Consider the following 72,089-nt stretch of genomic DNA (forward strand, 5'->3'; position numbering starts at 1 on the left):
CATACCAAGCCCGAGGGGCTTGCTTCAAACCATATAGAGCGTTCTCCAATTTGTAAACATGATCAGGTGCATGGGGATCTTCAAACCCTTTGGGTTGTTCAACATATACCTCTTCATGCAAGATCCCATTGAGAAATGCGGATTTGACATCCATTTAGAACAACCTGAAATCAATCAAACAAGCAATAGACAATAATAATCTAATTGATTCAAGTCTTGCAACAGGTGCAAATGTTTCATCAAAGTCTATTCCTTCCACTTGTGTGTACCCTTGTGCCACTAATCTTGCTTTATTTCGCACAATTGTACCAAATTAATCAGATTTATTCTTGAAAATCCATTTTGTGCCAATAATATTGGTATGCAACGGTCTTGGCACAAGAATCCACATTTTGTTTCTAAAAAGTTGTTCCAATTCCTCCTGCATAGCTTTAATCCAATTTTCATCAGTTAAAACTTATTTCACATTTTTAGGCTCAATTAAAGATAAGAAACAAACAAATTGAACAACATTACTAAATCTTCTTCTTCTTACCATACTACCTTTTGGATTTCCAAGTATTAAATCTTGTTGATGATTTAATTTAACTCTGGTTGATGGCTTCTTTTGGACTTCATCCGAAATAATATCTGGAAATTTCTTTTCTGTTTGTCCAGAATCTATTTCATCGGATTCGTGATCTGTTGGAACAGATGGACTAGACGTTGCAACAGTAGTATCACTGACAAAAGCTTCTTCGTGTTTTTCAATAGGTTCATCAATAAACCTATCAATTTCTTCCTCAGTAGAAAACTCAGAAAAATCCCTGGCATCATCAATAACAACGTTAGCCGACTCCATTACAGTTTGGGTTCTCATGTTATACACATGATAAACCCTACTTTTAGTGGAGTATCCAATAAAAACACCTTCATCACTCTTAGCATCAAATTTACCAATATTTTCTCTATCTCTCAAAATGTAACAAACACATCCAAAAACATGAAAGTAAGCCACACTTGGTTTCTTACCTTTCCAAATTTCATAAGATGTTTTAGATGTACCTGGACGGAGAAAAACACGGTTTATGATATAGCAAGTAGTGTTAATTGCTTATGCCCATAACCGTTTAGTCAATTTTTTGTTATTTAGCATTACTCTAGCCATTTCTTGAAGAGTGCGGTTTTTCCTTTCTACAACTCCATTCTGTTGAGGTATTTTGGGAGCTGAAAACTCATGTGAAATACCTACAGACTTACAAAAATCATCATAGACAGAATTCTCAAACTCTTTACCAAGATCACTTCTTATACGAACAATTTTTCCAATGTTGCAATCTTTTTCAACTTTTAATTTTAAGCAAAGAGTTTTAAATGCATCAAAAGTACCATAATTTTCTTTCAAGAAATCCACCCAAGTATATCTAGAAAAATCATCCACACAAACAAAAATATACCTTTTCCCATTTAAACTCTCAATTTGAATTAGACCCATAAGATCCATGTGAAGCAATTCTAAAACTTTCGAAGTGCTTATGTCAGAAACACTTTTATGTGTAATTTTTAATTGCTTACCAAGTTGACAACTCTTGCACTTACCATCAAATTCTCTACCTAGCTTAGGTAAACCACGAACAATCCCTGCCTGTGACAATTTTTTCAAAGTTTTGAAATTTATGTGACCAAGTTTAGCATGCCACACATCAGTGTTATTACTCACAACAGATAGACACATAATAGAAGGCAGAAGAGTGTAACAATTGTCACTAGATCTAAAACCTTCAAGAACATTCTCACCATTCTTGTTTAAAACAAAACAATTCTCTTTATCAAAGTTAACAGTATAACCTTGATCACAAATTTGACTTATGCTAAGCAAGTTAGCTTTAAGTCCTTCCACAAGTAACACTCTTTTGAATCTAGGCAACCCTTCAAAGTTAAGAGTACCAATTCCAAGAACATTACCTCCAATTCCATTCCCAAAAGTAACAGATCCACAATGCATAGGTTTTATGTCTGTAAGAATAGACCTGTCACCTGTCATGTGTCTTGAACAACCACCGTCAAAATACCAAAAATATGAAGAAGCATATCTATCATATTCACTAGTACAACCAGCAAAACAATTACTCTTTTTTATCCATATTTTTTTTATTGAACATTTTCCTTTTTTACTCTTTTGAAATTATCAAAATAATTGAATTTCTCAAAATATTCATTTTTGGCAAAATTCATAAGAGTAAAACACTTAGGACGAATATGACCCTTCCTACCACAAAAATGACAGATTGGAATTAATTTTTCAAACTTTCCATTGGATTTACCTGCTGACTGTGTCCATTCTGTTGGAACAATCCCAGTACTGGATGCAACAGATTTCAGTGAAGATGACACAGGAACATTAGACGATAGCATCCCAGCCAAGATAAAGACAGTTTTCTTTGATTTTTGAGAACTTAAAGCACCAAGTCCCACATGACTTCTTTGACATGCATTCTGTATTTTCTCAAAAACAGTAGAACCGGGGTTAAACATTGTTACATTTTTCTCAAGAGTATCCAAATCTTTAGACAACTTATTAATTTCAACATTTTTTGAAATTATTTCTTTTTCAAAATTTTCATTTAAGTTAGTAAGTTGTTTAATTTCAAAGGATAAATCTTTATTTTGGCCTAAAAATAACCGATTTTCATAACACACTTTCACCTATGAACCATAAATATTTTTGTAAGATTCCCTCAAAGACTCATCATTCAATTCAGATTCATTACTATCAGAATTTTCTTCATCTTTTGAAACATTATTCAAGCAAACAATTTTCTCATTTTCAGATTTAGAAACAGGTAAAATAGAAGTGAAAGCGACATTACCTTCCTCATCTTCACTAATTTCAGAGTCATTATCACTCCAAGTAGCAATCATACATTTTTTGTTCTTTTTCAAGGTGTTTGTACATTCGGACTGGATGTGGCCAAATCCTTCACATTCCCTGCACTGAATACCTTTTTTATTAGTTTGAAAAGGTTAAGAGAAGAAGGATTACCTTTTGACGGCTTGCCATTGAACTTCTTATTTCCTATATTATTCATATATTTTCAAAAATTCTTTGCAAGCATTTCCATTTCATTATCACCATCTTCATCTTCTGACACTTCTTTTTCAGTACTTTTGAAAGCTATGGTTTTCTCTTTCTCTTTGGAAGTACTTGGCTTGTCTTTTTGACGAATCTTTTGATTTAACTCAAAGGTACGAAGTGACCCCATCAATTCTTCTACTTTCATAGTACTGAAGTTTTTTGCCTCTTCTATAGCAGTGAGCATAACATTGAACCTGTCAGGAAAAACTCGAACAATTTTTCTAACAAGAACAGAATCATCAAGTTTCTCACCAAGTGCAAAATACTCATTAGAAATATCATATAATCTCTCATAAAATCCAGATAGTGTTTCAGAATCAGACATCCTAAGGTCATCAAACCTAGTTTGTAACATAATAAATCTAGACCTTTTGACGTCTACAGTTCCTTCAAACTGAGTTTGAAGAATTTTCCAAGTATCTTTAGCCGAGACACGTGTGGAAACAAGTTTTATAAAACTTTCTCCAACACCATTGAAAATGGCGTGAAGAGCTTTATTATTATAACAGGATATGTATCCCAAATAAGTTCAGATTTTACAATTGTGCTTCCATCTTCACATTTTTCAGTAGGGGGTGACCATCCAGACAAAATCGCTCTCCGTGCTTTCTCATCTTGAGCTTTTATGAAAGCTCTCATCCTAACTTTCCAATATGGATAGTTTGAGTCATTAAGCAATGGAGGTCGAGACACCGAACTACCTTCTGCAAAGAAAGACATTTCACACAAAACAAATCAAACGGAAAATAACCACAAGATCTCACTAAGAGTTTAGTGAACCGCTCTGATACCAATTGAAATTCCATTTTTTATGATTACCAACTTAATTATTCAAATTAAATAATTAATTGCTGAACTGTTACAGAAATGTTTAAATGGACACAGAGTCTATTTGAATAGAAACCAGATATGTTTAAACAGTTTTATCACCAGAAGATGAAAACGAACATAAAGTAAAGAACACACGAAATTATACGTGGTATCAGCAATCTTTGCAGATTGCTACTAGTCCACGGGGCCACGCCCAGAGAATGAAATTTATTAGAAGAATATCTAATTGATTACAAAACCAAATTGACTTATACAAATAAAGACTCCCTCTTGAATTTGTCGCAACTGTTGTAATCTAAACTCCTAATCAAATTTCTAAAGTGCTAAGATCTTGAACTCCCTTCAAATCATAACACTTGCATTTTTCCTCCCGAAAAGGGACTCACGAGCAAGACTTCTTCCGAAGCTAGATGAACAATGTCCAAGTGTGTTCTACCTGCACAATTAGCACAAAGAAAATAATACAGAAGTACACTATAATAAACCACTAAGAACTTGCTGCTGGACTCAAGTTCTTCACATAATAAAAAAGTCTCTCTAAAACTTGAAAATATTTTGAAAATAATACACCAAGAGAGATGATCAAAAACCAACGACCTAAGGATGATTATATACACTTTAAAATCTTTTTAGGTCGTGGAAAAAAAATCAGAAACCAATCATCCAATAAATGGAAAATATTCCCAAACAGGTTAGTCAGAATCTGTTCAAACAGACTGCCAATCCCTTCAAACAGATTCATTGAACCTGGACAGTTTTTTAAACCCAGTTTCCTTAAATAAATAAGGAAACAATATATACATTATCTCTGCAAGCTGTACACGGTTTCTGGACAATCAGATTACGAAATTAAAATAAATACCAATAGTTTCCATATATACAAAAGTTAAGACAAGATAATCTTTTATAGGAAATTATATATATTTATTTTATTAACATATATAGAATAAGCTGATTTTAGAAAACATTTCACACCAAACCAATTCGAAAATACCACACAATATATTTCGAAAATACATCTTTAATTAATTTTGTCAATTTGATCAAATATGCCAATAAATGATTTTACACTAATTACTGCATTTTGGACAGATCTGGACATGATTTTTGGATTTTTTTTTTAAAAAAATTCAGATGTAAAACTCTGAAATCTGTAGAAAATCGACATTGCTTGATGCCAGCTCGATGGGGCCTTCAAAATAAGATTTTCATGAAAAGAATGACTTTCTATATGGTGGTTCGATGGTGCTCGATGTCAGCTCAATGGGCTCGATGTGATTTTTGCAAGAGACATAATTTTTCATCCGGGTATTCGTTTAGGTTTATTTTGGGTATTTTTTCAAGATCTACACATTTGACATGCTGCATCACCTCAAACGGACACCCGAGTGAAAAAGTATGTCTCTTGCAAGAATTGCATCGAGTCCATCAAGCTGGAATCGAGCACCATTGAACCACCATCAAGCAAATTCGTTTTTTTCATGAAAATCTTGATTTTGAAGGCCCCATCAAGCTGGCATCGAGCACCATCGAATCACCACGAACAGTGTCGATTTTCTACAGATTTCAAAGTTTTAGATCTGAAAAAAAAATCGTAAAAAAAACCCAAAAATCATGCCCAAATCAGTTCGAAATGCAATATTTAGTATGATGGTGGTGTTGGTGGTGTCGAGAGGTGAGAGAGAGTGAACCGAGAAAGAGAGAGAGGGAAGAGAGAAATGAGAAGTGAGAAGAAAGAAGAGAGAAGAGGGAAGGGAGGATGGTATTTTTGGTAGAGTGCCAAAATGTAGCATTATTTTGAAATCTTTAATATACCTAAGATATATTTTAATTAGCACCCAATATTAAGCATAGAAAGTGAAATTTACCTATATATTTATATAAATATTGGATTGGATAGGCTAACTATTGCATCAGCCTCGTTGGATTCCTGCCTTCCCCTAACAAACCTTTTGGACTTTGGGCTAAAATTTCGCTGCTTGACTTCATACCCAACAAGCCTGTACCTGCCTGCCTCTTCATCCTCCAAACCTCCAGATGAATGCAATCTGAGGCTTGTATTATCTCTTTCGTTCCTAGAGACTCCAATGTAATCGCAGACCAAATTGCTAAATCGTCTAGAACCAACTTTTGTAATGTTTTCCCCCCTAATCAAAGGGAGGGGCCCCTTGATGTGGTTCTAATGCTTGCCAATCAAAAAAAATTATTAGCAGAAAAATCTACCACCACCAGTAAAGTTTAATATGATTCTTTAATACTCAAATATGATGTAATTCATTCCAAGTAACAGTTTCATACCAATGATTTCTTACATGTATCCTATGAAAAATTCAAGTCCATTTTCAGATATTATAGTAAATATCTTGGTGATGTAAACAAAGCCAATGGTAATTCAGTTGATAGCATATTAGTTCCTTTCAAAGATTGATGCTATTCCACACTCGCTTATACCTTACTAGATAGGTATATCTCTCTATCTATCAAAATAATGGCAGCTAAAATTTTCATAAGCAAAGCATCCGGTGCTCTGCCCTTACAATACAAGTGATCATGTCAGTTATTCCGCTATCCTGAAATACAACCATTCCCCTCTCATCATCACTTTTTTCTTGCTGTAACTTGTGATTCCAATTCCCTTTGTCACAACTGAGCAAAAATCCACTATATATATGTTATGCTGGAAGTGAATGAGGCAAACCAAGCCAGTGTCACATAGATTTTATCCCTTAAAACTTTCTTTTTTTCTCAATCTGTCAAAACAGTTTCAATAGTTATGGCAAGCATGAAGGCTGAAAAACCAGTTGGCACTCAGCTCTTTGGCCAAGCCAAGAAGGAGCCTGTCAAGGCTGGTGAGGGTTCAGCAAAAGCTACGGCTTCAAAGCCGGCTGTAAAGAAGGCTGCTGCACAAAAGCCTCAGGAAACCAAGAAGAAGGTATCCCACTATTCCCATTTATGGATAAAACACATAGATGTTTGGTTAATGAGTATACTATCAAAAAGTAACAAAAATCATGTTTGGCTATGCAGGGCAAAGGAGGCAAAGGTGGCAAAGCCGCAGCAAAGTAGTAACTTTACTGATTGGCTGAACATGGTTTGCAAGACAAGGAAGCTACACCAATATGTGTTTATGTTTCTTTAATTTGTGTGTTTTTATATTCTGTCTTGAACTTTCCTGGTGATCAGTGCAACTCCATGTATGTTATACTGATGGAATAAAAATAAAATTTGATAATCTGGGCCCAAGTATGATCCTGAAACCATTTTCTTTTTCTTTCTTATCCGTATAGTTACAATGTCCATACAAGTGTGGTTATACTGAGGAAATGAAATGCATAAGAGCATACTTTGTCCGAGAAGAGAGAGGGAAAAGTAAAGGTGACACAAAATTGAAGAAAATAGCTGGAATTGCCACTGATATATACAGAATGAGTAGATTGAAGCTACAAATTATGAGCTTTCACACTAACTCAATGAATTAAAGAATAATTAGAATGGACTGACACTGCGAGCTAATTTCAACATGAACTCAGGTACAAGCCGTCTTCTGAGAGGAGCCGCTGCGTCTCTAGCCTGGGCAGCTGAGTCATCAGCATGGATGACAGCTAGTAAATCTTCAAACATTTGATCATTACCGCCCCTCATAGGATCCTGAATAGCAGCCCCAAGAAAGATAAGAGTTATTAAATGAACAAATGAAAAGGGTGTGGGAAACTTAATGAGACTGACGACTTCCAGTTTACAATAAGAAAAACAAGGTGGAAATAAATTTGACATCACAGACATTTGAAGCAGACAAGATAATAGATTGGTGAAACGAAAATAAGAAAGAGTAGTTTCTTGATGAACCATTGAAGAATTAGGCGTTCCAATCTATTCAAGTATTTAAGAATTCCAATTTATTCTAGTAATGTATTGAATGAGAATGAAATGTTATTAAATCGGTAGAAATGAGATAGAGTGAAAAATGAAAGCAAGGGAGCCAATTTTGACTTGTTTAGAGAGAGGCCTAATTTAGTGGAAAATTTTGTACAGAAAATTATAATAGCATAATTCTTTCTTCAATAGAAAGAGATGGAAATAAAAAAATGAAACTAAAGAAATGGCATCTTAAGTCCCTTTTACCTGAAGAAACAAATCTGTATGAGTCTTTCCTTCATACAAAATTGATTCAGCTTTGACTCCAAGGCTCTGAAGAGTTTCTGCAAATTTCTTGCTGCGCAAAAGAATATGTTAGCCAAAACCTGAGCAAGCCACTGAACTTATATGGCCACATAAAAAAAATTATTAACCATGAAAACAAAAAAAGGGTGAGGGCTTGATCTCAGAGAAGACTTTACCTGGAATCTGATGGTATGGAATAATCTGCTGTACCATGGAATAAAATAATGGGAGGCAGGAGAGACACTGCATTTTTAATGTTTGGGTCCTGTACCATCACTTCTGGAGAAAACCGTCTAAGAGATTGCTCTCCTTCCATTATACTAAAAAGGTTTAGGAGGCAGAAATAAAATTACAACCTAATTTTTTTTAGAGGAAATATTATAATGCACTTCAATAGATGAGAAGTACCTTAGAAAGACTGAACGGTAGAGACCTCGACTGTGAAAATGATCTATCAAGTCAAACAAATTATACCTGTTTTTGTGCAAATTGCAATAGATACTGCTAAATAAGAACAACAATCCATATATAAATATATATATAGAACAATTCTTCTATAGGAGCTTCACTTTAAGCCCTACTGGTGGGACTCTCAGTGTTTCTTGACCCGTGAACAGTTTTCGGCGCGACTTTTTTTTTTTTGACTGTATATATTGTAGCTATTTAGAGCATCCTGCAAATTTTCAGAAAATTCCGAATAGTTTACAGTATCAAAAACTTGGTTCAAACATGTTGATTTCCACGCGCATAAAAAAAATTAGTCACGCGTGCAACAACATGTTTGAACCTAGTTTTCGACACTGTAAACTATTCGAAATTTTATGAAAATTTGCAGGATGCTCTAAATAGCTACAATATACACGGTCATACAAAAAAATCACACCAAAAACTGTCCACGGGTCAAGAACACTGAGAGCCCCACCGATAGGACTTAAAGTGAAGCCCCTATAAGAGAATTTCCTTATATATATATATATATAAGTTGTTTCTTGAAAGAAGTTTTCATACATATTACATACACAAAAAATTTAAAACAGAAGAAACAGAATGACAATACAGAAAAGGAAAAACAGAATAACCATTCCAGAACTTTTTGCTTGCATGATTGTCAAAGTCAAATTCATAACAAACCAAAATGACAGCGATTATCCAAAACTATTGGATTGGTAACATTGAGTTTATCATTCAACCATAGAGTAGACCATAAAAATAAAAGGCTAAGCTCGGCTAATGTGAAAAACCTCCAAATCCCTATATGGCTATATTTTAGAGTTTTCCAGGTCCATATTCAGAAACTTAATGAGAAGAGTTCTCAAGAATTATTGGCTGAACTATGCCATCAAAGCACTGCATTCAGCTATTCCCAGAAACATACTTAAGGAGGGGGGTGAAAGAAGAAAATTCCTACTAGTTATGGCCTCCAAACAATTAAGTTGATCATCCAAAACTCCAGGCTATATTCTTTTAAGAAGTCATTAAGCAAAGCAAAAAAGAAATTGTCTAGTTACTGGTCACCTTATGACTATTTCTCAAAGTTAGTGAAAAATGTAAACAAACATTTACCCGCCAGATAAACCAAAGTAAGCCTTTAACTGCGAGACACTCCAAGAAGTGCTCTCTCCTTCACCAGCCTCCTTAATTGCCTGTTCCAGGAGAGTACAAGCTGCAATATGTGCACCAGCTGATTGTCCCATTAGATAAATCCTATACAAGAAAAACATTAGATATATATATATATATTATATCTAATATATGTATGAATGAAGAATAACTTTATATATAAAAAGTGTGTATATAAAGAAATTTTCTTGAATTAATGGATTTTGTTATTTAAAGTAAACAGTAAAACTAACACAATTACAACAATTAATTAATTATTTAACAAAAATTAATCTGCTTAAAATATCTAAATTAAATTCTTTATTAGATTGTTGATATTATTTATATTACATTTATGTGTAGATTTTTATTATATTTGAAATGTATCGATATAAATAATTAAAATGTAATTAACTCAAAATATTAAATTTATAATTTTATATATTTTGAATAATTATTTAATTGAAATTTATAGGTGCTTTTCAGTATAATACAAAGTATTTAATTTAAAATTTAAAAAAAACCACATATCATATGAATTATTTTTATGAATAAAAAGTCTGTATCTAACACAAGTTTCTTGGTTCGATGGTGGTCATAGAAATATGTAAATGAGTTCATGTGGAGAGGCTCGTATGTTGAACATGAAAATTTCACCTAGTATATATATATATATGATTATTACCTATTAGGATCACCTCCATATTCTGCAATATGATTGCACAGATATGAGATACCTTCAGAAGCATCTGCTACCATATCACTAATAGTTCCTTGAGGAAAATTTCTACATGAAGATTTCAATAACAAAAGTTAGCATCACAGGCAGTCGACGTCCACAATGGGAATTGTATTTGTAGAGTACATAAACATTTGAAAAGAATACATTACCTGTAATCTATGCACGCCACAATAATGTCCCTTTCTGATAACTGTTGACCCAGAAGAGAACCCCATGCTTTATAGCTGCATTAGCCAAGAGAGAGAGAGAGATGTTAAGACATAAAGTAATTATGCAACCCAGAATGCTACTTCTGTTTTTAATTGGCAGATCCAGCTGCTCTTCACCTCCACATTGCTTTTATTTTTCCTGTCTATCTAAAAATACATTGTTTCATCAGCTTGAACTGATAACCAGAACCAGATGCCAGAATACATTCTTTAATATTTTTTAATTACAAAAAGCCAACATAAATATTACGGCATACTAACTATGACCAAGTGTTCATTAATATTAATCAAGGGAAAATCTAACTCACCCAATAATCCAGGCTCCACCAGTTACAAATGCAATGACTGGTTTTGGCCCATCACTATTTTTAGGTAGATACAGATCCAGCCTGCAAAACAACTCAGTATCAATGCGACAAATCCAGAAATCAAAAGATTCAGAATATCAAAAATGCACAAAGTTTCTATATATCCTACCTATTCCTTGGTTTATCGCCGTAAACAATACTTCTGCGTATCTGACTGGAGAAGAAATAGTTGTAACCAACTGAAATGAAAAGGCACGCTAGTTATTCTCCCATGCACTGATTTTTCTGATTTCTACTTTGATAACAATATTTATAAACAGACAACTATAAATGCTGCAGACCTTGACAAAAGCCTGGTACAAGTAACAATGCATAACAACCAAGTGCAAGAAATCTTGTCATCCATCTGTAGCCTACCCTGAATATAAGAAAAATGGTTAGGGAACATCCATTTCTGAAAGAGGGAAGAAGACTTAAAGAAGCTTTAGAAGTACCTATTTAAGCTGCTAAAAAAATTATCATGATAAAACAGAATTGTACAAATTAAAACTGGCCAATTTTATAATTTGCCATTGATGGCAAGAATTACCAGGATGGTTATAAAATATGCCAGAGTTCTAATGTAAACTATTCAATAATCCAACAATTCAACAACTTGCAATTGCTTTTATCATCACTCTTCCATACAGTTTATCTTTCTTCCCTCTATGTTGTTTTCTACCTAAGATCAATTACCCTCTAATTTACCATCAACTTAATACATCACACTCTAACAAGTTAAAATTTAGCTAAACACATGTTAATCAGGACACTCTAACAATGTCCATCGGTACCATTCTTTATGAAGTTGATTGTATTGTGTGTGTCTTCTATTCAAAATCATTTGAAACGAAAAAGAAAGAAGTGTACTCCTCAGAGGCAATTACAACAAACTTTAGACAAAGGCTAGCTACATCTCCTTCCTAAGACCTTAATTTCATCCAATTAGCACTATGTCCTCCATTCATCATTATACAACTGATTGTGAAAGGAAAAAAGACAAGGCCAATTTTTGCAGCTTGATTACATTAATCAAATAAACTACAAATGAAGCTGCTCAATAAACAGATCGAAATTGCCAAAATGGATGATCTAAAAAGAAACAAGAATCACAAACCACAATACACGAAACCAATTACCATATTAAAAAACAAAAAGCAACAAAACCTGATAAAAACTTACTCACCCAAGATATCTCAAAAGCTTTAAACTCAGACGAGTGAGCAAGAACGTCTCGGCCGCGGCGTGGCCAACATCACGCCTCAAAGATCGACGGCCTTCGATGTCAGATAACGAAGATATAGAATCTTCACTATTGGTTCGCCGTCGCCGGTGCTGGTAAAACGTCTTAGCCGTTTTTATCTTGGGAAGAAGGGGCTTAATGGGCTGGAAGGAGGCCTGTTCATTTTCAAACGACGAAGAAATGAGAAGCCTCGCAGTTGGGTCATCTTCAACCTTGAGCAACATTGTGTCTACTGAAGATGAACTACTAGGCGAGACTGAAGAAGGGTTCGATTCAGGAAATGGATACGAAGACAATTGGGTATGCTGGGTTATGGGCAAAATCTGTTGGGACGGCATTTTTGTAGACAAAGCCAGATGTTTTTGTTGGGTTCAATCCAAAATGTGTTGTTTTTGGAATCGAAACAAAAACAACACGACTGTATTATCCCCTATTCTTTTGGTTTCTTGGGTTGGGTATTCGATAAATAAAAAAAAATATTTAAAAAAAGCCTTTGAATTTGGCTGAAAAGCTTTAGCTCAGATCAATATGCACTCACTGCTATTCTTGTCACGAACAAACCTTTTTCTGCATTAATTTTTTTATTTTTTTTCAAATTTTTACAGTGAGAAGAAAGGGTGGCCATTCTATTGATTGAGAAGAAATCGTTGGATTTGTCCACCTGTATTTGTCTGATTGGTTTGATTTAACTTTGTTCCTGAAGAGAAGTCAGACTTGGTCATTTTGCTAATTTTCTTTATTACTCAAATCTCTTCTTGTTTTTTTGGACAACTATTATAGAGACAGAAGGATTAATTGCGATTTGGATTTTATTTCCGACTACTGTTCTGAATCAGATTCTTAATTAGATAATTAATCCTTTTTTTTAAGGGAAAGATAATTTATCTTTGTATTAGGAAATATATTCAGAGAGTGACCAAAGGATTTCTTGTATATTATTATTTTACAAAAGCTGATTCAGGTACATGTATAATCCTTAAGGAGAAGGTGGGTTAACTATACACAAGGGTAAACTAATATCCTAATACTCCCACTCAAGATGAAATATACATATTTGTAAGACTCATCTTGTTTAATAAGTTTTGAAAATGAGTAGGAAGCAAGGGTTTTGTGAGTATATCAGCTAAGTTATCTTGTGATGGGACATGAAGAAGCTTCAATTGGCTATTTTGAACTTGCTGTCGAACAATGTGACAATCTATTTCAACATGCTTGGTACGTTCATGAAAGACGGGGTTCTTTGAGATGTGCAAGGCAGCGATGTTGTCACAATACATGATGGTTGGTTGTGTATGTTGAATCCCGAAATCCTTTAACAAAGCAAGTAACCATAGTAGTTCACAAGTTGTGTTGGCCATAGCATGGTATTCAACTTCCGCAGAAGATCTTGAAACTGTGGTTTGCTTTTAAGATTTCCAAGACACAAGAGATTTGCCCAAATAGATGCAGTAGTTAGTGATGAAATGTCTTGTATCTGGACAAGTAGCCCAATCGGCATTTGAAAAAGCTTTGAGCTGAATAATAGATGCTGAAAGATGTGGGGCAGCAACATTGTTGGATTGTGAACATGTAGTTGAGTGAAAAAATAAGCCTTGAGCAGGATTGTCTTTGAGATATTGGTGGAGTTTTTGAGCAGCCTTATAATGAGGTTGTCTAGGCTCTTGTAAAAATTGGCTTAACCTGTTCACAGCATAAGAAATATCTGGTCTTGTAATGGTTAGATAAATCAATTTACTAATTAAACTCCTGTATGAACTAGGATCGGTTAGTAACTCTCCATCATCTTTGCTCAACTTAATATTAGGTTCCATAGGAGTTGAAAAAGGTTTGGCACCTAAAGAACCTGTTTCATGCAATAATCGTAGAACAAAGGGTCTTTGAGAGACAGAAATACCATTAGAAGCCCAACCTATTTCAAGGCCAAGAAAAAAACGTAATGGTCCAAGATCTTTAAGTTTGAACTTGGAGTTTAATTTGTGCTTGAAATCATCAACATCAAGATTATTGTTACTTGCTAGAAATATATCATCAACATAAATCAAGACAGCCAAAAAATTATTAGCATTAGTCCTAATAAAAAGTGAATGATCGGAATGTGATTGAGTAAAACCTTCTTGGAGCAAAGTGGTACTAAGTTTAGCATACCATTGTCTTGATGCTTGTTTGAGACCATAAAGGCTTTTGTTAAGCTTACAAACATGATTTAGTGGGAGCTCCCCCTTAGGTTAATAGCCTTGAGGAAGTTTCATGTAAACCTCTTCATCTAAATCACCATGTAAGAAAGCATTATTTATGTCCAATTGGTGTAGTTTCCAATTATTTAAGGCAGCTAGGGCTAGGAATACTTTTTAAAGTATTGAATTTTGCAACAAGTGCAAAAGTTTCAGAGTAGTCTATACCTTGTTGTTGAGTATATCCTTTGGCTACTAGACGTGCCTTGTATCTTTCAACATCACCATTGGACTTATATTTTATTTTGTATACCCATTTGTTGCCAATGATATTGTGGCCATGGGGAAGAGAAACAATGTTCCAAGTTATTGGCAATGAGGGCAGCAAGCTCATTTTGCATTGTTGATTGCCATTCATGAAGCTTGGAGGCTTGTGTGTAGCTAGTAGATTCGACCAAAGTATGGGCAGCAAGTATAGCATTTCGAAAATATGGACGAAATTTGTCATAGGATATGAAATTAGTTAAAGGGTGAGCAGTAGAATACTCACATATATAATCCTTGAGATGTGGTGGTCGATTAAGTGGGCGGCCAACTTTAGAAGTAGTGAGTGGCTGCTCATTGGATGTGCTAGCAAGGACCGAGATCATATCCTCGGTATTGGAATCTAAAGAGGATTGATTGCTGCCAAAAACAGAGTCAAAAGTGTCAATAGAACTTGGTTGAGTCAAAGGAAATATATGCTCATAAAAAACGACATCTCTTGAATGAAAAATTTGGTTAGTAGGTATATCAAGTAGAGTGTATGCTTTCATACTTGGGGGTAGCCTATAAATATACAAGCATGAGATCTAGGAGTAAACTTGTTTCGTTTACTATCAAGAGTACATGCATAGGCAAGACAGCCATAATTTCGAAGATGATCATAAGAAGGAATTTTAGCATATAAAAGTTCAAAAGATGATTTAAATTTTAAGAGTGCAGATGGTGTTCTATTGAGAAGATATACAGCATTAGTAATAAAGTGATTCCAATATGATAGAGGTAATTTGGATTGTACAGCTAAAGCCCAAGCTACATTGAGTATATGTTGATGCTTGCGCTCAACAACAGAGTTTTGTTGAGGATGCTCAACACAAGAATTATATAAATGAATGCGTTTTGTTGCATAAAAAGAACTAAGATTGAGTTCTTTAGCATTATCCGATCGTGTGGCTTTTATGGCAATGGAAAAGTGAGTGAGAACATAAGTATAAAACTGTGGATACTAGTTTGAACATCAGATTTGCATTTCAACATATAGACCCAAGTAAATCTAGTATGATCATCAACAATGGTAAGGAAATATTTATATCCTTCCAATATAGAAATGGAGTAAGAACCCCAAATATCCATATGTACTAAATCAAAAGCATTAGGAGCCATATTATTATGAGAGTCAAAAGGCAATTTATTTTTGTTTAGCTAAATGACATACATGACAAGGAACATTATTATTTGAAGAAGTTGAAAAATGTAAACTTTTGTTCAATTTGTTGGTAACTTTCATAGAAGGATGTCCTAACCGTGTATGCCAAGTATGGAAATTATTACAAGAGTTCTTAGAATGTACATAAGAACAAGAAGGTAAAAGGGTCTTGTCTTGTTGCAGTAGGTACAAGTGTCCTATGCGCTTAGCAATCCCAAGCATCTTGTTCTGTGATGTGTCCTGTATTAGACAATGAATTTGAGAAAAAGAAAGAGTGCAATTGTGAGTGTATAACAAGGCAGGTACATATATTAAATTTAATTGGAAATCAGGGACATATAAGACATTATTCAGGGTCATATTTTTGTTTATTTTTACAATACCATATTTACACACTTTTATTCTCAACCCATTCGACAAAGTAAGATAAGAGGCTATTGTGAGGTTAGAAAAATATGTAGAAAATTAGAAATTGCAACTAACATGGTGAGTAGCACCACTGTCAATAACCCAATAATAATGAGAAAGAGATACAAAGTTACCAGAAATGTTGGAGATCACAGGTTGTGTCTCAGCGTTGGGAGCATGGGCTTGCTAAAGCTGAGTGCTGAGCATAGCAATTAAATTCTGTATAGCCGCTTGACTGCCCAGTTTAGGAGAAGGTAAAACAGAGGTAGCAATTGGATGGACAGCAGGCTTATTGTTGACATTTTTGGTGCCATATCCAAGAGGAAAACCATGGATGAAGTAGCATTTTTCTTTGAGGTGTCCTGACTTTTGACAGTGAGAGTAAGTAGGCCTCGTCTTCTTTGTTCTTGATGGCGAAAGTGACGGTGGGTTGGAAGTAGATGCAGCAATGAGATTGGTGGTAGCCGAGGGTCGTATCTTCCTCTGTCTTTCTTCTTGCACAATGGTGGAAAAAACTTTAGAAATAGAAGGAAAAGGATCAAGAAGAAGAACCTGAGATCGAACGGTATGGTAGGACTCATTCAATCCCGTAAGAAATTGCAAAACTTGCTCAAGATTCTGTAGCTCAATGCTATCATTGGCAGCAACACAAGTACATGGCATTCTTGGTCGAAGTTTAGTAATCTCGTCCCAAATTGCTTTCAGTTTAGTGAAATAGGCGCTGACGGAATCATCTCCTTGATGAAGTGATATGAGGGATGTCCGAAGATCAAAGATGCGAGGCCCATTTCCTTGATTGAATCTTGTGTTTAACTCAGTCCACATTGCAGCAACGGAATCAAGATAGATGATACTTCTCTTGATTTCTGGTGAAACTGAGTGAATAATCCAAGACATAACCATTTGATTACATCTGCTCCAGGGATGAAACAAATGGTGATCTAAAGAGGGTTGGGGAATGGTTCCAGTAAGGAAGCCAGTTTTGTTCTTCGCACCCATGGAGAGCTTGAAGTCACGAGCCCACTGTTGAAAATTGGTGTATGTGAGAGGTGGAGAAGCTAAGATCAGACCTGGGTGGTCTCCGATGCCCATGAAGTAGGGATTGTTGGCATCTTCTTGAGCAGGTCGATCACACAGAGGTGGATCGGAAGTAGTCAAAGTGGTCCTCTATCCAGTAGTGGTCGACGTCTGAGAGGGAGGTAGCATGTCAGAATCTATGGATGAGGAAGGTTGCTCCCGTTGAGGTCTGTTTCTTGTTCATGCATGGGAGAAGTGAAGGAGAAGAAATGGTTCAAGAATCAGTTTGGGGTTGTGAATTGGCTGATATCATATTAGGAAATATATTCAGAGAGTGACCAAAATGATTTATTGTATATTATTATTTTACAAAAGCTGATTGGGGTACATATATAATCAGTTGGGGAAATCGGTTAGTATAACTAACCATAGTTAAGGATAAGGTAGGTTAACTATACACAAGGGTAAACTAATATCATAATACTTTGAAACGTTTATTTTATTATGTCTAAATTCCCTTGCTAAAAACGGTAGGAAAAAAAATGAGTTGAATGGTTGGTTAAACAAAAACACACTCAATCTTCAGTCTTCATATGATTAGATTACTACCAAAAAAAAAAACTGTCTAGATTATAACAAAGTCACTCCTCACTCAACTTACAATGTAACCATAATTTGTTTGCATTTATTGAAATTAGTCATATATTTATTTCAAATCCAAAGTGATTTGGTCAAGTTTTGCATAGTTTTCGTCAAGTATTGAAAAACAAGGTCTGGCATGAATATTGAATTTCTTTGAAATGATATTATTAGATTTCTAATGTTTATGTATGCATGTAGTACTTTATAATATGGTATAGCATGTTCTTTTATTTTAGGGTTTAATCAATCTCATCAGAACATGCAATCATCAAACTTAAACTTTCTAGTGTTAATAATAATCTTAATAGGTGAGAGGTTGAACGTTAATAGGTTTATCAGATTTATTCTTCGGTTGGTTGGGCTTGCTTTGATACTTCAAAGTTCAAACCTTTTAATGTCTAAGAGCTCAAGCCAGCCCCTATACCAGACCATTCCAAGCCCTTAACTCATGGGCTATTTAGCTTAATAATAAGGGCTTTTTACGAAAATATGGTAAAAATGAGGGAATTTTTTTAAAAAAATATGGCTTTTATACTATCAATGTGCAAAAATATGAGAATTATACTTTTCTTAATTTGTATAGAAAAATTTATTAAAGACAAAATTAAAGTATGAGAAACACAATCAGTAGCTAACTAAAATATGAAAATGTCACATTTTTTTATCATGGCTATATTTTCTTTGATTTTGAAGTTGATTTTTTTTCTTTCAATTTTTTTATTTTTTCCGTCATTTTTTAATTATTTTTTCAGTTATTTTTTCCTTACTTATTTGTTCTTTCATTTTTTTTACCAATTTTTTTCTTTATCCTTTTTTTTCTTTCCATTCTTCTTCTTCTTCTTTTCATTTTTATTCATTTATCTATATTTTTTTATTTCACTTGTATTGTTTTGTTTTTTTGTTCATATTTTTTCCTTTTTTTCTTCATTTTTGTATTTATTATTTTATTCGTTCATTTTTTTTTCTTTTTTCACACATATGAGCTTTTTTTTCTTTCTTTTTTTCTTCTTCTATATTTTTTTTCTACCAATTTTTTCATTCATATTTTTTTTCTTTCCATTATCTTTCTTCTTCTTCTTTTCATTTTTATTCATTCATCTATTTTTTTCATTCATCATTTCTTTTGTTTTGTTTTTTTTCCATATTTTTTTAGTTTTCTTTCCTTCTTTTTTCTTCCTTTTTTGTACTTATTCTTTTCTCATTCCATTTTATTTTTTCCCCATTTTTTCACTCATATTTTAACATTACATAATTATTTTAATATTTTATTTATTTATTATCTTTTATTATTGTAAGTTTTTATAGTTTTTTCCACTATATGTAAAAAAAATCAAATCAATTTTTTCAGCATTTTCTTTTTACTGTAACCATTATAGGAACACCAAAATTTGGAAAGAAAACCAATAAAAATATGAAAACATGAATGGGAACATTCAAATCTAGAAAAAAGAAATTATATGAAGAAGATGGGAGAGAAGGGAAAGGGGGTGGATCTGATTTTTTTTTTCTATCTTCAGGTTTGTGGAAACTTGTTACCTTCCCGTTCCTTGTGTGTATATTTTTGTAGATAACTGGCTACATTCACGTTTTTTGTGTGTATATTTCTAGGGGTAATTGGTTACCTTCACGTTATGATGTGTGTGTATATTTTTTGGTTATTTATGGTAACTGGTTACCTATGTTACTAAAATCATAGTTACTTCTTCCTATTTTTAATGAAGTGTTCTTTATTTTTTTTTTCTTTCAAGTTTGATGTTTCTTTTCATATTTAATATGAGTAACCCGTCATCCCTCTTATGGTAACTGGTTACCCCTCTTATAGCAGAAGGTTACTCCTCTCAGGGTAACTGGTTACTCCTCCTGGTACATGTTATTTAACCTAGCTCTAGGATTTTTTTTTAGATAATTGTCAAAGATCAATCAAGTAACTGCCTACCTTACACATGATTTGAAAAAAGAAACATACAATATAAAAATAAGGGGAAAATGTTTATAATAAATAAAAAAATAATAAACACAATTCATATCACAAAAATAAAATTGCAAAACAACCGAAGAAAAATTTAATATAAAATTAGTTATATAAAAAACAAATAAGCTAAAAAAATAATAATCAAATTGCAAACACACCATTCCAAATTAATAAAACTTGATTAAGAGTAAAACTATGACATAAACCAACTTTTATAAAAAAATATGGGAAAATAAACTCATAAAAGTGAAAAATCTTAAAAAAGTCATATTTTTGCACACTCTATTAAAAATCTCATACAAAATGTAATTTTCTCTAAAAATAACATCAAAATATGGTAAAAAATTGGAATAGTTTTGCTTGAAAATGCATAAGCATGAATTCCATCTTTATTTCTTGTAGCTCTACCAGGACTGCCTTCGCAGAGCTAAGTATATTGGTCACAGGGTAATTTCTTTCTTCAAAATTGATTTATTTATTGGTGATAGGGTAATTGCCACATCCACTCCCAAGAATTTTGATGTCTTTGCTCCTTACTTACATCTGTTGTTTCCACTTTCATATCTCCATGACTTTCATAAATCAATGAAAGCCAATTCCTTAGATCAAAGTTATCTATAATATGTTATAAGAAACTATTAGTTATCACCCATATTAGAGAGAAAGAGAGAGATCAAGCACTCCCAGGTCTACTTATAATCTTCTTAATCTCAGTAGACAGACCAAATTGGTTATAAAATCTGGTATGTAAATGAGACCCTTATAGTTTAATGAATAATACCTTCTATATACTCTAAGGCCCGTAGAGGAGAGGTTGTATATTGATTTATATATTGTCTTGTTTAATTTTGTATTGAGTAAGCTTGGTATTTTTTGTTAATGATCTCTCGCTAGTTTATTAATTATTCATTCATGGAATATTAGGAAAATGTAGAACAATGATATTCACTATATATCTTTTAAATATTAAAATTAGCTAATTTATACTTTCCCTATAGAAAAATTAAGCACTAAGCTTGTGGTGTAAACTAGTTCACTGATCTAGTGGTCTAAACTAATTGATTTTTTTCATTATTGAAAAAAAAATGGAGAAAGGGTCCAAGTCAAATTGCTGTAAAAATAACTACTTTGAAGTAAGATATGATTGATTGGAGTTTTGAGATATGTGCATCAGATTAGCTGAACAATGCAGATCTATTACTAGTATTAGTAAGTTTGTTAAGTATTTGAGGTGGAGCTCTTTTTGATTTTTTTTATATTAATTGTCATTTTAATCTGAGTTACCATTGGGTCCTTACATTTGTCAATTTTAATTATAATTCGATATATGTTTCTTCTTTTTAATTGTAATTGTAGAGTCCTTACCTTTGGATTGCTGAACATGTAGAATCAGCAAGTAAGAAAAAGCTAAAGTGTCACAATGTGCAGACCATCGAATTAAAAATTTATTTGTACTAGTAACATGGTAAAAGAAATATGGTGGTAACTTAAGACCAGATTCTTCATTAGTGTTGTTATTTGAAGAATTCCCAGCCCTTTTTCTTTTCTTAGTAGTCCTTAGAGCTGATAGATTATCATTGCCATCAATAGCCTCAGACTTTATAGTGAACTACTGTAACGCCCTAATTTCTCATAGATTACTGAAAACACAGCGTCGGATCAAAATTCATAAATATTGCTCTTTTATTGAATAAAACCTTGAAAATAAATATATATGGATCCATGGTTTTACAAAAATAAAATAATTGTCTTTAGCATAAAAATGAGCAACATTTAAATAAAACTTTAAAATTACATGCTTTAATAAATATAGGCCCGCTTGATCTTCCTCGACTATGTGGTCCTCACGAGTACATTACGAAGCTCTTAGGTCTCACTCGTCACTGGCCTTTCTATCCTTAATTGCCTGAAATAATAACATCATAAGGGATGAGCTTCTAAGCCCAATAAGGAAAATACAAACAAAAGTTAGTCATATAATCATATAATCAAACATATCATAAATTTAACAAAAGTCATACCAAAACTTATTTATACTAATCATACAACAATAAACCCTAGGACATATCATAACCTAAATCATATCATAAATCATAATCTAAGTCATAGCCATAAATCATAAGTCATAGATCATAAATCATAGGTCATAAGTCATAGTCATAACTATAGGTTATAGGTCATAATAACAAGTCAGATATAATAAAAAGATAAGTGTTTATACAGGGGTGGCAATTAAGCCTCGGACATAAGTCCATCATACACCGGGCATCACTTAGGTCTGTCATAAAGTTTTGGCAACCGAGCCTACCGGACATAAGTCTATCATACATCATTGGACACCTTAGGTCCAGACACACTTACCTCTTTATTGTACCTGAAATGTTAGGTCATACAAACATAAATTATATTATAAACTATATAAACTAGGTCATAATACTAAACTACCTAATTTTCCTTACCACAAACCAGGATATTGGAGACAAGAGCGGGATTGGAAGCTCCTAAAAGCAAACATAAGAAACCATAAGTTTCCTCAAGAAAAGTAAGATGAAGAGAAGATCTAAACCATCGGGATAAGAACTTATCGAAAACTTTATGTTTCAAATAAATTGAACACCTAACCAAAAGTCACTATCACAAGTTAGGATTTGAAGAAAAATGAAAGAATAATAGAAACTATAATGAACTAAACCTGAAGATAAAGAATACCTTGGATAGCTTAAAACCTCGATCTATACCTCGAACACCGAAATCACACAAAAAGCTTACTTCCCAAGTGTTTATAAAAGCTTTAGATTTGAAAGCTTTAACCCCAAAACCCTAGTGTTTCTCTCTAGAATGAACTTAGCAGCTTGTATGCTCTGAACTGTGTTTGAATGATGAATAGAATGACTGAGTGAAGGGTCCTATTTTTAGAGTTCAAGGAGTGAAACTAACTCCCATTTCAATGAATAAATAAATGATTAAAAAAATGAATTTTTCGCTCAACAGATGCCCAGAACTCGGTAAAAAACGTTCAAGAACGAGTTAAAGTTGTTGAGGGTGGTTTGTAGTTCAGAATTCTACGAAAATTCAAAAATGGCCATTGGAGCTGATATATCGCCTAGGGTAGGCGATATATCACCCCTACCTATGCCCCGAGGGTCCGTGGTTTCGTTCGTGCGAATTCGACGTGTTTTCTGTATCAATTATATGTTGATTTTTATTGATCAAATCAGAGATTATGCGCAGTGGAACAACAATCAAATTGTCAGATTAATCCCATAAGATTTCTAGATCTACTTCTTCACACTCATATATATATTGAATCAAGGACAAGAATAGAAACATTACCTCAGGTCCTTCCTTGCTGCTATCTTTTCGTATGGCTGAATCCTTGAGATCTCACACCAAGATCTTCCAAAATGTTCTCAGTCACCCAAAGAACGAGTGTGGGCTTGCTATACAAATAATAGGCAATAACTATTTATCAGATATTCTCAACACATGAGATCTGATAAAGTTTGGACCTAGGTTTTGTGAAGAACAATGACCTTTGTTTTTGTCATTGATCTTTTTCTCTGAGAGAATCCTAGATATTTTTCTATCCCTGAAAACTTACGTTCTGTGAAAACTGATATCCAATATTTAATAATATCCAATATATTAAAATATTTGTTATTTTAAACAAATTCAAAATAACTAACCAGTTATCAGATTTTTGTTTAAATAATAATATTTAAATCAAATCAAAATATCTCATTATTTATTTAATATTTAAATAACTAAAATTGTGGAATCAAGAGACCAAGTCTATCTCTTATGTGTGTAGCACAGTGCCTGTGCACTGTGCCACACGTGTACCACATGCATGTGCAGGCATGTGATTTTTCCCAATTTTATTATTATTTAAATACCAAAAATCCCAAAAATAAATTAATTATATTTTTTTTTGTTAAATCAAATAATTAATTAATTACACATAATTAAACAATAATTATGTTTGATACATAGAAAAATATTTTACTTATCACATAAGTCATTTTTGCCCAATTTTTGTATTTGCCTTTGACTGTGATTGTTTGAGCCATTTTGGGGACTATGGACCTATAACATTAAGCTCCAATAAATTGAAACTAAATAATTAAACTCTTTAATTATAATAGTTAATTTATTAATTATGATATTACTCCACTATAAATTCAGAACTGCACTCTTTATGTTATAGATATACTTTTATAGAAATCTTTTTCTTAAGTCGTCCATTGATATAACCATCTTACAATAGTTCAACCCTCTAATTAATTAGTTCATAAATTAGAATGGAAGAATTACCATTTAACCTTTCTAATTTACTTCTTATTCCTTAAGTACCATTAATTCACTAGTGAATAATTAATCTATAATCTAATTATAGATTTGAGCTCAAAATCATTCAGTTCCAGAATTAACCCTTAAGGGAACTAATATACGATCCGTTAGGAAAGATTAGATTCCGTATTGTTGATACATGTTCCCAGCCATCCATGATATTAAATCTCCAAAACAAAAGTCATTAGCCTCATTCTTTGAAGAGACCTTAACGAGTGAATCAAAAGATTTAATAAATATGAACAGGAGTTCATGAACACTCAGGATTTAGGTTGATCTATAAATGATCATCAGTTATGATATGAATTACAAGTCTTTATTGTTAAATGGTTTTTGGATAAAGACTTTAATTCATATCGGTCCATGTCATATATAATCATATTATATAAAGCACCTTTACCGAGATGTCTTTCCACATCAATAATCTGAATCTAGATTATTTGTATCATTATGATACTCAGTAAACCGTACTTACAACTCCAATTAAAGAATTCCATAACTTTAATTTGTTGTTGTTGACTATTTTTATTCATTCATGTGATCTTAATTCTCTCGTACTAATACAAGATCACACCCTCAATAATGAATATGGAATTTTTATGATATTTACAAAATTATTCAAACAATAATTTAACAATCTAAATATGACAATAATAATAAACTATTGTATTTATTTATTCACAGAAAAAACAAATGTCTTTACATGCTTTTAGGACACACTCCTAACATTATAGGCGACACATTGACCCTTATAGCTGCGATATATTGGCATACGCTGATATTTTAAACACGTTTTTGCACACTTTCAGTACACTTGAATTTATTAAACCACTTTGACTGAGTGAAACGTGATCCTAACATATGATAGAAGGTTCTAGACTTTCCTAGAATTATCCATGATTATATTTATTCATCAAAAACCTTAAATCCTTAATAAACATACATGTGACAAGTGTCACATTCTTAATTATTCTATCTAAACCTTATGTTATAATAAATAATATTCTTAGGACTATATTCATTAATCAAACCTTATGATAAAATTAATATTTCTAAACCATATGTTAAACTTATAAAATCCATAACTATTTCTATGAGTCTCTAACTAAATCCCGGCTTTGACCAATATCCACGAAAACTAAAATTCTACAGCTACTACTACTATTACTACTACTACTACTACTACTACCACTACTACTACTACTACTACTACTACTGCTACTAAGTAAAATTCCGAGACGCTACAACTACTCTTGTAGTTTTTCCTTGGGCTGGCAAGGGCCTTCAGTTTCCTTGTTTGCAAACACATGTTCTGAAGCAACAACACTCTCTTTATTTTCCTTCGCAGCAAGCCCAAGCTTTGTTGAGTTCCCCTGATCTTTTTCTTCTAAACAACCAATATCCTTAGGAACCTTTATCAATTTGAGATTTACAGATTCTGGAAGCTTCTCTTCAACCTATGAACCATCTAATTCTGATTTGATATCTGACAGGGACCCAGTATCAGCTTCCTGATTCAATGTACTCATTTTTCTCTTTCCACGACCCCTTTGATAGGAGGCTATATTTTCTCTTATGTTCTCATCAAGTTCAGGTGCCAACTCTTTCACATTATCAGTTGTTGTTGAAGTTCTCTTCTTTGAAACTGAATTTTTAGAAGGTAAGCTTTCGATACTCTTCTGATCATCAGTGTTTCTAAGATGAGATGACCTTAAAATTTTATTTCCACTAGACATCCAAGAATTAGTATAGCCTTCCTCTGATTTCAATAATGAATTCGGTTTCTGTCCTTGCTTTTTGGTAGCAGAATCTGGCTCACTTTCAGATTTTTCTGCCTTAGTTAATTTCATTAAAGAATCAGTTTCTGTCTTCTCTTCCATTAAAGTATTTATTGAGTTTTCTCTTTCCAGCGGGGCAACCTCTGCATCCATCAAAGAATTTAATTTCTGGCCTATCTTTTTGGGAGCATTGTCTGGATCACTTCCATTTTTGCCTGCCTTATTTGAATGAACGTTTTCCTTCAGCAATATTGTAACGCCCTGGTTACCCCAGAATAGTTACGGTGAACTAAAAATTTGAATCGCTACCCGAGTCCTTTGGTTAAAAAACGTGCTTCTAAGTGTTATTAACAGGCTAAGGTGGAAAACTAATCAAAAGGAAAGGATATATTTTATTTAAAACATAAACTGTTCATGGGCCCATAAAAAAATATTTACAAGTTATTTACAACTCAAAATGGTCATTACTGTTTCAAATTTACAAACCCGCCGACCTAAGTGGCAAAAATAGGGTAAACCCCTAGTTCCTCTAAGAACTCCTTGGCCGTGGTGGTCAAGCGGCCGCATATGTACACATCACCACCTAAGCTATCCACTCAAGGCTCGGTGAGCTTTTCTTTCCATTTACCTGCACCACATAGCACCCATGAGCCAAGGCCCAGCAAGAAAACACAATATAACATGAATATAATATCAACAATGATCATAATAATCATTCAAGACTTTCAGTCCAAAATAAAGGAGTGACAATTGAAAAGTAACTAAGGTGGGTACAACTCCCTTTTAGCCATGTGACGATAGGGTCACCGGGGCTTAACAGATAAGTGAACCTTTCACTAGCTTAAACAAGATCGGTGCATGATGACTAGTCACCAACATAACCTTCCTCATGACCATAGAGTCATAACCATGGAACACTGTTCCCTAGCCATGTGACAAGCAGTCATCTAGGCCTTAGGCCCTGACTCTGAGTAACTAGTCCTAGACTAGCCAAGCGCTTATAAGTTTCGTCGACCTTAGGGTCGGTCCAGCATTAATGCCTTAGAGTCATTCAACGCTGATATCGATTAGATCTAATCTTCATTCGGCCCTGTGTTCAGGACACTTATGCCGTTTCTGACTCTCAAGTCAGTATATGCGACTAGTGCCATCCCTGACTAATCAATGCCATACACAAGTAAACAACATTCGCTAACATTTAATATGCAATCAATGTCCACATTTATCAACCAACATGCCTCAACAACAATCATGCATGTCATATACACAGGGTGCAGTTTTCTTACCTCCAGTTCGAGTGAGAAATATAATAAGAACGACTCCTGAGAATGATCGACCTTTGATTCCTTAGCGGTTACCTAATCATAACCAATTATAACCTCCATTAATGAAAATAAACAATGAAAGGGTCTTGACCTAAACCCCACTCTCGGGACCTCGAAACATGCCCACACGGTGAGTAGATTCGATCCCGGGCCTTAAGGATTGAAACCTGAGCCAAAAACCCTTAAAAACACTCAAAACGGGATTCTAGAGGAACAGAGTAGTGCTACAGCGCTACTCAATAGCGCCCCAGCGCTATACTCAGAACCCCCAAATCGCCAACTGAAATCCTGTGTAGCGCTATAGCGCCCTCTAATGGGCGCTGTAGCGCTACCCCCATAACAACTCTCCCCTGAAACCTCCTTCTTCGACTCCTTCAGTTCTAACTCGATTCCAATGCTTCCAAATCCCATTTTTGATGCCAAATGAAACCAAAAACCATCCTCACATACCCCAAGCATCAAAACCACAAGAACCCTAGCCAAAACTCCCAACAAAACCAAGCATCCAACCTAGAAATCCTAATTGAAAACCAGAGCTAAAACAGAGAAAACTAGGGATTTTAATGGCTAGAAACTTACCTTAAGCTCAGATTATGATGCTCTTCATTGGTGGAACACACCCCCAAGCTCCCAAGACTTACTTCCCGAGCTTGAATCCTAAAAAATGGCTCAAAAATCACAAAGGAAACAGGAAGGAGAAAGGTACGGGAGAAGCTTTAGATGATACTCTGTTTTTCTCAACCTTTCTACAGCCTTAAATGGCTTATATCTATCCTAGGGGTGAAAAGACAAAAATACCCCTAGGTCAATTAAGGGTTTCTAAAGGCTCCCAAGGGTAAAATTGGTATTTCCCACCTATTTCGTTAATCATAATTAACGCTCTCCAATTCACACTATTATCGATATTCTCAAACACCAATAATTCATATCCCATTTCCCTTTAATTCCCGGCAACGCTCTAATCATTAAAATTACCCCGAGACTCATCCCGAGCCCCGAACTTAAACCTGTTATGACTAGACCGCGAATTAATATTCCAAGATTGTCTCATGCCGAAAAGCTCGAACAAACCCACATTATAATGTGGTCTCAACAATATGTCACTGACATGCATACAAATATACAATTACACCCTCAATGGGCCAAATTACCAAAACACCCCTATAATTTAAATGTGGACCCACATGCATGCATTCAACATCATATTAAAATATAATTCACATATACATGCATATAATTATTTAATAGCATAATTAAACAATTATGGCCCTCCCAACCTACTAATCCAACCATTAAACCGCATTAGGGATTTCCAGGGCATTGCAAATATCTCTTGACTCAGTTCTTCTAGGTGATCTTCTTTTCGATTCTTCAAAGAATTTCGCATCTAACCTCTGCTTTTAAGAGCAGAGTCTGGCTCACTTTCATGTTTCTCTGTCTTAATTGAGAGTGAACTACTAGGTTCAGCAATACCTCTTGAATAAGCTCCTTTGGAATTGTCTTTCACAACACTCATCAAAGACTTTGGTTTATGAACTCTATTTTCTTGAATAGATCCTGGTTCAGAAACATCTCTTGAATCAGCTCTTTCAGGATGCTTAATAAACTGTAATTTTTTAAAAGAATTGTTCTTTTTATTTTTTGGAAAATGTTTTGGTGTGAATAAAATACCTTCTCTTAGATGGCCACCATTTCCCATACAAACAACATCTTGTACAAGACCATTTGTCCTCTGCTGCAAACAAAAATAAAATTTGTTACAGAAGATTTTAGTCGAAAAAAATAGTGATGATAAGGCAATTAGCAGTTCCATACTAAATCTTGCAGCCAAGTGTATATAATTAATTCTATGACAAAAAAATGTGACATGATGTATTTAATATTTCCCTTCATCTCAATGATCATTCACGTGTGATGTTTATACGTTTCACAAATTTGGCATGCTTTCTTATGATGATTTCAAGGTTATAATTTAAGTATAGTAATTTGATTGTAATTATGGGATTATTTGTTTCGGTTTGATCATGTAAGGCATACACATGATACAAGTATATATTTGTACACATATTTTGTGTTTGATAATGATTGTGCTGATTTCAATTGAGTTTGGTTGGTTTTAATTTTGCTTTCTTTTGATGATTTCAAGATTATTTATCTACCGAGTTTAGTATTTGACAGGGGATTATTTTGTTTGGTGTGTTTATATTTTGATCTATGTTATACACAACTGCGTTAAGAATCTTATAAGAAAATCACATTTAGTTTTATGGTCATTTGTCCTTTGGGGATTTTAATAGGCCATTACAGATAGATTCTCAAAGATTGAAGCTTTCAACAAAAAGTTACGAATATTGATATAATTAGTTTAAACCATTAGGGTTAAAATTTAAACTACTGGGATAAAATTTAAACCACTAAGCTTAGATGGGTTTAAATTTAAACTACTAGGTTTAATTGAATTAAAATTTAAATGACTTAAAATTAAACCACTAGGCTTAAAATTTATTCCACTAGGCTTAAAATTTAAACCACGGAACTTAAAATTTAAACTATTAGTATTAAAATTTAAACCACTATGCTTAAAATTTAAATACTAGGCTTAAAATTTAAACCACTCGGCTTAAAATATAAACCAAGTCTCTTTAAACTATATAGCATAATGTATAAAATCTAAACCAAAATCTTTAAAAATTTAAATCACAAGGCTTAAGATTGAAACTACTAGACTTAAAATTTAAACCACGAGCCTTAAATGCTTAAAATTTGAACAGCAAGGCTTAATTAGCATCAAATTTAAACCGCAAGCCTTAAATAGCTTAAAATTTATAATTTTAGGTTGCAAAATAGATATTGGCATAACGGCTTGCGAGACAACATTTTTGCAAATGCCTCCTGAGCGTCGCGGTGCTATATATGTAGCGCCGCAGTGCTCAAGAAAGAAGATATGTACCTGCCGCCTGAACACCAACTTATGTTAGGGATTCCAAAATCCAATTTGCAAAATCACTATATAATTTTTGTTAAAAATATGAAAATACTTCATTTTTAGATTGATGACTTGTTTCTTAGTGTACATTGTACAAGTAGTTTAATTATGCAAAATAAAGAATAATCGGGTAGTTCAAATCATTGTATGTGCTTCTATGAATATTTGTGCATGTGGTTTAATTTTGATATTTTTTCATATCTATAAACAAGTTTCTATCACTGTCTATGTTTCAAGGTAATTGTTGTTTTAATTGAGCATTATTTGATCAGAAATGTTAGATAGATTTTTATGATTAATTGTTAATTTTATTTGTGATTGATTGTTTATTTTTGTTTATCACCATTTTAGATATGTCTCCCAAATCTTCTGGTAAGAAAGATAAGAAGTCATTATCAATTGTTAATACAAAAACAAAGGATATGATTCAAGTAAGTTATTCTTATGCTTAATAATGTATTTAAAAGTTTTATCAAGTTTAAATTAAATTATTTTTAATTTTTTGTTTATATTTTATAATACTTGTTTATATAATTAACTTAACTGTTTTTTCATTTTTATTTTTCTGTGCAGAATTTAAGTGAAGATAAATTAGTTTTCATTCTAACATTCAAGCTCAATGTTATTGAAGTGATATTGGGTGCATACAAAGTTTTCTTAGTAATGAAGAACTTCAAAAGTTGAAACAATGGGTTTCTTTTGGATTTGGATGCATCACTTGAACCATCATATATGATCATGCATGCTTTCTTCTTCATGAGGACGGTAGCTCTAATGGAAATGAGCTGCATCTAAATTTTGGAGGTAACATAACAAAGTTTGGCATTGAAGAGTTTGGTATTCTAACAAGTTTAAATTGTTCTAAAATTCCTTCCAATGTGGATGTTAGCAATCATAACAGTAAAACTTGATAAATACTTCTCTAGAAAATCATCAATTTCAAGAAATGAGTTGAAATATTTTATTAAATCTAGAAGAATTGATATTGATGCTAAAGATGCCATTAAGTTAGTCAAAGTATACATTGTTGAAAACATATTAGCAAGTAAAAGAGGTGATAGGTTGGTTGATGACTTTGTTCTCAAATTAGTTGAGGATGAAGAAAAGTTTGAGGCATATCCTTGGGGTCGCCGATCTTTTAATGAAACAATAAAATACCTCACAAGCGCTTTAGATTCATCAAAGATAGGATATGAGCTGTGTGGCTTCCTTATTGCCTTCCAAGTTTGGGGATTTGAGGTGATTCCTATTTTTGCATCATCGTTTGCCATTCATGTTGGTACAAAAATCCCTAGAATTTTGATTTGATAGCAAGAGAAGAAGAGTTGTCACCTAAAAATAATTTGGAATTTTTTTTCTTCAGAAGATCAAAGGTAAAAATTTATTTTATCTTGCTTTCCGATTTAGGATTGTCATATTAATATTTTTATTTTTTTTATGTATGGGTTTATGTTCCTTTAACCTTCTCTAATGATGAAAGAAATTCATACCATCATGGTATGCTTTGTGGCTCTTCAAGTTTTAAAAGAGGGAGAGAAAAAGATTATGATAATTCCAAAAGCAAGAAGAGAAAAAGTTCTAGTTCAAGTAGTGGTAGTGAAGAAGTTATTTCATTGTTGAATGTTCGTTTTTATTGTTATCACGTAGGTTTATGTTTTTGTTGTGTCTAGTTTGTATTTTGAAAATATGTTGTTTACAATTTGTGGTATATTTTGTTTTTGCCATGTTGTTTATCATATATTTTTCCCCTCCTATTTTTTTTTCAGGAACTCAAAGAAGACAATATTGCAATGAAAAAAAATATTGTTGATATTAAAATGAAGGTGAAGGATAATGAGGAGGGAATGACGAGTTTTTTTTATTTTTATTTTATGGAGTTTTTTTATGAAGAAACATGATGCAAACAAGGCAGCTCTTGGAGAAGGAGAAGAGAAAAGATGGAAAGTCTTCTCAAGAGGGGAACTCATTATCTGAAAATGATTTGAATCAAAGTATAAATGACTTCGACAGTGTAGAATGTGTTGCTCCTTTAGCAATCATACCGGTATAATTTTTAACATAATTTTGAATTGAAAAACTTTTTATTATTTTTGCTTTACTTTTTACAAATTGTTTGTTTATTTTTCTTAATTTGTGTATCTCATTCTCATTTTTAGGTTTGTACTGTGGAAGGAATTGAAAATGAACTCAAAGAAATAGCAACAAACAGAATTGATAATGGTTATGATAATGATTTTGCAAGATTGAAGATGCTTTCGCAATCTTGCAATGTTGGAGATAAAGAGATTGTTATTGTTCAATCATCAAATAATTTTGAGACTATCTAAGCTTCAATATTTTATCACAATCATCAAATGACAATCATGATGCGCATGAGATAAAGAAATTATATTCAAGAAAGAAAAGGGGAAAGAAACCAAGAAATTTGTTTGTTCTTCATACACTCATGATTTGTCAGCAATTATTTTGGATTTGTCCATTGAACGAAGAAAAAAGGAAGCTCATTTCATTGGACGATTTCATTTTGAGAGAAATTTTTATGATATGCCTTCTATGGAGTTGGAAGAAAGATTTTTCATGGTACAAACTTGGTCTTAAGAAGAATAGGTAAGTTGGTGTACTTATTGAATATTTTTGTTAATTTTATTGTTTTATATATTAATATCTTTTTTTTAGGTCTAAAAATGAACCATTCTATCTATTTTATGCCACAATGCATGCTTTCCTATATGGTGACATATGTATTAATTATGAGAAGTGGTTTCATGATTTATATGACAAGAACGGTCTCCTTGATGATTCAGTAAGATTATAATTTTTTTTATGCTATTTCATGTTAGTTTTGCACACTTTGAAAATTATTTTTCTTTTATATTGTTTAATGATTTCCCCCCTCATTTTTCATATTGCAGCATATTTTTATATCACTTTATTATTTGAGAAGGAAGACTCTTTGTCATACTTGCTCTACTACATTTCAAAATTGTACTACATCAAACTACATTTTTGATGTATTTCTTAGGCAACTAGCAGTTAGTGAAACTCAGTTAAAAGATTTTAATTAGAGCAAGGAAGTTACTTTAATTAATAGGATTCTTGGAAAATCAATATTATATGGGAAGTCATGATTGGATGTGGATTTTGTATATTTGTCATTTTTTTATTCAAGGTGTAAGTTGTTGGGAAAGCTTATAAAAGATCTTTATTTATTTTCATGTAGATCTAATATTAAACAAATTAATATGAGATAACCTAGAACATGTTTCTAAAATTGAATTCAAAGAGAAATAATGATAAGAATACTTACATTATACGCAGTGGAATGAATGATCATTCCTTTAGTTTCTCTAACTCTTGTATCCTTTCTGGCGTAGAGTATTACCAAGAAACTGAACCGATCTTCAATTTTTTTCACAACCTTCCAAAGTATCGTTGGAATCACGTAGACTAGGGTGGACAATTCTCAACACATGAGATAGATACAGAGAGAAGAAGAGAGAAGAACAATAAGGCTTAGAAAAAAGACTTATGTTTAGAGAGAATCTAAAACCTATCAGAAACTCGTGTTTCAGAAATCTAAACTTATGTTTTGACTTCTCTCTTAACATTCCTTTTATAGAATCAATTAGGTCATTTATTTCATTAAAAAAATCAATAAAATGATATCCAATTAACAGCCCTTGGTCGAAATTATCATGGGCTTTAGGGTCGTGAATTTCTCATTTGATTATAAGCTCATTGGACTTAAAATCAAGGCATGTATTATTTTCTATTGATTTAATTAATTAAATAATTATTCAAATCCTTTATCAAATTAATTATTTATAATTTGAACCTTGGTTTAAACTTATTTATTAATTTAGATACCAATTTATCTTAATTAATAAATCTGCTCTAATTTCCCTTTTCTTCTCAAAATTACATAACTCTGTGAAATTATCCAAAATTGACCTAGTCAGCTTTGATAATTCTAATTGATAATTAAATCAATTAATCGAGACTATTTAGATGATTTTATCCAAGGTACAGTGGGGACCATGGGCCTATGAAGTCAAGCTCCAATAAGTTATCATAAATTTGCTAACTTATTAATTCCTCGTAACTCCACTAAAGACTTGGAATTGCACTCTTGAATTCATAGAACGCTCTATAACAAATATATTTATGCAATTAATTATCCATTGTTACAACCATAGTTGTCACTCAATCCTCTATAGACGGTCTTCAATGAGATGGGACTAGAATACCGTTTTACCCCTCAGAATTGAGATCTCTATCATTTAACACCTTGAACCAAACTAAAAGGATACCATCGTTTCACTTCTTCATCAGAAGATATAGATGTCCATATATTTGATTAACAGTCCCACTCATTTATACTACCGAGTTCCCAAGATGTAAGTATGGGCTAGTCTGTAGGGTAAGCTGGTAATGAACAAGTCAAAGAACTCAAATAATACAATCAGTTAGAATACTAACCACTCAGAATTGAGATTGAATTGACCTATGGTCAAATATATGATATGACTAGAATAGATAATAAAGGTATGTTTACTTATCCTATCAACTGTCAACATCAGTCTTGTCCGATGTAACAAATACCTCCGATCTTATCTACTTTGCTAATGTTCTGGAAAGAACATAACACTACAATGTGTAAGTAGATCATATCGTAGATTGGAAAGTCAGTGTAAATCTTGTGCACTGACTAATCTTAGGACTAACTTATTTTTGAATATATAATCATATTTATATTCCACTGTGATTACGTCACTATAAATACGATTAGCTATATGCTCAGGATTTAATAGAAGTTTATATTAAACAAATAATCATGAAAATAAAACATGTGAGCAAAGTGATTGACCAAGTCAAAAAATGATTTCTATTCTTTTATTGATAATAAATAAGATTACAAAGAAATTGAGTTTTAATTAGGGCATAAAACCCTAATAGAAAACACTTAAATAATTGGTGCTTAGGAGTTCTTGAGATTGACAAGCGAAAAATCATTATTTATGATTCTTATTATGAAGATGGTGATGAGAATGTAACAAATCATGTGAAGAAATACTGTAAGATTCTTCCTTACATTTTTTAGTACTTGCGCTTCCATGAAAAAAGACAATGATATGCTTTAGGATGTCAAGATTTTGAGTTTTCATGGGAACCAACTCCATTCCAAAAAAATATGTAAGTTTTGAAAAATAAATTAGTTGTATTAATTAATATATTTTTTTGTATTGATGAAAATTTTATGATATAAGTTGTTTTTTTTATGTTGCATGACTGATTGTGGCATTTATCTCATAAAGTTTGTTGAATTATTGATGGCGGGGAAATCAGTTTTTGAAATTGGACTAGATAAAGCTTTTTTTATGAGGAAAGAAATGGAAATAGAATTGTGGGTTCATGGGAACTTCAAACAAATGAATGAAGGATCTAACTCTGACTGAAGATTTATGCCAAAGTTAATTATAGAAATGCACACATGGTTTACATCTTAAATGTTATAGTTTTTCCCTTTCAAACTCATGGTTTAATTTTGAATATTTATTTTTCTGTAGTGTGGTTAATCTTTTCTATTTTTGTTGCAGTCATGAGTCAAATACGCTACATAGTACACATTTGTTATTGTGTCTTTCTTTCCACTCTAGGTTTTTATCTTAATCTTTTTGGTTTAATTTGTGAATTATTGGCCATGTCAAAGACAATACCTAATACTTGTGAAGATTTTGAGAGTTCTAATTATTTTTTTTATTGTTAAATGATTTTACTTTTATGTGGTGTTGTCATTTTTTTATTTTCATTTTTTATTATGCTTAATGCTTTTGCTGCTGTGTCTTTTTCAGCCATGAAAGACACTGAAAAGAGCAATGATTGTGTGTTGATAATAGCCGACAAGAATTTCCAGGAGTTTAGAGTTTGTATGGACCTAGTTTGACCTTGCAAAAAGTTTGACAATTGTTTTGGGTTGGTTTTGTAGTGAATACTTGAAGAAATGTAGATTTTTACATGTTGACCCTCGTTTTGGTCAATTGACACGGAGTAAAAAATGCTTGATGTGATAGAAAGTATTGAAATAAATCTAATGGAAAGAACAGTAAACGACACAACAAATTATAGTGGTTCGGCCCCACGAATTGGTAATTACCTACGTCCACTTAAGCTATTATTGATCTTGATTCTCAAAGGAGTGATCAAAGAACTAGGGTTCTTCGAGTTTCACAAGCCTTAGAGGGATAAGTAATACAATTGAAAGGTAATAGCTAAAATTCTCTTCTAAAGCATAAAGCAAAATCCGCCGAAAAGTCCCTCCCTTGAGCTATTTCTTCTCTATTTATAGACTCAAGGATGATTACATAAATTAGTTACAGATATTCTTTCCTAAATAATCGGTTCATCAGGAATCATGGGAGATAATCTCGGATATGATTACAATTTTACAAGATTATCTCAAAATATACGGAGTACACGACCAAGCTGGTCGTATATAAAACCCAAATGCTGTGTCAGAGGAATCTTCCTGGTCGATGGTCGAACAGAACCTCTGCCAGGTGTCAGCCATGTGTTAAAAATGTTTGCCACATCACCCATACCTGCTTTTTGGATAACAGTACATTTCTAAATTACTACAATGTTAAAATGTATTTAAGAAAGAAATATGAATGGTCTATTATTGTTTTAGTTTATCTCTAGTTATATCTTACATTTTATACTAAATTCAAATGCCACCACCTTTCAAATGTTAACCAAAACCAATGAAAATTGTAACACTACGCTTAAAATTTAAACCACAATGGATAAATGGCATCAAATTTGAACCACTATGCATAAATGGTTAAACTAGGTGTTGACTGTGTTTTTAGCCAACGACGTGAGAACGTCAAAAACGATATAGCCTTCAAGAGAAATAAAACGACACAGACAGTTTATCAACAAAAAGTAAATAACACGAGATTTTATAGTGGTTCAGCCCCGATAGTCGGTAATAGCCTAATCCACTTAGAGATTTTATTACTGTACTCACACTCAAGATCAGATGAACCAGTGTCAACTGAGTTTCTTAGTGTAAATATAGTAATAAAATCTCTAAGTGGATTAGGCTATTACCGACTATCGGGGCTGAACCACTATAAAATCTCGTGTTATTTACTTTTTGTTGATAAACTGTCTGTGTCGTTTTATTTCTCTTGAAGGCTATATCGTTTTTGACGTTCTCACGTCGTTGGCTAAAAACACAGTCAACATTTTGGTGCTTTCATTGAGAGCCTGAAGAGAAAGACAAACAGTCCCTGAAGTAATATGGCGCCTAAGAACACCACCGCGGCCTCCAAGAGGGCAAGCACCTCTAAGGAGCATGCTAGATCAGAGGGTCCCAGCGTTCAAGATTGTGAGAATGAGCCTAGGGTCGTGCTCGAGGATGTAGCTCCAGAAGTTGGAGACCATGAGCGCATTCCAGGAGGAGCTAGCTCAGTTCAACGCTAGGCAGGAGGCCTTTGCTGAGGAAATGGCCAAGCAGAGACGGGAGATGGATGCTAGGAGCGAGGAGATCCGTCGACAGCAGAAGGAGGCCGATAGGCGACATCGCGAAGCTGCACTTGCTTTGGAGGCAGCTACGCAACTGACCAGAGCCAATGCTCAAGCTGCACCTGGGGTGACACCCACCCCAGAGGCAAGGACCACAGAAGCTGGTCGTAAGAAAACTGATAGGCCAGGCAGGGATGGTGATAACCCACCTGGTCATGAGGAGGAGGGAGTTCGTTCGCGCACTGCCTCAACCCAGAGGGGAAACTCTAAGACCCCCTCAAGGAGCCACAGATCAGAGACTTCCAGGTCAGGGAGTCATAGGTCAGGCAGCAAGAAAACACCTTCTGAGCAGGAGCACAATAAAGCTCCTCGTGGTAAAGAGACTTCCCAATTCAAAGATGGACATGGGCGTGATGAAGCTGACAGTCACCACACCAACCAGTCGAAGGAGAAGAATAATAACCGACGAGGAGGAGAAGGTCAACCAGCTCAAACAGGAAAGCCACCACGGCATCCTAACCAGCGTAATGGCAAGGAGCACGCTCCACCTAGCAGACCTTCCGAGAAGACTCGGAGTACGGTGTTCGACCGGTTGGGAAAGAACACTGCTCAGAAGGACCTGAGGGATGTCATTGATGACAGAAGGAGGACCGTCCCGGTCGAAGGGCAGGAGCCAATCCGTCCTACCAGTCGAGTAGAAATACTCGATGATGGTGTGCCGGATAGGAGTGCCCGACCAGGCGGTCCCGAGAGTGCGTCCCCAGCAGTGGCCTCGGGCATCCAAGCCCAACTTGATGCTTTGACGGCGGCAGTCCAAAGTTTGTCAAAACAACCACCAAGGAAATACAAAGCACCGGTATTGCCAGTTTATACAGAAAAGGCAGACCCGGTAAGACACGTTGGAAATTTCGAAGATTAGATGGAGCTGCTTGGGGTGAGTGATGACTACCGCTGCAGAGTCTTCCCCACCACATTGTCAGACACAGCCCAGGAGTGGTACTGGAAGTTCAAACCAGACTCCATCACCTCTTGGGAGAGCTTTAGGAAGGAGTTCTGCAGGCAGTTCAGTACTGCCCGAACCCCTCCTGTTTACGCCAACCACTTGGTGGATATTAGGCAGGGTAAAGATGAGTCTCTCAAGAACTACATTCAAAGGTTTATGAGAGAAGCCAATCGAGCTACCGCGGTTGGAGATGAAGGGAAAATGGTGGCAATCTCCTCCGGTATTATTTATCGAAGTCCTTTATGGGACAGCATCCACCGCCATCCAATTTCAACTTTACAGTAGTTTTTGGACCGGGCGGATAAGTACATGAAGTTGGATGATGCTATTGAGAAAGGAGAAAATGGGTTGAACAATCCAAGTGGATCAGATGATACTCTGAAGGATAGCGGAAATGATCAAGGCGATAGTAAGAAACATGGGAATAACGGGTCTGACCGCCGCAATGAGAAAAAGGCTAAGTCGGGATCAAATGACAAGCCAACGAAGTATGAACCTCGATTCACCAACTACAGCACTCTTTCGGCGACCCGAGTGGAGATCTATCTAGCCAGTCATCAGGAGGTCCCTTACCGGAGACCCCCACCAATCAAGAAGGAGATGAGTAAGAGGGATAAGAACAATTTCTGTCGTTTCCATGGAGACTATGGTCACGACACGAATGAATGTAATCACCTTAAGGATGAGATAGAGTTTCTCCTCCGGTCGGGGAAATTAAAAAAGTACAAAGTAGAGAAGACCCAGGGAGAGGGGAGCAACAATAATCCTGGTTTCAAGCGGCAACGGTCCCCACCTTTGCAACCTGAACCTGTGGACTTCACATTAGATACTATATGTGGAGGACCACATCTTGCTGGGGATAGAAACAAGGCGAAAGAGAGGTATGCTCGCACCCTTCGTCATGAGTTGGGTGTGGCATCCACCTCCGAGGTTATGACGGTGGAGGAGCGACCATCCAAGAACCCAAGGTATGAAAGTGAGTCCCTCACTTTCACTGAAGAAGATGCTAAACACGTGAGGTATCCTCACAATGACCCTCTTGTTGTGACAGTCTAAATAGCTAATATGAAGGTGAAAAGATTTCTGGTTGATACGGGAAGCTCCGTAAACATTATTTATAAGTACTCTTTTGAAAAGATGAAGCTATCCATCAATGACTTGAAGCCTTGCTCTCACGTCATTTATGGGTTTACCGGAGAAGGACTGTCACCAGCTGGGACAATCAAGTTACCAGTCACGACGGGGGAAGCCCCCAAGCATGAAACCGTGATGACTGAGTTTTTGATTGTTGACTGCTCGTCCGCCTACAATGTGGTTATTGGTCGACCACTACTCACCAACTTGCATGCGGTAGTTTCAATTTGGCACCTATCTATGAAGTTCCCGACCAGCGCTGGCATAGGCTGTATCTAAGGAGACCAAAGGGAAGCTAGAGAGTGCTATAATGCCTCGATAGCTAAGGCGAAGAAAGGTGCCAAGGAGAACAACATGATTGTGTGTGTTGAGAAAGAGGAGGTGGATGAGATGGATGTAGACGAGAGTCTTGTAGTGGTGAACGATGAAGAGATGTTAGAGGAGTGTGGCCAGGAGAGCACTCCTAGTTTGAAAGAGCAGAAGACCCCATCCGGTGATGAAGTCACCAAATAGGGCGTTGCCCAAAGCGAGGGAAGAGATTTTGATCCTCGCTTTGGGGATTATGAAAGTGATGTGGGACCGTCCGAGGAGTTAGAGGAGGTCCCTTGATGGACCCAAAACAAATATGTTTTAAATATTTATACTCGCAAGCGCACGAATCGTATTTATAGAATAGTTTTGGTGTAAGCATGAGATCGAACCCAAAAAAGTTGTCTAAAATAAAAAAGAAAACTATTTTAAATCAAAAGTAATAAATTCTAACCTAGTTCCAAATATTGATGAGTTTTAATATTATGAACATAAAATAAAAGATTGAAAAATAAAGCTATTTAAGAGAATAAAAATAAAGCAATAATGAGTTGAAAATAAGTGTTAAAAGAAAAGATTATTAAGATACTAGAATCCACAAAGTGTAAGTTTAATAATATTTATTAGTATATTGATTCCCAAGTTTTAGTGATAGTTAAAATAATTCAAACTATCATTTTCCAAAAATATTTATAATTTTAAGCACAAATTTCTTATAAAAAGATATGATTTTTCTTCACTTTTCAAAATTATAATTTCAAAGCATTTAGTGTAAATCAATCTAATGAAATAACAAATAAATCAATGAACATTATTTATGAGGCAAAACACAATATTTTTGTTCTAAGCATGGATGTGTACAATTTAATGACACATCTTACACAAAGAATATTATGTTTATGCACTAATGAAGAACAAAGTGTAAATATGTTCTAACAATCTAAAATACAAGATATTTAAGATGAAAGAAATATATGAAGAAGAAAAATCCATAAACTTGTTGCATTACAAGGGAAATCAACATACAACATAAATATTACCTAGTTACAAGTTGCTTCATCATGATCTTAATAATCTTATGAAAAAGATTAGAAGCACATAACTAGAATAGAAATTACAAAATAAATGACATACATACTTGCAAAATGCTTTTGAAAAACCCAAATGGAGGAGAGAATGGTAGAGAGAAAATAGGAGAAAAAAAGATGGTAACCAAAATTAAGCACCCCAAAATGGTCTTCAAAACCCTTATTTATAGCCAAAATGAGATTATTAAAATAATCAATTTAAATTAAGTAAATTGATTAAATTAATAATAATATGGTAAATAGGGGTAAATTGTAGGAGTGATGATGATTTTGGGGTAAAAAGTGTGTAGAAAATGGGTAAAAAGGTGGCAGTTGGGAGGCTTTGGACTGCTATTGGGCCTGGAGCAATTGGCCCAAATGACTTGGTTTGGGCTGGCGCTGGGAAATGGAAGGTTGATGATGGAGTGATGCTAAGTTGAGGCATTTGGGAAAGCTTGGAAGGAAATAGTGGACAGCTGGCGACCTGGGAAGAGGCGTGGGGAGCTGGTGACTGCTTCAGCGTCTGTACGGCTGGCTTGGAGGAAATGGTGGGCCGGCTGGAGCATGGGCAGGAGGCACGGGCCTGGGCTTCACGTGGCTGGGCCGAAAATGTTACAAAAATGCCACAATTTTCTTCACTTTTTTCAGTTTTAATTCTATTTTTATCTTCTTTCAAGCACAAAAATGCAAAAAATTACCTACACAAAATAATATAAATTAAGTCATGATAAAATATTTTCAATTATAAAATAAACCAAATTAATTATTTGAAAATATTAATTACAACTTAATTTAATTTAACATTTAGTTTCAATAAAACACACATTTTCTTACTTCCCTAAACACAACAACTTAAATAATTAACTACAACAAACTAACTATAAAAACACACAAAAATATATAAAATCAAAATAACCCTAATAAATTCAAAATTACTTAAAAACTTAATAAATCAATTAAAAACTCAAGAATTAAGCAACAATTAGCACATAAAAAGTGGTAAAATAACTCTATTTTGTAGAGTTATCATCCCTATAGATGAGAATGACTCGACGAGAGGGGTCAAGATTGGAAAGAAGTTGAAAGCTGAAGTGAGAGTACAGCTGGTAGAATTCTTGCGAAGGAATCAAGATGTCTTCGCCTGGTCTCACAAGGATATGGTGGGTATCTCACCAACTGTGATCAACCACGTGCTCAACGTGGATGAAAGATATCCAGCAGTACAACAGAAGAGGAGATTGCTAGATAAGGATCAAGCAAAGGCTCTTAAAGAAGAGGTAGAGCAATTGAAGGAAAACGGGTTTATCAGAGAGGCATACTACCCAGCTTGGGTTTCAAACCCAGTGTTGGTGCCCAAACCCAATGGAAAGTGGAGGACTTGTGTAGATTTTACTGATCTGAATAAAGAATGCCCAAAGGATTGCTTTCCTTTACCGAGAATAGACCAGTTAGTAGATGCAACATCTGGTCACGAGACCTTGTCCTTCATGGATCCATATTCGGGGTACAACCAGATCAACATGCATCCTCCTGATGAAGAGCATACCATCTTCCGAACAGATATAGGGCTATACTGCTATAAAGTCATGCCCTTCGGATTAAAGAATGCAGGAGCTACCTACTAGCGCTTGGTGAATGGTATGTTTCGTGACTTAATCGGCAAGAGCATGGAGGTATACGTAGACGATATGCTGGTGAAATCAAAGGAAGCTGGGGGGCACGTGGGAGACTTAGAGGAGTGCTTTGCAATATTGAGGAAGTATAACATGAAGTTAAACCCCCTCAAGTGTTCATTTGGAGTGGGCTCTGGAAAATTCCTTGGGTTTATTGTTAACTCCCGAGGAATAAAGGCAAACCTAGAGAAGATAAAGGCTCTCATAGAGATGAAGTCTCCAACAAGAATAAAGGATGTGCAAAGCTTGACTGGGCGGATTGCGGCTTTGAGCAGGTTCGTTTCGAAATCAACAGACAAGTGCGTCCCATTTTTTAACCTGCTTAAAGGAGGCAAGAAGTTTGAGTGGACCGCAGAGTGTGAACAAACTTTCCAGGTGATAAAGGAGCATTTGGCCCAACCTCCTGTTCTTTCCAAGCCAGTTGATGGAGAAGACCTATTTATGTATCTAGCAGTCACGGAGCACGCTGTTAGTGCTGCCTTAGTACGTGAGGAGGATAAGGTGCAGCACCCAGTATATTATGTTAGCAAGCGATTGATAGGAGCGGAGTCCCGGTACCCCATGATCGAGAAGTTGGCTTACTGCTTGGTACTTGCATCACGAAAGTTGCGGCCATACTTCCAGGCACACCCCATCAAGGTCCTTACTGACCAGCCTCTTCGCCAAGTTTTATAGAAGCCGGAGTCGTCTGGTCGGCTACTTAAATGGGCGGTTGAGCTAGGCCAATTTGAAATCAAGTACCAACCAAGGACTGCTATTAAAGGTCAAGCTTTAGCAGATTTCATCGCTGAATGTACCGGAATCGCTGAGGTCTCCGACGAGCAAGAAGGTGTTACTGGGCAGAAAGAAGAAATTCCTACTTGGCAACTTTTTATTGATGGGTCGTCAAATGAGCACCATTCAGGAGCTGGGATAATATTAATCACACCAGAGAAGCACCGAATTCATTGTGCACTAAGATTCGGATTTAATGCTTCTAACAATGAGGCGGAGTATGAAGCCCTTTTAGCAGGCTTGCGACTGGCTAAAGATGTACGTGCCCGATCGGTGGAAATAAACAGTGATTCCCAATTAGTGGTCTATCAAGTATTGGGGGAATACCAGGAAAGGGGCCTATGCATGGTGGCATACTTAAACAAAACCAAAGATTTGTTAGCCCAGTTTGAGGAGTATACCATCAAGCTAGTACCACGAGAGCAGAATTCCAATGCTGATGCTCTAGCAAAGCTTGCTAGTGCAAAAGACGCCGAAACTCTGAATATAGTACCGGTGGAATACTTGGCGGAGCCGAGCATTGACAAATAAGAGGCCATGCCAATCATGATAACCGATACCTGGATGACTCCCATCATTGCTTACCTTGAGCAAGGGACCCTCCCAGATGGTAGTAATGAAGCAAGGAAGGTTATGAGGCAAGCTACTATATACACCATGGTAGATGGAGTGTTGTATAGGAGAGGGTATTCCCTACCTCTACTCAGGTGCATAACACCCGACCAATCAAAGAGCATACTAGCTGAGGTGCATGAGGGGTTTTGTGGAGATCATGCTGGGGGGCAGAGTCTATCCAAAAAGATCTTGAGGCAAGGATTTTTCTGGCCTACCATGAACGAAGACTCTATGGAATATGTGAGGAGGTGTGACAAATGCCAAAGATTTTCTAAAGTACCCAGAGCGCCCCCAAATGTCTTGAAGCAAATGCAAAGTCCATGGCCTTTTGCGGTGTGGGGTATTGATCTGATCGGGAAGTTGCCCAAAGGAAAAGGAGGAGTGCAGTTTGCAGTGGTCGCGGTAGATTATTTTACTAAGTGGACTGAAGCCGAGCCATTGGCCACAATCACATCGAAGAAAGTATTGGACTTTGTGGTTAAGAACATAATATGTCGCTATGGTCTGCCTAAGAAGATAGTGTCTGACAATGGCACCCAATTTGACAGCGACATATTTACCGATTTTTGCACTCGACATGGCATCACCAAAAGTTTCTCCTCGGTAGCCCATCCTCAAGACAATGGGCAGGTTGAAGCGGTAAACAAAACATTGAAGGACACTCTAAAAAAGTACCTGGAGCAAGCTAAGGGTGCTTGGGCAGAAGAGTTACCAGAGGTCCTTTGGTCATATAGGACTACTGCTCGGACGGCAACTGGTCATACCCCATTCTCTTTGGCATATGGGTATGAGGCCATGCTACCTGTGGAGATAGATCCACCATCTCATAGAAGGACCGTGTAAAACCAAGAGGAGAACCATCAGTTGTTAGCAGAATCATTGGACTTCCTCGAAGAGAGAAGAGAGGAGGCAAGCCTAAGAGTTGCTGCTCATCAGCAAAAAGTGGCACGCTACTTCAATTCCAGAGTGCGAGATCGAAAGTTCCAGGTCAGAGATTTGGTCCTTAGAAAGGTGTTTGTAAGAGACCCAGCAGCTGGTGTGCTAGGACCAAACTGGGAAGGGCCGTATCAAATTGAGCAAGTCTTGCCGCCCGGCACCTACAAGCTTGCTCGGTTGAATGGAGAGCTGATCAGGAACTACTGGAATGGCGAGCACTTGAGAAAATATTATCAATAAATATTGCTTGCAGAGTAGTAGCTTTGTATCAAGTGCTTAACTTGTTATTTAAGTTTTTTGTTTGTGAAATGGTTATTTGCTACCCAGTCACATCATTTTGAACAATGTTATTTTGTTTAGAACTCGTTGTTAGACACGTTTTGTCACTTATTATTACGAGTAATAAAAGAGACCACGCACAACGTGGTTGAATCTTGCTACAAATTTTGCATATGTGTTGATTATTCTTGCTTGGTAGTGTTCAACTGTCATAATGATTTAAACAAAACAGGTCTTCTAAAAACTAAGTGTAAATATATATCGGACAATGTTCAACTGGTTGGTATCATGATATGAAGGACCAACGTTTAAATAATGTTTTTGTAGTGGTCAACTACTGAAATATCTTCATATATTTTATGTGTTTCACGAGTAGTAACTACTCGGACAAATTCGATCAAGTAGCAAGTGATCAAGGATTTATCAACCCTCAATCACTTGGGGGGCACATAGGGTATACTGGGTTTACTTCAACACAGGCAATAAGAGCACGAGCAAATATATTCATTTTTGGGCTGACTTGTAAGTTTGGAAGTCAGAAAAGGCCATTAAGCTAACTTGTTTAACAAAGCTTAAGTAACTTAGAGTTTTTAAAATTTGAAGTTAGAAACGGATATTCGTGTAATGATAAAATTTATGCTCATAAAAAGTTAGAGCAATAAGAGCATGAGGAAGTATATTTAGTATGGACTTATGGAATGGTAAAAATTTCTAAGTTAGAAAACTAAATACTCATGTGAAATTTAAGGCATTTAGGAACTTTACTATTCACAATAAAGACTTAAAAGTTTAGAGTTAGTCAAAAAAGAAAAAAGTAAAGTGCTAAGTGTCAAAATAGTTCACTGATCCGAGCAACAATATACAAAGTAAAGCAAACTGTGATAAACTATGCTAAGGAGTCACTGGCGTGCTTCTCTTGTGGGTTGATCAACCCCTTCCTCGGCTTCAGCTGCTCCTCTTGCTCGGAATGATAAGGCAGAGGAGGCGGGAGCAGGTGCAGGAGGATTGGCAGCTTCTTCAGCAGCCCGTGCTTCGCATCTGGCAAGCTCTTCCGCCTGAACCTCCTTGGTGAAAAAGTCGAGATTGAGAGGTTTGTTCAGCTTCCAAACCTGATAAAAGCAATCGAAACTGGCCTCCTCAAAGCGAATTAAATCAAGCTCCTTTTCTTGCTTCAACTCTTCATTTTCGCTGATCAGTCTCTCATTATCCTGAGCTAACTCCTTGTTCTCGAGGGACAACTTCTCCAGTTGGGCTGTCAAGGAATTGTTGTTTTGAACCTGCTACTGATTCTCATCAGAAAGTTTCCTGAGAGACTCATCCCGTTCGGCTACGGATTTCTCTGCCTGCTCCAACTTAGATTTAGAGTCTTTTTATGAAACCGTTAAAGTCTCTACCGTAGCCCAGGCCTCCACCAGTTGATCGTTTAGCACCTTGATCAACTCCTTGTAATCTACCGCTCGGAGCTAAGCGTGACTGATGGTGACAAGTGACTGCATGAGAGACAAAAGGTTATCACAAGAAAAAATATTAATAACAAATTGTCTTAGGACAAAATACCTACCTTCATCAGTTGAGCAAGCCCTCTTCTTAGGACGACTTCAACGCTAAGCCGAGGGTAGGATTTGAAGCTTTGGAGCATTGAAGCGTCATGGTTGATCTCCTCAAGCAGTCCTTTTCCTAAGTCACTGGCAGCGCGAAGGACCTCACTCGAGCTACCCAGGCGGGTGGGAGTTAAGCTCGCAAAGGAAGGAAGTGAAGGGAGTCAGTGGCGGGAGTGTAGTTTGTCCCTCAGGTTGTCTCCCTTGACTGGGCGGTACTACCTTCTGAATCTTCCTCGGTGGCATGGAGCCACTTCCATCGCCAACTTTCCTCTTTGGCGCAGAAGTAACGCACTGTCTGAACATGTCTGGATCTGCAAAAGAGGAAAACACAAAGTTGTTAGAGATATAAACATAATAGAATATGCATAAGTATATACTACAATTTTGTTACTCTCGAATCACCAAATTATAAAAAATATTCCTATATTCACTAGACATGTGTTACCTGCGTTGAGGATCTGATCGAGGAACTCATCCTTGTCTTCTGAGGATGAGATGAGTTCCTCCTCAACCTGAATAGCCTTTCCTTTCTCGGGCTGAGCGGGAATGGCAGATCGGCGCTCAGGTTTGGGCTCCCTAATGACAAGGTCACCAGGTCTACGGGATAGCGGAGAAGGTCCAGGAGAAAGCTGATCAGTCACTAGCTCCGTGCCTGCGTTGGACTGATCAGTCATGTTGTTCTCCCCGGTGGTACTTTCCACCGTCATATCTTGGTCACACGGCACCAGGCCCACCATCTGAAGGAGGTCCAAAGTGACCAATTTTTTCACAACCTTCTCCCTAAGACGCATGCTTGCCAACTTCTTGGCCCGCTCAAACATCCCCTTAGTAGGAAATGGTCACTCGAATGGACCCGTGCGTGTAAAGGCCAAGTTGTTGGCCTCAATGTCCGATGTAAGGAAGTATTCTTTGTGATACTTCCCGGGGTTCGATTTGTGGGAGATACCATTGAGATATGTAATCCCCCTATGCCTATGGTAGAAGTGGAAGAAGCCCGTGTTGTTGTGGGAAGGATTGGTCCTAAGGTCAAACAAGTAGTGCACCTCATGAGGGGTGGGCTCGTCCCAACCATGCAGGAAGTAGAGGATGTACAACGCAGAGAGAGCCTGGATCCCATTCGGTGCGATCTGGAATGGGGAAACATTAAAGTAATCCGCTACAGACCGGAAATATGGGTGTAGCAGAAGTGTCGCTCCGGCGTGCACATGGTGCCTGGACCAGGCGCAGTATGTACCACCGGGCCTATTGGCTCTTTGGTGAGAGCTCAGACATATCACATTTGCCTCACTCAGGCCTAAAGCTTCAATGTGTTTTTGGAACAATGCGGGATTAAGCTTTGAAGATTCGACAATGAACCAGGAAGGTTCTTCTTCTCCCTCCTTGCGTGGTTTCTGAACAGCCAAGTCCTGGATCGCGGTAGCAAATTTTTGAGAAGGTTTTTCTGAAGTTGTGGCAGTGCGAGCATGACTGCGCTTTACCACCTTCTGCATCGCCCTGTGGGCAACCTGTGGATCATGTTCCTGAGGAAGTCTGTTGGATTGTTTCACCCTCATCGTCGACTGAGTAACTTGTTGAAGGAACTGTTCCTTGTGAAGGAGATACAAAGCTGAGCGAGGGAGAATCTGCTTGAAGCGGCGGAGGCGGTCCTCTGGAGTGCAACCGGTGGACGAGTTTGTTGAGGAATCGCTATTTAGAGGAGTCTCGATTGATTGTGGGATGGATGTATCGGAGTCCGTATGGTTGTCACCTCCCTTATAGTCAGAGCGATTCATCTACAAAAATGAATAAAACATGGGGAGGTGAGTAACCATATAGAAAAATTCACCAAGAATAAAATTTATTTTTATACTTAGAAAAGTTTGTCTAAGTTATAAAAATATAGCACACAAGGGAAAAAATAATCTTAGTGCCCAAAGGTGCCTAAAAAGTACTTGAGGTGTTGAAATTACTAAAGTTTATATAAAAGGAAAATTTTGGGGTTTTCCTATGAAGCTAGATTCCCTATGCGTGTGAGTGTGCGTGCCAAAGGGTTGGGTATGCATTTGAAAGAAAAGAAAGAAGGCCGAAGCCTAGGAATGGGGGTGTGGTCCGATCGGACCACGTTATTGACGCTAGGAGGTGGCCTTGCCTAGTGCATCCGATCAGATGCCTAGACACGCTAAATACGCATGATAAAAGAGACTTTCAACCTTGCATCCGTGCGAGCCCAACACCAAACAATCCACAAGATGTCCGATCGGACACAGTCTGATCGAGGAGACGTTCAGCCTTGCATCCGTGTGAGCCCAGCACCAAGCCATCCATGGTACGCCTGATCGGACATGGAGCGACCGAGAGGACGCGCACCCCACGGTTCGAGTGTCCAGGCGCCTAGCGCGCCTTGTGCCTCCAAGAGTCCTAGCCACAACCCACTATGTCCGATCGGACATGGGCTCCCAAGGAGGATAGAATGTGGTCCGATCGGACCACATACTTGCCCAGATTTTTCTTGGCAAACCATATGAGCAAAACCATTAAATATACACTTTTCCTACCTCAAACCCAAACCGTGTAAGCAAAGTCTTAAAGTCCCTATTTTAAATACACTTCTTCATTTCACACATACAAAAACAAGATCAAAGCATGGAAATGAAAAGTTTTTCTTATGTTCTTGAAAACCCATTATACTATCAAAAACCCCAAAACCCATACTCATATTCATGTCAAATTAGCCCATTTGTCTTGAAATTCCTATGAAATTAGAGGTAATTTCAGGTTACCCATACCACAAACATCATCAAAACAACAAGCTAACACATTGTACAAGCATTCCTAAGAACTTCAAGAACAAGCAAAGCTATGAGAAGTTTCGGCCATGGCATGGTTTTCCTAGAAAATTTTTAACAAAAAATTACAACAATGAAAGGGCATGGAAAAGAAGACTTACTCAAGGATGGAGAATCTTTGGCTTGCTTGAAGATGAAGAGCTTCCTTTGGGGTTCTTGAGGATTCGGCAAGAGGAAGAGGTCTTGGGGATTTCGGCCAAAAGAGAAGAAAGAGAAGGAAGAAGATGAGAGGTTTTTGAAAAATGTGATTTTTGCTTGTGTGGAGAAAAGTGTGTAAAGTTGGGTTATTTAAAGGGAAAAAAGTGGGTTTATTGTTTATTTTTGGACCTTTGGCATTCTGGGACTATTTTTCTCTCCACGATCATGGGTAGTTTTTTTGCAGTGATCGTGGGTCTGCTACATGGAGATGAACAGTTATTATTTTTTATAATGACGTCAACTGAAAAAAAAAAGTTTATTATGTGAATGTATCATATAATAAACTTGGGAGGCAAATGTTATCCCAAAAATTTGAAAAGGATGATGTGGCAATAAAATTGACACATGGCATGAATTAGTTGGGTGATCTGGCTTAGCAGTAGCCCAATACATCAGTTAAGAAGTTGGACTGCTTGAGAGATGCATAGTCAAGTCAAATACACCCGAGGAGAATATTTGGGCTAAGGTGTGCTTGGCTCAGACCCCAGTTCGAAGACCCAATTGTTTGGTTCAAACCCAAGTCCAAGGAGCTTAAAGGAGGGGTTTGGACTTTGGCTCGAGGGATAAAGGCAGGAGGTCCGATCGGACCTTAGCTTGGGAGCCTCTCAAGCATTTGGCTCAGATGTGTCCGAGGTAAGAAGGCAACTTCTTTTGGCTCGGACGTGTCCGAGGTAAGAAGGCTTGAATGTCCCAAGTGCTTGCCTCGGACGTGTCCGAGGTAGGCTTCCTAGGTGGTTGGCTCAGATCCGTTCGAGGTAAGAGGCTAAGGAAGAGAAGTCCCATACAAGCCAAGAATTGAGACTTAGATTTTGGCCAAGGAGAGCCTACGCAACGTCCGATCGGACATGGCTGGAGGAGCCTAGGGCTTGCCTCGGACTTGTCCAAACTGAGATGCCAAGTGAAGTGCCTCGGACTTGTTCGAGGTGAGATGCCAATGAGGATGGCTCGGACCACCTTGGTCCGAGGAGAAGGTAAGAGGAGGATGCCTCAGACCACCTTGGTCCGAGGAGAAGGCCACAAGGTCCGATCGGACCTTGATTGGAGGAGGTATGCTCGGATTTTTTCGGGGTGAGAAGCAAGAGGAAAATGCCTCAGACCACCTTGGTCCGAGGAGAAGGCAAGAGGTGCTTGGCTCGGACCACCTTGGTCCGAGGAGAAGGCAAGAGGTGCTTGGCTCGGATGACCTTGGTCCGAGGAGACGGCCACAAGGTCCGATCGGACCTTGGTTGGAGGAGGTAGGCTCGGACCTACCCGAGGTGAAAGGCCAAGGGAGTTGGCTTGGACCACCTTGGTCCGAGGAGAGCCAAGCATGCATCACCTTGAGCCGAGGAAAGCTTGGAGGAGTATATCTGACCAATACTTGCATGTAATCAACATGCATGTGTTGGACCAGGAGACTACGTCAAAATCCCCGGAACGACTTCAGCAAGAATTGGTCTAGGCACCCGGGAATCTCTCATTCCTCACTCAAATTGAGGAATCTGTTGTATTTTATATATTTTTTGTAATTTAAATATAAGATGAATAATAAAATATCCCTATCTAAAGGGGATATCAGTGAAGGATCCCAGGCCTATAAATAGAGGGTTGACGGGATCGTAAAAGGACTTTTGGAAAATTGAGAGTTAATCTATGTTCTAGAGAGAGAAAGTATGTTTTTTCTGGAGAGAACCCCTTTTTTGTATTCTGGAATATTTACACTAAGAAACTCAGTTGACACTGGTTCATCTGATCTTGAGTGTGAGTACAGTAATAAAATCTCTAAGTGGATTAGGCTATTACCGACTATCAGGGCTGAACCACTATAAAATCTCGTGTTATTTACTTTTTGTTGATAAACTGTCTGTGTCGTTTTATTTCTCTTGAAGGCTATATCGTTTTTGACGTTCTCACGTCGTTGGCTAAAAACACAGTCAACACTAGGCTTAAATTTTAAACAACAATACATAAATGCCTTTAAATTTAAACCACTACGTTTAAATGGTTAAATTGCAAAGCTAAAAATCTAAACAAAGTCTTAATTGTAACACCCTCACTTATTTTAGTTAAAACCATATTTGAGGTGTTACGTTTTAAAACTATATCATAATTACTTTTAGGGGACGTCTGGATTTTTTTTTTTTTTTTTTGAAAACTTATTTCACATTAGTTACATTAAACATAAAGTGTCTCTCAAACATATTATACATAAGTATTAAATAACCCAATTTGTTTTCAAACATAACTCCACACTTTATTACAAACATACACACTGATAAACTGAAATAACCCACAAAAGGTCGATATGTTTATATGTACAAATCAGGGTCAGGACCATGCTTCAGTTCTCCTTTGTAATTCACTCATTTCTTTCCACTATAACGGGAGTACAGAATTGTATAAGACCGCTGGCTGTGGAGGCTAATAATTTTGAGATTAAGCTGACGATCTTGCAAATGGTACAGTCCACTGTCCAATTTGGTGGGTTGCCTTCTGAAGACCCCCATATGCATTTGGCGATTTTCTTGGAGTTGTGCAACACTTTTAAATACTGTTGACAGTGAAATCTCGTCAACGAAATTAGATCGGAAAACTCAAAGGTAAACAAGGTGATGTCTAAATGAGAACTTAGAATGGACTTATAGAAGGATAAACACAGATCAACAATGGAGTAAAAACTGTCTATTGCTTAATAGCTTCAGCTTACAATGAATTTTCCAACCCCCTTCCATGTGGAATTGGGGTTCATTATATAGTGGGCTCTAATGGCCCTAGATACATTGTGGTCCAGGGGACCAGGTGGTACATAAGTACGCTGTCAGGAGAGTGGTTTCAGAGGTGGTGTTGTTGGTACAAGTACATGGCCAGGTACCATGAGGATGTCTCCACTACTCGTTCGTACGACTGTCAGAGGAGTGGTGCAGGTGGTAATGGTGTCGACTCTGACATCTGGTTGGAAGCATGCAGGCCAGGCCTTCTCTCCCAGTGCTCCAACTACTTGTCTTGCATGAGTGCCATGGTCAGGCGTACGGGGTCTTAAAAGCCGCACCTCGTACAAGATTGTACCAACATGACCTTTCTGAGACATACTTGGGCTTTCATTTCTAGATGGTAGGGTTTCCACAGGTCTCCATAGGAGATGCATCTCGAGGTGAAGGGTGCGAGATGCTCCCCCGCAAGGCCCTCGTGACGCAGCTGAGGCGAGGTACACGTGGCCCTTGGGCGAGGCCACTAGGTACGCGTGGTTCTTGGGCGAGGCCCTTGGGGGCGAGGCCACCCTATGCATGCGTGTTCCTTGGGCGAGGCCCTTGAGGGCGAGGCCATTAGGCATGAGTGACCCTTGGCCGAAGCCCTTGGGGGCGAGGCCACCCTATGCGCAGATCTGATGGTGTCGTGCGGCCAGCGCGCGCGGATCCTGGTGGTGTCACGCGGTCAGCGTGCGCGGATCCTAGTGGTGTCGCATGGCCAGCATGCACGGATCCTGGTGGTGTCGCGCGGCCAGCGCGCACAAGCCCTTGGTGGTACGCGAGACCGTGGTGCGGGGACAAGCGAGGCCGTGTCGTGTAGGGGCGCGAGATGGGGCCCTTAAACAGTTGGTGCGATATGCCCATAGCATATCGGGCGTACCCATGAGGCGTTTATGGGAGCCTATCACGCGCTTTTGGCCTTTTTATAATTGTTGAATTTCGAGCATCCACATTTCTCATGAGACAATCTCCTGTATTCAAAAAGGCCTATAGGCTCGAGTCCAATTGCATGATTAAGTGGCCTTTATCCCTCTGTTCCAACCAGGGACTAGAGATTTTTTATTTGGTGGATTTTTGGCATCCATAAATACAATGGGGTCAGTGATGATGTTATAAGGTTGAGACTCTTCCCATTTTCTCTGCGGGAAAGAGCTAAGAGTTGGCTTAATTCACTTCAGGCAAATTCTATTAATACTTGGCAAGACCTTGCTCATAATTTTTTGGCTAAGTTCTTTCCTCCCTCGAAAGCTGCTAAATTGAGGGGAGAAATCAATAACTTCTATCAGATGGATGGGGAGTCATTATATGATGCCTGGGAGCGTTTCAAAGAGCCATTGAGGAAATGCCCCCACCATGGTATAGAGAAGGGGATGCTGGTTCACAACTTTTATAACGGGTTGTGTGGTACAACAAGGACGATTATTGATGCTGCAGCTGGTGGGGCATTCATGAGTAAGAGTGCCAATGAAGCATATGAGCTGCTAGAGGATATAGCCACAAATAATCATCAGTGGTCTGATGAGAGGTCATCTGGCGTTAGAAAGGTAGCCGTGGTGCATGAACTTGATGCAATTACTGCTCTGACAGCACAAGTGGCCTCCTTGACAAAATAATTACAGCAGAACACTGTATCTGCTAATGCAGTTCAGATGGTAGCTAGGTGTGAAATTTGTGGTGGTCCTCACTCTATTGATTAGTGTCTTGTCAGTAATAATAATAACATCCCTATGGACCAAGCTTAGGTTCAAGTTGTGGGAAATTTTCAGAGGCCATTCAACAATCCATTCTCCAACACTTACAATCCTGGGTGGAGAAATCATCCCAATTTTTCTTGGAGAAATAATCAGGGCCAGCAACCTCAGTTTTAGGGTCACTTTCAGCAGAATATGCCACAACAACCAGTGAATCAAGCCTCATCATCACAATAGCCTAGGCCTCAACAACTAATGAATCAAGCTCCACCAGAAAGACCTAATGAATTGCAAGCTGCATTATTGACCCTCACCAACACTCAAACTCAGTTCATGACAGAGACTAGATCTTCTATCAGAAATCTTGAAACACAAGTGGGGCAGTTGGCTAATATGCTTAATAACAGACCACATGGTAATTTGCCTAGTAACACTGAAGTCAATCCTAAGGAGAAAGTTTAGCCAATTGCTATGAGGAGTGGTAAACAAATTGAGCAGCCCAGTGTTCAACAATCAGTGGTTTAGAATGAAGATTTGGGTGAAAAGTCTGATACAGCAGAGAAAAGGGTCACTGAAAATTACAAGAGTACATAGAAAGTTCCTCTAGTTGTTGTTGACCAACCAGCCCGAGTTCCATATCCTCAGAGACTTAGAAAAACTACTCTTGATAAACAATTTTCTAAGTTTTTAGAGGTGTTTAAGAAGCTGCATATCAATATTCCTTTTACTGAGGCCTTGGAGCAGATGCCCACTTATGTAAAATTCATGAAAGAAATTCTGTCTAAGAAAATAAAGATGGAAGATTATGAAACTGTGGCGCTCACTAAAGAATGTAGTGCAATATTGCAGAGGAAGCTACCCCAAAAGTTGAGAGATCCAGGGAGCTTTACTATACCTTGCACAATTGGAAAATTTAAATGTAAGCATGCTTTATGTGATCTGGGGGCGAGTATTAATCTGATGCCTTTATTTGTGTTCAGAAGACTTGGTTTGGGAGAGGCAAGGCCAACAACAGTTACTCTACAATTAGCAGATCGATCAGTGAAGCATCCACGGGGTATCATTGAAGATGTTCTTGTGAAGGTGGATAAGTTTATTTTTCCTACTGATTTTATCGTGATTGACATGGATGAGGATATAGATGTGCCCATTATTCTTGGTAGACCATTTCTAGCCATAGGCCAAGCTCTCATTGATGTTCAAAAGGGAGAGCTTAAACTCAGAGTTCAAGGAGATGAGGTGGTATTTAATTTCTTGAAGGCAATGAAGTGTCCGGTGGCTAGTGACAGTTGCTATAGTGTGGATGTGATAGAGAAGACAATCTCGAAAAGAAGGGTGCGAAGTGATGCTTTAGAGGCAGTGTTAATAGGTGATGAGGTAGATGATGATGATGCTGAGATGAGAGAATATGTAAATTGGATCAATTCTTACCAACCATATAGGAAGAAGTTTGAAGAGTTAGCAGAGGGGCCTGAAAAACCATTAACATCCATTCAACAACCACCATAGTTGGAATTAAAGGCTCTTCCGGAGCAATTATGTTATGCATATTTGGGAGAGAAAGAGACTTTACCTGTAATTGTTTCAACTGACCTCTCAAAAACAGAATTGGAAAAATTGTTGAGGGTCTTATGGGATCATAAATTGGCCATTGGGTGGACATTGGCGGATATTAGAGTAATAAGTCTTTCAACAGTAATGCATAAAATTTTATTGGAGGAAGACAACAAACCATCTATAGATGCTCAGAGAAGACTCAATCCAGCAATGAAGGAGGTTGTACTTGAACAGATTCCTAAATGGTTGGACGTTGGGGTGATCTACCAATCTTTGATAGTGCATGAGTGAGCCCAGTACAAGTGGTACCGAAAAAATGTGGTATGACTGTGTTAAAAAATGAAAACAATGAACTCATTCCAACGAGAACTGGGATGGGGTGGAAAATTTGTTTTGATTACCGTAAGCTCAACAAGGCTACATAGAAGGATCATTTTCCTTTGCATTTCCTTGATCAAATGCTTGAGAGATTAGCAGGCCACAGTTATTATTGTTTCTTGGATGGGTATTCAGGGTACCATCAGAATGCTATTGCACCAGAGGACCAAGAGAAAACAACATTCACATGTCCCTATGGCACATTTGCATTCAGGAGAATGCCATTCGGACTATGTACTGCACCAACAACATTTCAACGGTGCATGATGGCTATCTTTTCAGATATGGTGGAAAGGGGTATCGAAATTTTCATGGATGATTTTTTTGTCTTTGGTTTGTCGTTTGACATTTGTTTGGGTAACTTGGAAAATGTGTTGAATCGTTGTGAAAAAGCAAATCTGGTGTTGAAACCCATTTTATGGTAAAAGAGGGAATTGTTCAGGGACACAAAATTTCTAGAGGTGGATAGAGCAAAAATTGCAACAATTGACAAATTACCACCTCTAGTGTCAGTGAAAGGTGTGAGAAGTTTCCTTGGCCATGCGGGATTTTATCGACGATTCATCAAAGATTTTTCTAAAGTGTCCAAGCCTTTCTTCATTTTTGATGAATCGTGTGGATTTTTATTTTAATGAGGAGTGCCTTCATGCTTTCAAGATACTCAAGGAGAAATTGATAGCAGCACCTATAGTTGTGGCTCCAAACTGGGACTTACCGTTCGAATTGATGTGTGACGCTAGTGACTATGCTGTGGGTGCAGTTTTGGGGTAGCGTATTGTTGACGGTGAAATCTCGTCAACGATATAAGGTTAGAAAACTGAGACTGTATTGCCAAAGATATCTTAGAAGAAGATTGAGAGAACTTGAAAGAGTAAATATGCAGAACTACAATGGAGTAAAATTCGTATATTGCTTAACAGCCTCAGCATACAATGAATTTTCCAACCACTTTTCTGGAGGGGTGATGATCTATTTATACTGGAGCTCTAATGACTCCCCATACATTGTGGTACCAGGGGACAAGATTGTACATAGGTACATTGTCAGGGTGGTGGCACAGGTCGTGGTGGAGCAGAAGGTTATGGTGTCGGTCTGGTACATAGTCAGAGGTATGCATGTAGTGCTTCCACTCTCTGTACAAATCCGTACCTCCACTACTTGTAGGACACAGATGTCAGAGTCATGCCTTTGCCCTTTTTCAGGGTTTTACATCCCGTGCTTGTACATTTATCTCATGCCTTGTGGTCCCCCTTACCTAAATATATTCTCTAGGTTTCTTTATGTTTTCGTAAGTGTCGATCCATACTTCTTTTATCTCGTCCTTACCTCTAGGTACGAGGCCTAGAAATAGGCATGTACGAGGCTTGGGGATGGGTCTCACAAGGCGAGACCCTTGGTGCCTAAGCGAGTATCTAGGCGTGACTTGGGCATTCACGAGGCTCGGGGATGGGTCTCACAAGGCGAGGCCCTTGGTGCCTAAGTGAGTACCCATGTGTGACCCGGGCATTCACGAGGCTCGGGGACAGGTCTCACAAGGCGAGACCCTTGGTGCCCAAGTGAGTACCCATGCGTGACCCGGGCATTCACGAGGCTCGGGGATGGGTCTCACAAGGCGTGATGGGGTTGCATGAGGGCCACGAGACGGTGGTGGCGTGAGGCTCCTTAGTGTGGTCGTACCTCACGAGACGCACACGGGTGTGGTGAGGTGTGTCTCACTGTACAAGGCGTTGGCGCGCATCTAAGTCGCTAGGTGCACGGGCGAGGGAAGCCTCGCATAGCGTGGCCCTTATGGCCTTGGTAGGCGTGCACGGGGGAAGGGCAGCCTCGCATAGCGAGGCCCTTGTGGGCTGGCAGGCGCGCATGGGGCAAGGGTAGCCTCGCATAGCGAGGCCCTTGTGGCCTGGCAGGCGCGCGCGGGGGAAAGGCAGCCTCGCCTAGCGAGGCCCTTGTGGCCTTGGCAGGCGCGCGCAGGGGAAGAGCAGCCTCGCATAGCGAGGCCCTTGTGGCCTGGTAGGCGCGCGCGTGGGAAGGGCAGCCTCGCATAGCGAGCCCCTTGTGGCCTTGGCAGGTGCACGTGGGGGAAGGGTAGCCTCGCATAGCGAGGCCCTTGTGGCCTTGGTAGGCGCGCGCGGGGGAAGGGTAGCCTCACATAGCGAGGCCCTTGTGTCCTTCTGGGCATTTTCGCTAAGGCCTCCTATGAGACATGGGTCTCGCGTGGGGCAAGATATTGGGCTGCTTTGTTTGCCCGAGGCTAATGAGGGTAACCCTCAATTTTTCTCTTGAGTGTTGATTATGGCTCTAGTCAATTTTTGGCATTCACACTTGCCCTCTAGTCTATTAGGAAGTCTTTAAGCTTCCTGGTAGACTCATAATAATGCTACACTCACTATGCTCTAGTGGTACTGCTGGGTGATCCGTGTCCGTTGGGTCACTTTGATTACTTGTAAGGATATGTTGACCCCTTGGGTTCTTGCTATCCTTTTATGTATTTTTGCGTGCGCTTATTATTTCTTGCGAGAAGCGTCCTTCTCGTCATTAGGCATATTACTATTTTTTTAAGCGTCTTCTTCGAGACCCTTTTTGCAAGCATCTTCTGTGAGACCCTTTTTGCAAGCGTCTTTTGTGAGATCCTTTTCACAAGCATCTTCTTTGAGACCCTTTTCACAAGCGTCTTCTTTGAGACCCTTTTTGCAAGTGTCTTCTTTGAGACCCTTTTTGCAAGTGTCTACTTTGAGACCCTTTTTGCAAGCGTCTACCTTGAGACCCTTTTATGATTTTTTTTAGGTTATCCCCCCTCGGGTCGAAACTTTTATGGCTGGATGGTCCTCGTCCAATTTTAACCTTGGTCAGTGACCCCTCTAGCATGACGTCCCCTTCTATATGGAATCATCAGACGTATTGGTAGCAGTGCGACTGGAGGAAGGTTTGCTTTCTTCAACATGCATGTTCTTATGGCCCTCTTCCACACGTATGTACTTTTGTGCTCTTTCAATGAAATCATCTAAATTCGAAACTTCTCTTTTGAGCATGCTACCCCATAACTTGCTTCCTGGATGAACTTCGGCTGTAATAGCCATCTTGAGCTCCGCTTTGGTTAAACTTCCCACCTTTGTTGCCTCCATATTAAACCTATGGATATAGTTCTCCAGGCTTTCATTTTCGCCTTGCTTTATGTTAGCGAGGCTGGTAATTGGCATAACGTAATCACAGACCGCACGGTGCTGCTGAAGAAATTCGCCAGAGGATTGCTGCCATGATTTGATTGTTCCTGGCCGTATCCTCTTGAACCACTTGTATGCAACACCTTTAAGTGTAACAACAAAGAAATGACATTTTGCTCCGCTGTTGACCCCTCTTAACCTCATCAAGTTGTTGAAATAGTCTAAGTGATACTTTGGGTCCGTAGTACCCTCGTATGGAGTCATGCGAGGCTCTCTGAGGTTGGCGGAGATTTGCTCAGCCTGGATCTCCCTTGTGAAGGGCAAGTCATGGTAAAATTCTTCGTCATCTCTGTGCCCCCCAGGTGCGGTGATATTCTTGCCGTGAGGGTGTTGCATTTTGATGTCTAGTCCCCTCCGCTTTTTGCATAAGGAGTCTTGCGGGTTCTCAGGCTGATCCCTTGCCTTGGTTGTGTTCCTCAGGGGAGCCGCGGGGGGTGCGTTTCTTACTTCTGACCTCTTCCCATGGAGCTCTTTTCTTAGGCCAGGGGGCACCTCTTTTGAGGTGATTTCTGTTATATTATTTTATAATATAATGTTTAGATTAAATAAATGTGACAAAGTGTGTCACATATTGTAACATATAATAGAGAGTTACAATATTTAGATATATGAGATATATCCAAATAATGTAACATATTTTGTGTTACAAATTTGTAACTTCCAAATATTACCCTTTATTGTGTAAAATTGTTGTTACACAATATTGAGATGAATTTCATAAAACCATATGTGATATGGCTGTTAGAGATATGATTTTAACCCCAATAATGTGTTTTGGGAGTTACAAAATCATTTGGGAGGGTTTGGAACCGTTTGGAAAAACAACACATTTTTTAGTGCTGAAATTGGTCGGTGGCCGCAACCACTGAATGTTGGTGGCCGCGGCCTGTGGGACAGAGACCAGTGGCCGCGGCCACAGGCCAAAAAACTGACCAATTTTCAGTTTTTTCAATCTTTGTTGAACGGCTCAAAAAACCCAAATAACTCCCAAATCTCTTTTTTAATTCCATATTAATCCAATTAAACATTGGTAACAGCCATGGGGTTGGTGGAATTTGAAATTCAAAGGGTGTCTCTAAACTCTATAAATAGGAGCCTATAGCTCACTTGTATGACACAACATTTCTATCCATTAGAGCACTTGGCTAGAAACACCTTGTGGCTTGATAATTCCAGAAAGCTTTTCCAATATCTGAGAGAGATCCCTTAGTGCTTGAGTTAGGGGGAAATAAGCTTTCAGACAAAGGTTTTAAACCTTGTTCAAGTTGGTGATCCCCAACCCTCTTCACTTAGGTTGTGTAAATGTGAGTTTCATGTATTTCTGTTCTTCTTTCTATTGTATTGTTTTCTTCTTATTCTCTTGTTCCTATTACTTGTATTTCTTGTTCAAGAGTTGTAATCTTTTCTTTTCTTTTGTTTCAAACACTTTACTTTATTTGTAACATTTTGCTTAGAGTTGTATTTTACTATTCTCTTCTTCTTCATCATCTTCTTCATTTCCTTTGTTTATTTGTAATTTTCAATTATAGAGTTGTAACACTTTATTTAATCAATCCTTGTCTATTGTAATATTTTGCATAGAGTTGTAATATTATTTTCAATTTCCATTGAGGCAAAACATTTTTTCCTAACATTCAAAAGCTTATCCCTTTTTGTTTCAATGGAAGGGGAGACAATCAAGATCACGAACCAAGACCTAGTGAGATTGGATAGGTTTGATGGATCCAATTTTACTAGGTGGGAAGACAAGGTGAGGTTTCTTTTAACCACTCTCAAAATCGCCTACATCCTTGAGTCATCCTTGGCACCTCTAGCCGAGCCATCTGACAAAGACACTCCCGAGGAGGTGGAGAAGAGAAGGAAGAGGGAGGAGGACAACCTTCTTTGTAGGGGTCATATCCTCAATGCTCTATCCGATAGGCTCTATGACCTCTACACCGAGACCAAATCGGCCAAGGAGATATGGAATGCACTTGAGAAAAAGTTTAAGGCGGAAGAGGAAGGTACCAAAAAGTTTTTGATATCTCAATACTTCGATTTCAAATTTTTTGGTGATAAACCTATTCTTCCTCAAATTCATGAATTGCAAATTATTGTTAATAAATTGAAAGTGTTAAAGATTGAGCTTCCCGAGGCCTTTCAAGTTGGTGCTATAGTGGCTAAATTACCACAAACTTGGAAGAGCTATAGGAAAAGAATCCTTCATAAAAATGAGGATTATTCTTTGGAGGAGATCCAAAAGCATATTCGAATCGAAGAGGAATCGATATGTAGAGATAAACTTGTGGAGGGGTCTAATGGAGAGACTTCCAAAGAAAATGCGGTGTCACAACCAAAACATCCCAAAAACAAAGGGAAAAAGGGTAATGAGAAACCTTTGGGTCCAAGCCTCTCTTCATTTTTGATGAATGGTTTGGATTTTTATTTCAATGAGGAGTGCCTTCATGCTTTCAAGATACTCAAGGAGAAATTGATATCTGCACCTATAGTTGTGGCTCCAAACTGGGACTTACCGTTCGAATTGATGTGTGACGCTAGTGACTATGTTGTGGGTGTAGTTTTGGGGCAGCGTATTGTTGACGATGAAATCTCGTCAACGGTATAAGGTTAGAAAACTGAGACTGTATTGCCAAAGATATCTTAGAAGAAGATTGAGAGAACTTGAAAGAGTAAATATGCATAACTACAATGAAGTAAAATTCGTATATTGCTTAATAGCCTCAGCATACAATGAATTTTCCAACCCCTTTTCTGGAGGGGTGATGATCTATTTATACTGGAGCTCTAATGACTCCCCATACATTGTGGTCCCAGGGGACAAGATTGTACATAGGTACATTGTTAGGGTAGTGGCACAGGTCGTGGTGGAGCAGACGGTTATGGTGTCGGCCTGGTACATAGTCAGAGGTATGCATGTAGTGCTTCCACTCTCTGTACAAATCCGTACCTCCACTACTTGTAGGACATAGATGTCAGAGTCATGCCTTTGCCCTTTTTCAGGGTTGTACATCCCGTGCTTGTACATTTATCTCATGCCTAGTGGTCCTCCTTACCTAAATATATTCTCTAGGTTTCTTTGTATTTTCGTAAGCGTCGATCCATACTTCTTTTATCCCATCCTTACCTCCAGGTACGAGGCCTAGAAATAGGCATGTACAAGGCTTGGGGATGGGTCTCACAAGGCGAGACCCTTGGTGCCTAAGCGAGTATCCAGGCGTGACTTGGGCATTCACTTGGACGTGCGCGGGGGAAGAGCTGCCTCGTATAGCGAGGCCCTTGTGGCCTGGCAGGCGCGCGCGGGGGAAAGGCAGCCTCACATAGCGAGGCCCTTGTGGTCTTGGCAGGCGCGCACCGGGGAAAGGCAGCCTCGCATAGCGAGGCCCTTGTGGCCTGGCAGGCGCGCGCGAGGGAAGGGCAACCCCACACAGCGAGGCCTTTGTGGCCTTGGTAGGCGTGCGCGGGGGAAGGGTAGCCTCGCATAGCGAGGCTCTTGTGTTCTTCTGGGCATTTTCGCTAAGGCCTCCTATGAGACATGGGTCTCGCGTGGGGCAAGATATTGGGCTGCTTTGTTTGCCCGAGGCTAATGAGGGTAACCCTCAATTTTTCTCTTGAGTGTTGACTATGGCTCTGGTCAATTTTTTGGCATTCACACATATTGACAATGTATTTCTCTCCATTTACTATGCTAGTAGAACTCTAAAGGATGCGCATTTGAATTACGCCACAACAGAAAAAGAGTTGATAGTCATAGTATTTTCTTTTGACAAGTTCATACCATATTTGATTGGTAATGAGGTGATTGGTTTACTGATCACTTTGCTATCAAGTACTTGATGACTAAGAAAGATGCAAAGCCTCGTTTAATCAGATGGGTTCTATTCCTACAAGAGTTTGATATGGAGATTCGTGATAAAAAGGGTACTGAAAACCTTGTAGCTGATCACTTGTCGAGAATAGATATAGAAGAGAGTCAGAATGAGAAAGTTGTGCAGATCAATGGCTTCTTTCCAGATGAACAATTATTGGGAGTGAGTGAAAATCCTGTTGTGCCTTGGTTTGCAGATATTGTGATTTTCTCAATTGCAAAGGTTGTGCCTCTTGATATGACAAGGCAACAGTTGAAGAAATTTCACTCTGAGGTGAAGCATTATTACTGGGAGGAGCTGACTCTCTATAAGCATTGTGCTGATCAAATTATTCGATGTTGTGTACCTGAGGATGAGATGCATTCTATTCTTGCCCACTGCCACAACTTGCAATGTGGTGGGCATTTTGGAACCACAAGAACAACAACTAAGGTATTACAGAGTGGTTTTTATTGGCCAACTTTATTTAAAGATGCTATTGCTTTTGTGAAGGCTTGTGATCGGTGTCAGTGCACTGGCAATATCTCAAGGAGAAATGAGATGTGTCTCAATGTGATTTTGGAAGTCGAGCTGTTTGATGTTTGGGGCATTGACTTCATGGGTCCATTTCCACCGTCGTACAATAATGAGTATATCCTGTTAGCTGTTGATTATGTGTTCAAATGGGTGGAAGCTGCTGCGACAAAGACCAATGATGGTAAAACTGTATTAAACTTTCTCCATAAAAACATTTTCACTCGTTTTGGTACACCCCGAGCTCTTATTAGCGATGAAGGGAGTCATTTTTTCAACAAGCAACTTGATGCACTTTTAGCTCATTATGGTGTCTACCACCGCACTGCATTGCCATATCACCCCAGTCAAATGGCCAAGCTGAAATTTCAAATAGGGAGGTGAAAAGTATCCTTGAAAAGACTGTGGATAGTTCAAGGAAAAGCTGGTCAAAGAAGTTGGATGACGCACTATGGGCTTATAGAACAACGTTTAAAACTCCAATAGGTATGTCTCCATATCTCTTGGTTTTCAGAAAAGCGTGTCGTTTTCCAGTTGAGTTAGAACATAGGACATACTGGGCAATGAAAAAGTTAAACTTGGAATGGAATATCGCTAGTGAAAATAGAATTTTGCAATTGAATGAACTTGATGACTTTCATAACGAGGCATAGGAAAATGCAAAAATCTATAAGGAGCGTACAAAAGCTTGGCATGACAAGAACCTAGTTAGAAGAGCATTTCAACCTGGACAGCAAGTACTTCTTTTTAATTCACGGTCGAGGCTATTTCCTAGCAAATTGAAGTCAAGGTGGTCGGGCCCTTTTACTGTTGTGAAAGTTTTTCCATACGGCTCAATGGAAGTGCAAGGAAAAAATGGAGAGCCTTTCAAGGTGAATGGTCAGCGGTTGAAGCCATATCTGGGCAATATGTTTGATTAGGCGAAGTTAATTCTTCTTTTGAAGCCTCTTTAAAGAGGAGTTTAACGTTCGACTAAATGACGTTAACGACAGCGCTTGTGAGAGGCACCCTATTTATTTGTATTATTTTTATTACTTTCGCACTTGTAAATTATGGATATTTAGTTTATTTTTGTACATTTGGAATTGTGAAAAACGTGAAAAAATGAAAACAAAAAAACAAAAAACAAAAATCCTTAAGGGTTGCGGCATGGTCTTATTGAGCCGCGACATAGCTCGTTCCAGAGGCCCAAGGAATTCAGAAAAATGGGAGAGGGCTGTGACATAGATAAGTTGAGCCACAGCATATGGACTCAAGTTACCCAGAGGAGCGCGGCATGGAGAGATGAGAGCCGCGGCATGACTCCCCAGATTTTCCAGAATTTTTGATGCGGGCCGCGGCATTGACAAGCTTGAGTCGCAGCCCGTGTTGCGCAGACAACATGAAACCCCCAAATTTTTACCCTTTTTCTTCATTCTCTCTTCCTTTTCACCCTAAACACCAGCCCTAACTTCCTTTCTCTCCATTTTCATAACTCATTTCCTCATTTTGAGTATCTCACTTGCCAAAGAGATAAAAAGAAGAAGGGCTTTCACATTCAATTAAGTATCACTTCTCTTTGTCGTGATTTCTTATTGGAAACTTGGATTGCATTGAGTATCTTATTTTGGACTGTTTTTGCGAATTTTTATTGAGAAATTGAGTTATTTTATCTGGTGTGAGTGGTTGGGTTGCTTGTCTATTGTAATTTGGTGATTTTTTGGGAGTGGGAAAAGATGGGAGGTTCTGCTCAATTTTTCTCAGAAAATTTAGGGATATTCAGTGTTGTGTTGTACTGGTGTAATGGGTCCTAAGAGAAATCCTGCACAAGGTGCTTCTTCCAAGAGAGCTTCTTCATCTCGAGCTCAACAAACACCACCGCCTCCACCCACTGATTTTAATATAGAATAATTTAAGACTAAGGAGGCGGCAGACTTGTTCAAGAGAATTAATGGGAAATCTGTCGTCCCGGAAAGGGGGATGGAATACCAATTAGAACTATATTCTAATGATTCCCCCTATGAGTACATCCGAGCTGAAATTGCGCATCGTAATTGGGGAATAGTCTATAAACAATTACACGTGGATATTGCAAATTACTCTCAATTATATGAGTTTTATGCAAATTTCCCAAGTCAGGATGATGAGCAAAGGGTTTTTGTTCGAGGCAAGGAGGTGCCTTCCGACATTGATTCGTCTAATGCCTTGCTCATTCTCCATACTATTCCAGCAACTAAAGACGAACATTGGTAGTTGGCCCATTTTAGTGAGGTTGATTATGTGGAGTGGCCGAAACATTGAGCTTGCCAGGGGCTCGATTTCAGTATCAAGGTGGCGAGCCAAAGTTTTTATTCCGCTGGCAGTTGAATAGCATTGCCTGTGCTTGGGCTTATTTTGTGAGTGCTCATCTGCTGTCCAGTTCTCACGTCTCGTCTATTGATCAGGAGCGTTGCCTTTTAGTTTATGCTATCATGACGGGAAAATTAGTGGACGTGGGATGAAAAATCCGGCATAGCATTCTTAGCATTAGCAAGTTCAACACCACTGCTGGCCTGGCACATGACACATTCATCACTCAGCTGTGTGAGACTTATGAAGTGCATGTGCTTGACGGAGATATAAGTTGGAAGCCCATGAAGCCTATCACTAAATCTATGGTTCATGGTTTTCCTCCAGCAACTCTTGAGCCTCCTCAACTTGGCCACGCCCCTAAACGTTCGTGAGGTGGTGACGAGGAGGAGATTGATCCAATTGGTGTCGAGGCCACTAATGAGAGGGGGCCAAGTAGTAGTGCTTCACATTTGGCACTTGGTGGGCCTATTGATGAACACTGTAGAGTCCAAAGAACTTTACTTAGCTAAGTTAGATAGTAGTATAATAGTAATAATAGTATTATCTTTATGACTGTGGATTTTTGGTTCAGACCGGGATTTATTTGGACACTCATAGTAGTACTTGTAGATTTTCTAAGTTTAAACTATAGTTTAGGAATATTAATTTTAACCTAAGGTTTGATTAATATGACTGATATTGAGGATAATATTTATTATACTATAAGGTTTAGATAAGAACCAATTAGATAATAACACATGTTATGTATAGGTTTATTAATGATTAAGTATTTTGAGGATTAAATTTATTAAGGTTAAAATTTGAATACTCTAAGGTCAGTCAGTAGCTTTGAAAATGTCAGAGGGCTTAGTCAAGGTTGTTTACTCAATTCAAATTAAGCTGAAAATGTGTAATTTCGTGTTTAAATATTCAGCGTATGTTGATATATTGCAGCTATAGGGGGCGATATATCGTAGTACGAAGATACGGAAAACACGAAACGTTGCACGATTGCCTCGGGCATAATGGCCCAGGCGATATATCGCCTCCTTCAGCATATTTTTGAAAGTTTTCAAAAACGTTCTCCATTCAAACCTTCAACCTCTTGATAAGTCCAGCACCTTTCTGAACGAGTCTTCAGCCTCTGCTGAACGATAATTCAAATTATTTTCACTTAAAAGCCATTATTTTTATTCAAGTTAAATGAAGATCTTTTCATTCCTAAACTCTATAAATAGGACCTAGTACCCAGCCATTTATTCATCTATTACTCTAAGTTCCGAGGCTGCAAGTTGCTAGGTGAGTGTGAGAGTGTAAACACTTGGGTTGGGAATTATAAGCTTATCAAACACTTGGGGAAGTAAGGTTTATTCACATTTCAGTTCAAGGTTTAGATTGCTCATATAAGTCTTCAAGGTATTTCCAAACTCTAGTCCATTTCTGTATTATGTTCTTTAAAAATTCTCATAGTCTTCTACTCATTCTAACCTTATTCTTATTATTGGTTAGGAAATCCAAGTTCTTAAGCACAAGGTTTTTGGTAAGTATATTTTGATAGCATAGTTCCTTTTTCACTTTCATCCCTTTTCTTCAATATACTCACCATATTATAAATGGTTTTTAGGAGTGTTCCAAGGTCCCAAATCAGTTCTCATATCCCGGTTATTTAGGTAAGGAAAATAGGATAGGATTTATGTGTTATATGCTTTTATATGTTATCTTATTATTTTATGTTATGTAATATGTTATGTTAAGTATGATTGTAGACTTGGGCATATGACCTATACAACTAACAAGCCCCAAATAGATTATGGGCATATGACTTGCTTAGCTAGCAAGACCCCACTAATCTAATGGGCATATGACTTGCTTAGTTTATGGGACCCCAAGTAATAATGGCCATTATAGTATATATGTGACATAAGTGTTATAGTATGTTTTTATGTTGCATTATGAATTTTTATGTATATGGCTATATGTTAGATTTTCCTTGCTGGGCATTAGGCTCATTCCTTTTATGTTTATATGTGCAGGAAAATAGCTATAGTGGCGGGAGAGGTTCGTGGATGCTTGGGGAATGTGTATTGAGGCGGAATGGATTCAAGGAGTCGAGAGTTTCGATTTTCGAGGATGAAGTCTTTGTTTTATGGTTTATGTGTATTTTTCCGCACCTATTTATGTAATCTCCTTTTTATTACAATTAAGTTATGTTTTTACTTTTTAAAACAATGGGATCCCATATCCTGCTTTGAGTTTATGTAAGTTTAACATTTGTTTTTACAAGTTTTTAATAAAGTATGATTATTTCACTTGTAAGTATTATTAGGGATTAGTGTCTATGCTTAAGTTTTCATTAATGGTCCATAGTCTAGAGTAGTTGGGTCATTACAAACACACTCAGCGTATGCACGATCAACTGGATTATATCATTCGCCAGAATCAATACTTAATCCAGTCGCATCATGCGCAAAGTCAGCACTACAATGATTACTTGGTACAACAGAATGAGTATGGGCGTGTGCATGTCAAAGAATTGAATGCTTTGGTCACTAGGTGGATGATGAGTTCTGCAGATGAAAACTACTTCACCCCTCCACCACAGTTTAACCCATACAACCCACCACCACCACCTCCGCCATACTGATGTGGCATGACTTTTGAGGTAAGTTTTCTCTTCATGGTCTTCATGTCGCATTAGGGACAATGTGAAATTTAAGTTTGGGGATAGGCTTATCATTTTTATGCTGTTTCTATTTTCTTTTTAGTTTACTGTGTGTTATTTTAGTTTTGTCTTTATTGTTGAACAGTTAAGCCGATGAAATTTCGTTAATAATGTCGTTTGTCATTATTTGTGAAATAACGATTGTGTGAATAACACCGTGTGCTTGGTTTGATTACTCTTTGGATTAATTTTAATGCTTCTTGGAAATTTGAATATGTTGTGTAAATGTGAATAATTAGCATATGTTATACATGCTTTACTTGGGTATGAGGAATGAATTGTGGAATAGGATAGAACTTGCATTGCTTGTCTTTTGAGACGAAATCCTTGATAACATGTGTATTGGAAAATGATCTAGGCAATTTTGTTGGAACGTTTGAGCCTTTCAAGCCTACCGATATTATTTTATCCCTAGTTTGCCCCTTTGTGCCTTAGCCTGTTTGATAAATTGTTTAACCACACTTTTAAGCCAAAATTGTACCCATTACTATGTTCCCTTGTCCTTGAGTTATGCCATAAGCTTAGAAATAAGTTTGGGGGAAATGAAGTGTTTTGGGTAAGACCGTTGAGATGTGGATAAATAATGTACTTTAATGATTGAGAGAAATGTAAAAGCTCTTGCAACATCAATAATTTATGTATATAAATTTTTGAAAAAAAAATTGAGCAAAGAAAAAAAAAAGAAAAGAAAAAAAAGAAGAAAACTTAAAGAGTGAAAAATAAGTAAATAAAGTGATGTTGGAGCATTGTTTTGTGATTTTCTCAATTGTTGAAAAAGTGGTGGATTGGGGAATGATGTATTCTAATTGTTCATTTTTTCATTTGCAAATCATATTATAATTTCCAATGGAGGCATTCATGTTAATTGTTAGAGTGAGCGGACTAAAATTCTGGTTGAAAAATGCAGTTGTTATTTCTTGAATGATGACAATACGATGTGAACACTATGAAGGCTTAACTGTTTGTGTTTGTGTTTTGTTTTAAGTTTGAAGTTAATCTTTACTTGAGGGCGAGTAAAGATTAAGTTTAGGGGAGTTTGTTGAGTCTAGTTTATGTCATATTTAGGTCGTGTTTTAGGTAATCTTTTATGTCATTTTTCTTTCATTTAGTGCGGGTTTATGCTTTTGTTTGTTTGTTTTGTAGTTTTTTGTGAATAAAAGAAAGATTTGAGTACTTGGAGGAAAAAGGTCCAAAAAGAGAAGAAATATCCAAGTTTCGATGATATTTTTTGACAAAGGATGGATCTCAACGTGTTTTGGAGGCGTTGGTGATTTTTCGAGCTTAAAAATGCATGAGTTGAAAAATTTCTTAAGAGCCGCGGCATGACAGCTTTGGAGCCGCGGCCAGCCCTCTAAACAGAACCATTATTTCAGAGGAGAGATTCGAGCTGCAGCATGGCTAAGGAGGACCACGACATAGAAGAGCCAAATCCCAGAAATGAAAGACACAGGCCACGGCATGGCTATGGGAGAGTTGCGGCCCAAATCTGTAGATCCTCAAGAATTACGGACACGGGCCGCGGCATGGTGCATGTTGAGCCGCGACCCGCATTTATGAAATAAAAAAAATTAGGTTTTATAAAGATAAAGAAAAATCGAAAGGAAGACAGCAGAGGAGCAAATTAAGACAGTTTTTGGTGGCTGCAATAAGCTGGGAGATTTCTTAAGTGTTTGTTATTTTTTTACTTCTTTATGTTGTTTTTAATTTCAATGGTGATTAGAATGACAATTATGAACTAATTTTCTGTTTAGGGCTATTAGTTGAATCACTTGAATTCTTATTATGAACTAATGCAATTTTCATCTCTTCTTCATCTTCATTTCAGTTCCTTACAATTTGTGTTTATTGATTGATTATTGATTGGCCATCTATAGTCATTATCTATATGTTTTGAATCAAAATCTGAAAAGTGCGATTTGAATCTACTTTGGTTGTTTAGGACACAATTCTAATTTGGAACGAGAGTATCTAGATTAATTGTGTAACTATCTCTGTGAGTTGTTGTGGTTAATGAAATCTTTGTGATTAAATTTGCCATAGAAATATAGGGAATTTTCACCTAGGTTGAGTTTATAATTCATAATATGATTATAAACTGCTTTTGTCAACTCGTTAATTGAAATAGGTAGAAATAAGAAGAAATTGATAATCTGTATTAGGGATTAATAAGGAGGATAGTTGATGAGATTAAACGCCCTATTTACTCTTTCATTGTTTTAATCTAAGGTGTTGTTATTACTTATTATTTTATTGAAGTTGTAATTATTGTTTTTGCACTCTATATTTTCCTTTGCTTTGTCTACAAGAATCAAAAGTCTAATCGACCAAATAGAACAAAAAGATTAATCGACTGGTAATTGGTGATTCAATCCTTGAGGATGATACTTGGTTTTACCAAGATTATTACTGAATTGCGATACGTGCACTTGCGTAGCTATAAAATCCGCAACAGAAAACCTTATCACTTCAATAATTTCAACTTAATCATCTGCTAGGCCCATTATCCTTATGTGTGAAACACTCACACCAAACCTTAGGTCCATATGAATTCATACCCAATAGTTATGCTTACCCGATTGAGCGTAGCGCACTTATGTTAAGCTCGTTTTGACTTTGCGTCAACACCACCGATTATGTATACCTCCCATCAAGACTTGATCTAATGGTTCTAAAACTATTTTTACTTAATAAATGAGACCTTAATCATACCTCAATTATATGTGGTATATCCATTAACACTCAATTTTACACTGAAATACTAGTAATTGACATTGTACTATTTTTCACCGCTTAACAT

At 37.3% G+C, this 72,089-nt stretch overlaps 3 protein-coding genes, 1 long non-coding RNA gene and 1 other non-coding gene across 5 annotated transcripts in view; 2 read left to right on the forward strand and 3 right to left on the reverse strand.

Moving 5' to 3' along the window:
- LOC133824320 (uncharacterized) overlaps nt 1–2,394 on the reverse strand; it is a 6,352-nt gene extending 3,958 nt beyond the window's left edge. The window contains exon 1 of the mRNA XM_062257197.1: nt 2,304–2,394. Coding sequence (XP_062113181.1) covers nt 2,304–2,394 — 91 coding nt within the window. The remainder of the gene's footprint in view (nt 1–2,303) is intronic.
- A 3,934-nt stretch (nt 2,395–6,328) lies between these two features.
- On the forward strand, nt 6,329–7,178 carry LOC133822802 (uncharacterized). The gene is made up of 2 exons (XR_009888038.1): nt 6,329–6,878; nt 6,974–7,178. It is a non-coding gene; the product is annotated as an uncharacterized LOC133822802 (long non-coding RNA).
- Nucleotides 7,179–7,192: 14 nt separating this feature from the next.
- On the reverse strand, nt 7,193–12,901 carry LOC133822801 (probable isoprenylcysteine alpha-carbonyl methylesterase ICMEL1). The gene is made up of 11 exons (XM_062255244.1): nt 12,191–12,901; nt 11,307–11,383; nt 11,135–11,204; nt 10,966–11,046; nt 10,598–10,672; nt 10,392–10,493; nt 9,671–9,811; nt 8,516–8,581; nt 8,284–8,427; nt 8,069–8,159; nt 7,193–7,594 (listed from the first exon to the last, which is right to left on the reverse strand). The coding sequence occupies exons 1-11, from the start codon at nt 12,583–12,585 to the stop codon at nt 7,433–7,435; spliced, it is 1,404 nt and encodes a 467-aa protein (XP_062111228.1). The 5' UTR covers nt 12,586–12,901; the 3' UTR covers nt 7,193–7,432.
- A 41,386-nt stretch (nt 12,902–54,287) lies between these two features.
- LOC133827956 (small nucleolar RNA R71) lies at nt 54,288–54,394 on the reverse strand. Its single transcript, XR_009890604.1, has one exon. It is a non-coding gene; the product is annotated as a small nucleolar RNA R71 (small nucleolar RNA).
- A 586-nt stretch (nt 54,395–54,980) lies between these two features.
- LOC133824321 (uncharacterized) lies at nt 54,981–56,234 on the forward strand. Its single transcript, XM_062257198.1, has 2 exons — nt 54,981–55,140; nt 55,417–56,234. The coding sequence occupies exons 1-2, from the start codon at nt 54,981–54,983 to the stop codon at nt 56,232–56,234; spliced, it is 978 nt and encodes a 325-aa protein (XP_062113182.1).
- Nucleotides 56,235–72,089: the final 15,855 nt, after the last annotated feature.

The sequence above is a fragment of the Humulus lupulus genome, chromosome 3, assembly GCF_963169125.1.
Source record: "Humulus lupulus chromosome 3, drHumLupu1.1, whole genome shotgun sequence".
Taxonomy (NCBI): Eukaryota; Viridiplantae; Streptophyta; class Magnoliopsida; order Rosales; family Cannabaceae; genus Humulus; species Humulus lupulus.

Coding starts and splice junctions, on each gene's coding strand:
- LOC133822801 (XM_062255244.1), bottom strand. CDS start 12,585: ATGCCGTCCCAACAGATTTTGCCCATAACCCAGCATACCCAATTGTCT. Junction 11,384..12,190: donor AAGCTTTTGAGATATCTTGG/GTGAGTAAGTTT, acceptor TCTTATATTCAG/GGTAGGCTACAGATGGATGA. Junction 7,595..8,068: donor ATACAGATTTGTTTCTTCAG/GTAAAAGGGACT, acceptor GCTGCTATTCAG/GATCCTATGAGGGGCGGTAA.
- LOC133824321 (XM_062257198.1), top strand. CDS start 54,981: ATGAATCAAGCTCCACCAGAAAGACCTAATGAATTGCAAGCTGCATTA. Junction 55,141..55,416: donor GCTTAATAACAGACCACATG/GTAATTTGCCTA, acceptor CTAAGTTTTTAG/AGGTGTTTAAGAAGCTGCAT.